This window comes from Physella acuta, unplaced genomic scaffold, assembly GCF_028476545.2.
Source record: "Physella acuta isolate Inbredline_101_S28 unplaced genomic scaffold, ASM2847654v3 ptg000344l, whole genome shotgun sequence".
Classification (NCBI taxonomy): Eukaryota; Metazoa; Mollusca; class Gastropoda; family Physidae; genus Physella; species Physella acuta.
In genome coordinates, this window is record NW_026731863.1 from 21,654 (window position 1) to 93,742 (window position 72,089).

A 72,089-nucleotide genomic window follows, 5' to 3' on the forward strand; every position below is an offset into this window, starting at 1 on the left:
GTTGTAAAAATGCTAAAATGTGTGCCTTGAAGAGACCCGCACGCAAAAACCCTAGGCCCGTAACAAGACATTTTGGCAGTAAATTGACAGCCGCCCTGGCCAGTTCACGAACCCAAACGACGGTCTTTGTGGTGTTGCCAAATTGGCGTTGGTGTTCGGTCGAATTCACATCAATTCGGATGTGATTCAACTTGAGAAAATCATTGGGCAGACGGCCATAGCAATTTCACAGGGAAAGAAAAGGGAAAAATGAAGGACTAATTATTTCATTGATTCGTTTGGTGGGAGGCATTGAGTTTCTGGATTACGGGAAAACACATTGCAATACTAAATTACACAATTTTGTTGAACTTCTAAAACAATATAATTTACCCTGTCTTGCCTGTGTTCTTGAGTTCACCCAGCTCTAATGGGTACCTGACTCACGTTAGCGAAAGTAAAGGCGGCTAGGCATAGTGCTGACTATACTGGCTTTTTATAGGCCGAGGTCACTGAAAACAGTTTTATAAGTCTTATAAATATAACCAAGTTTTCATGTCCTAACGGCCTAAATTAAACCTGGACAAAGTATCTTTTCATTAAACATAAGCTGAACCAAGTATTATGTGGCCATACAATAATTTTATTTTTATTAAGAATACATTTTATGCGAATAATAATGAAACGCTGCGGTAGGTTACAGAAAATACACTAATACAGTACTTTTACATGTTTTTGTTATTGTTGGAATATTTATTTTTTTTGTTGCTCTTTTTCGGGTGAATAGAAGTAAGCTATTTCTCATGAACTGTTAAAAGTTTTGTAAGGGAAATAGCTTTTGCTTAATATTACATTTGCATTAATCAAAACAGTTTTTTGATATGCAATATAGTAAATCTATACATGTAAATGTTTTAGTTGTAATAAATAACGGTTTTAAAACTACAATATTAAGGTATGTATCTTGTCTATTATTACGATTTACTATTTAAGAAATGTTTGTTTTCAAAAGCTATTTTTATTAAACTGTCTAGATGACATTATTAGGCAATAAAAATGTTATATTGCTAATCTGTTCACTGCCTATTATATCATCTTTTCTAAATTTTTTATAAGGAACATTTTTAAAAAAACCTTTTAAATACATGTGTCCTTGCTTTTAAAAAAAAATTAAATCGAGCATTCAAAGCCGACAGTTGTAGCCAATATTTAGTTAATTTCTTGGTACAGATCTTTTTTGCTTCTCTATGTCTTTAAGCAATTTTTTTTATAATAATTTCTTTCATTGACTTTTGTCTCTAATACGGGAATTGACGTGCAAAATAAAAATAACCTTCCAATTTATTTGTTTGCTTTAAATTATTCCATTTAAAGTCTTAGCTTAACCCCTATTATTAGCCCACACCTCCCCTAGCAAAAGTCAACACCTCCCATAGCACGTCCAAACCTCCCCTAGCACTAGCCCACACCTCCAATAGCATTAGCCCACACCTCCCCTACCACTAGTCTACACCTCCCCTAGCACTAGTCCACACCTCCCCTAGCACTAGCCCACACCTCCCATAGCACTAGCTCACACCTCCCCTAGCACTAGCCCACACCTCCCCTAGCACTAGTCCCCACCTCCAACACTAGACCACACCTCCCCTAGCACTAGACCACACCTCCCCTAGCACTAGTCCACACCTCCCCTAGCACTAGCCCACACCTACCATAGCACTAGCTCACACCTCCCCTAGCACTAGCCCACACCTCCCCTAGCACTAGTCCACACCTCCCCTAGCACTAGACCACACCGCCCCTAGTACTAGACCACACCTCCCCTAGCACTAGACCACACCTCCCCTAGCACTAGACCACACCTCCCCTAGCACTAGACCACACCTCCCCTAGCACTAGTCCACACCTCCCCTAGTACTATACCAAGCCCCCTCCCCCCCCCCCATAGTCCAAGCCTCCCCCAGCATAAGTCCATACCTCCCATAGCTTTAGTCTACACCTTCTCTAATCAATTAAGACACTCTATTTAGAAAGTTCTGCTCCAGGTCAAGATTAACGGAGTTACGCTTCTTGCTCTTGGTTAATTTTACAGAGTTCCCTGCTAAATATTTTGGTAGCTAACTCAGAAAAACAAAAACTAATTATTTACAGTTATTCAGCAATTTTTTTTAGAAAATAATCAATTGTTAAAAACAATTTTATTCAAGAAAAATTAAACAAAGCTAAGAATTATATATGTTTTAACCCATATATTAAATCAGAAATTCATCGAATCATCGAAAACACGAGTAAAGGGAAACTACCAATATATTTTAAAAAGAAAACAATTGCACAAATGTTCTTTCCCCTTAATAAATTATGCGCTATGCACCGCGAAACATGAAACTTATAAAAAGTGAATTTCAACGGCATGGGTACATTAAAGGAATTTAGTTCTTGTAAAGTCAGAACAGTTAGAGTCAGAGCGGATCCGCGGACATGTTGCGATGAAGTAAAAATTCATGTTAAATATTGTTAATTTATTTAGGGTTCAAACCCTTATGTATAATTAGTCATCAACCCGTACTTAATTCAAAGTTTAAGATTCAGATTTAGTAAAGTAAAAATGTTCTCTTTAGACCTAGCGTTCCATTGGGAGTAGGTGGAGTAGAGTTCATGTTTCTTGATCTCGGCATATCAAGAAATCGAGGGGTTAGTGCTTTGCTCTGACGCTTTTTTCCACCAACGTAAGTCAGTTACCTATTAGAGCTGGGTAAACTCAGGGTGGTCTTACACAAGTGATCCGAACTCGAGACCTTCGGGTCAACAGCTAAACGCTAAGAATCAGATAAACTCTACTTTGTCTGCTACACAGGCTGCCAGATCAGAAAGGTGTAAATACTTTAAAATCTGGCTATGCTTGTTTAGTCTACATTGTCAAAATATGTTTTTGAAAGTTATTTTAAAAACTTTTTTTTTACCATGTCTGTCCTATGATAAGGTACATTATGTGCTTCTAATTTGTCGTTTATACATTTTGTGCATTTGAAACTTTATTATTTGTAATATTTCAAATTGTATTTGCTATTTAGCTCGATTTTTTAAAAAAATATGTATTCTATTAAATGATTTCAGTTTCAAATTTATTTATTAATAGTATATTTATTGTTATTTAATATTTTTTTAAAAATTAAACACAAATGAAAACTTAAAGCTAATTTGGATATGATGAGATAATAGCGTTAGGGATACTGGTAGAAACACGCGTCGGGAAAGATTCTTAAGGAAAGACATTTAAAACCCGCTGGTCAGCAGATGATAATATAATTAGACTAAAATAATATAACCAGGAGAGTACACATAAGAGCCCAAACAACCACTTGTAGTTCTGGAAACCATTTGAAATAGCTAAACAGTTTGAAACAGTTCATTTTACACCATTCTCTAGCTAATTCTTGCACTATTCTCTAGCTAATTCTTGCGACATTCTCCATCTAATTCTTGCACCATTCTCCAGCTAATTCTTGCACCATTCTCTAGCTAATTCTTGCACCATTCTCTAGCTAACTCTTGCACCATACTCCAGCTAATTCTTGCACCATTTTCCAGCTAATTCTTGCACCATTCTCTAGCTAATTCTTGCACCATGCTCCAGCTAATTCTTGCACTATTCTCTAGGTAATTCTTGCACTTCAGGTAATTTTTGTACCAAGCAAAACAAGTATTTACTTGATTGGTTGTTTTAAATATATTTTATCAAACATCAAAACACTTAAACTCACATAATAAACGAAACAAATAGCTAAAAATATTTACACAATTTTATTAAGTTATGCACAAATTTATGTTGGGGAAAAAATAAAATTACAACATTCAGTAATAAGATAAATCAAAATTAGAAAGGCAAAAAAAAAAGTTAAATTGAACTAAATTTAAAACCTTGAAATATTTTTTCTAACTAAACATGTATACTCCGGGATTCGGTAACCAGTAAGGATAATAATGTCTTAAGACGTATGGCGAATTCGATTTTAAAAAACCAGTTTGAACATGAGAATTTTGTCAAATTTAGTTTTTATTAACCAACTGCCAATTTAACATAATTGATAAGTATCCAAATTTAGAAACTATGAATTTATGTATAGAGGTAACTTAAAAAAATTTAAAAAAAAAACGGAGGAAGGGTGCAAAGAGGTATTGCATGCAGTCAACAAAAAAATTCAACTAAAATTGCAGGGGAAATATGCAAGATTATCAAAAAGGCAAAAAAAGTGTTTTTACACAGAGGTAAAAAGAAAATATTGAAAACACAATGAAAAACCAAATTTCATGCAGGCTAATGGGGAATTATGGCCTAAACATTGTTTATTTATCCACATAGAATTGTTTTTAATGTTACACTTTTGCGGCATTGTATTAATTTAATTGATTTTCATAAATACATTATCTTTATTTATACATAAATCTAAACTACTTTCGATTTTTATCTTGAAAAAAAACCTAAAACTAAAATAAACATTTAATAAACATCAGCATTATGTGAATGGGTTGAATTTTTTAGACATATTAAATTGTATTGCATAAATACAAATTCATTTAATACTTTAATATTTTATCCCTAAATATTTCGTTACATTCTAATAAAACTTTCAGTTGCTTTGATTCTCATCTGAGATATGAGATTTAAAGATTAATATCTAAAACATATCTATTTCTTTAAAAAATTCGTTAATTTATAAAAGTGGATAAATTTTAAACCTTTATTTTAAGTATATTTTCAATAATAAACTTTAACTACGAAATTTAAAAATAATATAAAAAAAGCTAAAAATTATATAAAACATTTTATGACTGATAATGAACACCAGGGTTTAAATAATGGAGTTGCCAGATCAAATGTTTGAAGTTGTGTTGTTTTTTATTTCCCCATATGTATAATCAAAAAGAATTGTGGCAGTATGAAGTGACGAAACTTAAAATGATTTTAAAGCTTATAAGTATACTTTAGAAATAATATAGTATAATGAACACATCTAATAGACTATTTAGGTGGTATAAATCCTCTCTCTAGCTAGACTGGGCATTGTTAAGTGTACCATATTATGGTGCACAACAACAAATAACTCAAACTACTGTTTTGGTAATTAGACTAACAATCTAAACAGCACAACTGGAATGCGGAAAACATTATTTTTAAAAAAAAAAAATTTTTAAATCTCAAATAGAAACGATAAAATATAATTGATTAAGTTTTCAATATTATTTGCCTAGATTTTGAACATTTTTCAAAAAATAATGTTAAAAATTCTGAATTGTTAATTTATATATTGAAGATTAAATCCATGGATCTACAAAGTATTTTTAATTTTCGAAAGCTTTTATTTCCATATTTGTTGAAAAATTTAAAATAACTCCCAAAAAGTTATGACGAGTAGACATCAAACTAAAGCTATTAAATAAATATAATATTAATTTAAACAATTCGAATCTATTTTGTAGTTAAAGAAACACTGACATTGAGTGGTTAGAAAACTTCAAACAAAAAGATGTCGATTATCAAATTGGCAATATTGGATACATAAAATATTAAGCTTTAAAATTTGGAAACGGAACAAATAACTTTAAAAGCAAAAAAAAAATATATATATATTAAAAATAATGAAGAAGCCTTTTATATCTCCCAAAAACGACGTTATCCTTTATTTTATGATATTAGTATCTCAGTTAAGTTTTAAACTAACATTTAAATAAAATATTTATTTCTGTAATTTTGTTTCGAACTGTTTTAATAACTCATAGTAATACCATAGTGCTTTTATTTAGCAGAATCAGTGCTTAAAGTGAAAGATGCATGCAGTGGTGAGTGCAGAGTACGTTAAAAAATAAATACATTACAACATGTTACAATTATTTCAAATTTAGAACAATTATTTTGTCTCAATAGAATTGACAAATAAAAATTTCCCTATTTCATTTAATAAAGCGCTCTATGCTTTATTGAATTTGAAAGCTTAATAGTAATTGTGAGTAAATAGCTTATTGATTAATTATGTCTTGAAATTAAAAGTTTCATAGTAAAAAAAATTCAAATTTAAAATATTATTCTGAAATCGCCTATACACTCACTACAGTAATAGCTTCTTAGACATAAGAGGAGTGAAAATAATAACAGACCATTGGTCTAAGGTTTATAAATAATTTCAAAAGCATTAAATAAAATATTTTTAATAATATAATATACAAATTATATATTAGTTTTTTTGCTTACATTATCACGTAGTATTTGTCGATGAGCATTTGAAAAGAAAGAACATATACAGCAGGAGAGATTATGTAAGTGAAAAATTCGTCCCGGGGGGGGGGGAGGGGTAGGTATCAGGGGTCTGGCCTGGCTACACACTAGTAGTGAATGAAACTCAGAGCCCACTTGATTTTTACAAAAACTGGTATTAATGCAGTTATGTCCCTTTGCCTAAATATGTCGTAAAAAAAATCTCGAATTAAGAACTTATGATCAAGTAACAGGAAATTTGCATTAACAATTGGAATTGTAAAAATTAATTAAAAGTATTAAAATTCAGTGTAATTTTGTGATTGGTATTTGAACAAATGCAAATGCAAAATGCTGATGCTAATTGCTAATCATGAACACAAAAAGTGGTCCCAAATTTTTAGTATGAATGTTTTAAAGTGGAATGAAATAGGTTTTCAAATAGTATTCGCAGGTGCATCTTTGTATTAATGATTTAAAATACGTCGATAGAGTAACATAAGTTTAAAAAAATATTTTAAATTTTCAATTTATGAAGAAATCTTCGTAATTAAAATCAATTGTATTATGGTTATTAAAAGAAATTGAATTGTGAGAAAACATAATTTGAAACATTTAGGAAAAAAAATTATTCAACCTTGTTAGTGTTTAACAGAAATGACATTTAAAAAACAATTGTAATGAATAAAGAATTGTTAAAAAATTACAATATACATATTACATAGTTCATTATTAAGGCTATCATAATTTCACAATAAATTATAAAAACTATATGGTATTTGGTGTTATTTTAATATTTATACAGCTAACTAAAATCTTAGGGCATACACCATTGAAGGCACTGAGAATAATATATATATATATATATATATATATATATATATATATATATATATATATATATATATATATATATATCATATATATATATATATATATATATATATATATATATATATATATATATATATATATATATATATATATATATATATAAAGGCACTACATTTCGTACTTAATTTTCTACAAGTTTTAAGGCCTCTGTTTGTTTGCTAAAAGATTAACGTTTAAGAAAATGAAATAGAAAAAACAACTTTAAGAAGATTAAGTGCAAAGAGTGCATTCAGCTGAGCAATTCCTCGTTTAGCTGTTGCGAAGTGCAAAAGTGTCTCACAAGCGGGGAGTACAATTTTAAAAAGTGAATGAAAGAAAATGAAAGGCCGAGTGAGCCGAAGAGAAAATATATTTACACAATTGGCTTCATCCAGAGTAAACATTGAAAAATTTACGGCATGACTTAGTAGTTTAAACTTAATTATCTAAGTATTTTAATCTATATTTTTGCTAAATCTTAAGAATACTCGAAAATATTAATGTTAATGTATACAATTTTTTTAAAAAAATGTTATTCTATGTTTACAAATCTAGTCCTAACTACCGATTTTGTATGTTTAAAATTACATTGATATTTTTTAACTATAGTGCCAATGTTATACAATGGTGATTTTGACTTCATATGCTCAGTGGATATTTTTCAAAGCCGATGTACAATTTCATTAATTATAAGGAAACAATTAATTAAAACAAATTTCTTTTTGAGGATTTTTGTAAAAAAGAAAACGGAAATTTAAAATGGTGAAAACATTAAAGACACATATGTAAAGTAATTGTATGTAAATATAGTATGTTATATATGTATATTTTTTACAAAATAGTTTATTTAAGATGTAAGCTTTCGCTAGCTGTAGGATTAGGATTTAAATTAACGAGACAGCCTCAATTACAGCAGCCAAAGCTTAAAAGCAGCTTAATTAATTAATTACATAATTGGTACACAGTATATCCACCACAACCTTAAAAAATACAAACGCGAAAAAAAATTAAAAAATATACAGCTAAAAAAATCATTCAGTTGTGTTTGACGTTTAAAATAACAACACCATCCTTCTTTACCGACGCAAATCTTTCTTTAACATTGGTAGGTTTAAATACTGATATGAAGGGGAAACAACTTTAATTTAATGCTGACACAACCAATAAATACAGCCATCCAACCAGCCCTATTTGAAGCAGAACTTCTCAACTCTAAATCATTCCAGAACACACCTCATTCCATAATATTTTTTTTTACATTTTACATTTTATTTTAATGATTAAAATAATAAATTACATAGCTGTTAATAAAAGTAAAGCACAATTTTAATATTTAATTTCACATTATAAAAATATGGGTTGATACCACGTTAATTTATGTTAAAAATTGGTTTCAACGCATACATGAAAAAAATAAAAAAATAAAACAACAATGGAGTCCGAAATCACTGCTGATTGGCTGATATTTTTAACTCAACCATGCTTGACCGCGTTACGTCCGTACACCTCTCGCTCACCCCAGAAGCTGGACAGACAAAAGGTCACGGGGTCAGGTCACGAGAAGGACCACTCCTCCTTACAAAGACCCTCCTTACAGGCCTGACAAAGCTCGGCGTTGTGCTGGTTCCTGGGCTTCCCCTGGCGTCTGTCGATCCTCAGTGGGGGGCGCACAAACCCATAGTAGATCTGGCCAACACGGTTGTAAACATTGCCGATGACCTGTTGGTAGGCAAATTAATACAAGTTGTATATACATATTGAATACATACGTTTTACATGAATATAGAATATATGAGAGGAGTTGCATGCAGAGGCGTAGCGACCCATCCCGGCGCACGGGGACAAACTTTCGATTTGCACCCCCCTTCGAACTTTTCATTTGCACCCCCCTCCTCAAACTTTCGATTTGCACCCCCCCCCCCTCGAACTTTTCCTTTTCACCCCCCCCCCCCCTCAAACTTTCGTTCTGCACCCCCCTCGAACTTTTCATTTGCACCCCCCTCAAACTTTCAATTTGGCGCCCCCCTAAGGTCGGCGCCCGGAAACATATGCCCCCCCCCGCCCTCCCCCTTGCTACGCCTCTGGTTGCATGTTAATATTGAATACGTACATTTTACATGTAAAAAAATATTTAAGAAAAGACTTAGATTCACTAGCTCATATAGAAGAGTACCCATGACTCATCTCTTTTCAATGTTTAGTAAATTGAATCAACTTTTCGAACGTGATGGCTCATGGGGCAAGTAAAGTAGAGTTCACCTGTTTCTGTGACCTCGGCATATGAAGGGATAGTGTGGTCAGTACTATGCCCAACCGCTTTTACTTTTTGTAACGTGAGTTATGTACCGATATTATGTACCACACCACAACGGCCGACAAACCACCCTAAGCAAAGACATACCTTGACCCCTGACAGGAAATTATATCTTGACCCCAATAACCTGTTAAAAACCTATCCGACCTCACAAAAGACCTACCCTAACCCCCACCATCCCCCACCCACAAAAGACCTACCTTAACCCCACCCTTCCTCACCCACAAAAGACATATCCTATACCCACCCTGCCCCCACCCACAAAAGACATATCCTATACCCACCCTCCCCCACCCACAAAAGACCTACCCTAACCCCCACCCTCCCCCACCCACAAAAGACATATCCTATACCCACCCTCCCCCACCCACAAAAGACCTACCCTAACCCCCCTCCCCTACCCCCCACCCCCACCCCCACGAGACCTACCTTAACCACCTCCTCTGGGTACCACATGGCATGCTCGTAGCTTCCATTCTTACACTTCTGGCACTGCTGACCGTACAGTCTGAGCCTACCCTAACCCCCCTCCCCTACCCCTACCCCCCCCCCACCCCCCACCCCACCCCCAGAAGACCTACCTTGACCACCTCCTCTGGGTACCACATGGCATGCTCGTAGCTTCCATTCTTACACTTCTGGCACTGCTGACCGTACAGTCTGAGCCTACCCTACCCTAACCCCACCCCCCCCCCCACCCCCCACCCCACCCCCAGAAGACCTACCTTAACCACCTCCTCTGGGTACCACATGGCATGCTCGTAGCTTCCGTTCTTACACTTCTGGCACTGCTGACCGTACAGTCTGAGCCTACCCCACCCCCCCCCCCCCCCACCCCACAAGACCTACCTTGACCACCTCCTCTGGGTACCACATGGCGTGCTCGTAGCTTCCATTCTTACACTTCTGGCACTGCTGGCCGTACAGCTTGAACATCACGTAGCCGGCATTTCCCGGCTGGGTGAGCTGGAACCAGAAAATGACCCGGCCTTTCATGGAGGTCCAGCCGTGACCACATTCCTGGAAATTAATCAACTCATTAAAACATGTATATGCATAGTTTTAGTTTTCAGGTTTTAACTTGCTCAAAGTTCAAAGAAAGAGTTAGTATTTGCTTACGCCAAAAGTTTAGGATAGGTTTTATATTTATTAAAGACCTTCAGTCTGAAAGGATAAGTTACTTCTTGTGTCCCACCTCCCCCCCTTCCCCCGACAGTAGTGTTTCTTTCTCTTCGCGAGGAGGGGGTATCGCCCGTCTACCGCACCCCACCCCCCTCCAACGTAAGAAATAAATTTTATTTAGAAAATAAATACTTTTACCAGTATTCGCCTCCCTCTTCCCACCGGAAAATTTAGTGCGCCCCCTATAAGTTTCAAATGTCTGAAAGAAACATTGCCCCTTAGCCAACATGTTACATATCCAACCATTTACCCAAATAATTACACGTCTAAACTTCAAAGCCAACGTTCCACAAGCTTCATAGAAAAGCCAACAACCTAAAAGTTACATAGATCCCCTCTACACCTATAATATTACTCAATCGCCTCATGTATCCCTGAAGGTAACTAGTCGCCATAGTATTTTATACAAAATTTGGCACCCAAATAGTCAGACGCCCATACACCTATAACATTAACAGGCGCTCCTAACACATAGGCCATAAGGAGTCGCATAAACCTCTGTAGCCAAACTAGGCGCCCGATCAACCAGTTAGTGTAGAGGACACTCCCACATAGGCTAAACCCCAACCACCTTCCCACAACCCAATAGGACATCCCACATAGGCTAAGACCCAACCACCTTCTCACAACCCAACCCTTCCCTCTTTAATTTACACGTGTAACACAGTGTAACAATACAAGGAGGACCCAGTAGACTGTACTCACCTGACATGAGAACCTGACCTTGGCGCTGTCCTTGAAGACGCGCCATCTGTCGGTGGGTGGGTAGAAGGTGGGCACAAGGAACCAGGAGTGGGGGTAGTACTGGTTGAAGAGGCGGTCAAACTCCCCATGCCAGACCAGTTCCATCCTGCAATAGAAGGACACACCTGTTACTACACACATGTTACTACACACCTGGTGATACACACCTGGTGATACACACCTGGTGATACACATGTTTTACACACCTGGAGATACACACCTCGTGATACACACCTGGTGATACACACCTGGTGATACACACCTGGTGTTACACACCTGGTGTTACACACCTGGTGATACACACCTGGTCATACACACCTGATGATACACACCTGGTGATACACAACTGGTGTTAGACACCTGGTAATACACACCTGGTGATACGCACCTGGTGATACACACCTGGGGATGCACACCTGGTGATACGCACCTATTCCTACACACCTGATGATACACACCTGGTGATACACAACTGGTGTTAGACACCTAGTGATACACACCTGGTGATACACACCTGGTGATACACACCTGTTACTAAACACCTGGTGATACACACCTGGTGATACACACCTGGGGATGCACACCTGGTGATACGCACCTATTCCTACACACCTGATGATACACACCTGGTGATACACAACTGGTGTTAGACACCTAGTGATACACACCTGGTGATACACACCTGGTGATACACCTGGTGATACACACCTGGTGATACACACCTGTTACTAAACACCTGGTGATACACACCTGGTGTTAGACACCTGGTGTTAGACACCTGGTGATACACACCTGGTGATACACACCTGGTGATACACACCTGGTGATACACCTGGTGATACACACCTGGTGATACACACCTGTTACTAAACACCTGGTGATACACACCTGGTGTTAGACACCTGGTGTTAGACACCTGGTGATACACACCTGGTGATACACAACTGGTGATGCACACCTGGTGATACACACCTGGGGATGCACACCTGGTGATACACACCTGGTGATGCACACCTGGTGATACACACCTGGTGTTAGACACCTAGTGATACACACAAGGCGATACACACCTGGTGATACACACCTGGCGATACACACCTGGCGATACACACCTGGTGATACACACCTGGTGATACATACCTGGTGATACACACCTGGTGATACACACCTGGTGATACACACCTGGTGATACACACCTGGTCATACACACCTGGTCATACACACCTGGTGTTACACATCAAATCCTACACATGTTTTACAACACGTCTGTAACTCAATATAGGTATAACACACCTATTACAACACAACTGCTAATATACATGTACTATTACATAATATATAACATATTAGTCATCATAAAGTCTGCATTTATTGTTCGATAAAATAAAATCGGTTTACTAACTGCAACACAAATTAATAAAATCTAATTTTAAAAAAGAATTATGCATATATTAGGTTAAAAGAAATAAAGCAAAAAAGTTAAGCGTAGTGATGTCAGTTGTGTTAGCATTGATGATTATAACCATGAAAATGAAAGATTTTTAAAATTTGTAATGCATTTAGTTGTGACTGTGTACTCGTTTTATTGTGAAAGTAAATACAGCTAAAGAGGTAAAACAAATTTCTAAAATAATTCCGAAACAAAAAAAACATGTACTCAACATTAGCATGTATACGGAGTTGGTGGGGGTGATGGGGGACGGGGACCGCTGGAGGGCGTCCAGGGCGGCCGCCACCCGCGGGTGGACGGGCTTAGAGATGACCAACATGTCGACAGTAGCCAGTTTGGGATAGTGGCGATTTGACCTTGGCCTAGTGGCGATTTGACTTTGGCCTAATGGCGATTTGATCTTGACTAGTGGCGATTTGACCTTGGCCTAGTGGCGATTTTGTCTTGACTAGTGGCGATTTGACCTTGGTCTAATGGCGATTTGACCACAGTAATATCCTCCCCACGAACCAATTCACTGATGTCTTCTATAAAATACTAAAACACAAACTTTCCAAAACGAAAACTTTCGAAAACGAAAAAAAAAAGGTTTTTTTTAATATCAAATATCGTTAGCTTACAAACACAATTGTATTTTTTTTATTAATTTTTTCCAATGAATGTTGTTTTTTTTTTAATTAAAAAAGATATTAAATAGTCAACGCAGAATAATACACCACACAACAATATTTTCTTTAATTAATGAATCTGTTGGTGAATCCAAAAAATTATCCTTTATTTCCTAAGGTTAACGACGAGATGATAACGCTGCAATTAAAGTCGAATAACTTCAATGGACAACTTTTTATATAAATAATAAAAGTCATTCATAACAACTTGCTGTGCGGCCAAAATTATCTAACAGGATTTGACTCATTGAATTTTATTCGATATATTGTTTCATAGATTACGATTACAGTACAAATGTATAGAATATTTGTACTCGTCAAAAAGTAATCGTTTGGATGTTAACCACATGTCAATACATTAACGATCATTAATCTTTGATAATGTCAACACAATTTAGAATCGTCTCCCCTTGTCGCATAGCTGGAATATTTAAAATAGGGCTAAGGCTGTGTATACACGATCATGGCGTGGATTTTATTTTAATATTTAATTTTTGTTCCCCACTTTTAACTTCCTAAGAATTTAAGTTCAAGTCATATCTTTTAGAGCTAGCATTTTTCTTACACATGTCATATAAGGCTAGCTAAAGCAGCTATAATTTCAAGTTTTGGCATTTAAAAAAAAATAACATAGGTGTATCTCCTGGTCGAGGGGTGTGAGGGAAAGAGGGTAGCGAATGGAATAGATGCGGCGATTTTTATAAAATAATATGTATAGTTAAGTATCGGCGGTGTGCATGGGGACTGGGTAAAAGGGATGGGGGCTGATGGCATACAGTATATAGATGTATGTATTTATTTATATATACGACCCGAAATCAGGGAGAACCTATGATGCAATCTCTCAACAAAGTGATCACAGTCGCGCCGTGTGAACACAGACTTAGAGAATCTAATACCTCTCAATGGTAACGTGGAGGTAGCTTACATCGACACGACATCCACCGTCGACGCTATTTAAAAAAAAAAAAAAAAAACAACACACTGTCGATGGATGTAATTAAATCAAGTATTTACAAGCTAGAGATTAAAAACATTAAACAGTTTGGTTAATTAATGATAGTAAGATGCATTTTGGCTCAACGATTTGAATATATGCACAGATAAGAAAGATTATGTTGAACGGGGGAGGTAATTAGTGGAGGAATGCAGTGAATATGAGGGTGAACATTGTACTTTAGTAGCTTAATTTAATCGGTGATTTGTTGAATGATAGGGGCGTTCAGCATCATGTTTTCCCGTTTGTACCCAAGACACATGGGACAGATGAAGTAGAGTTCATTTGTTTCAATGACATCGACATACAAGTTAGGTACCCATCAGAGCTGGGTGGGCTCAGGGACGTTCTACTGATTTGAACCCGGCTTCGAACTCGAGACTGTCGGGTTAGCAGTCTATATCTCTACTGCTAGGCCACGCAATTCCTTAGGGGCGTTAGATAGATGAAAAATACGACCGATTTCTGTTTAAAGAAATTATAGAAAAGTTTCAACAACTGGATCCCACCAAATGTTCGAAAATCATCGTCAGTCTTTTGAAGAGAAATTATAGGCGAGTGTGATATTAATTGCGATTTTTAACTTTTAAAATGTATTTTTGCTACGATATGTTGCTGTCGGGGGAAAGGGGCTGGGGGGGGGGGGGTCGAAATGGGGTTGAATCGGGATAAGGGTGGGGAAGAGGTATGAATATTAAGCAAGAGAGTGGGAAAAAGAAGTTATAAACACAAATTCTTTGTACATCGACTCTGATAATGATGGATAGGGTCAAAGTACATTTGAATGAGATACTGAATTACTGCGATTTAGATCAAATGTTTTCGAATTTCAAGTCGCGGTTGCTTCCCCTGTGTGTCAAACGCGGTTGCACCCCTTGTTGAAAGAATTGTTTTGTTTTAAACGTGTGTTAAGTGATTTATGCCCATTGGCGACGGCTGAGCATGCGTGGGAAAATAGGGGCTAGACAGTCAGTGTGGGTCCAGGCTGGTGTGTGGGGAGTGTGTGGTGTGGGGAGTGTGGGGAGTGTGTGGTGTGGGGAGTGTGTGGTGTGGGGAAGAGTGTGGTGTGGGGGAGTGTGTGGAGTGTGGAGTGTGTGGTGTAGGGGAGTGTGTGGTGTTTGGTGTGGGGAAGTGTGTGGTGTGGGGTAGTTTGTAGTGTGGGGAGTGTGTGGTGTGGGGAAGTGTGTGGTGTGGGGGAGTGTGTGGAGTGTGGAGTGTGTGGTGTAGGGGAGTGTGTGGTGTTTCGTGTGGGGAAGTGTGTGGTGTGGGGTAGTTTGTAGTGTGGGGAGTGTGTGGTGTGGGGAAGTGTGTGGTGTGTGGTGTGGGGGAGTGTGTGGTGTTTGGTGTGGGGAAGTGTGTGGTGTGGGGTAGTTTGTAGTGTGGGGAGTGTGTGGTGTGGGGAAGTGTGTGGTGTGGGGGAGTGTGTGGAGTGTGGAGTGTGTGGTGTAGGGGAGTGTGTGTTGTGGGGAATGTGTGGTGTGGGGGAGCGTGTGGTGTGGGGAATGTGTGGTGTGGGGGAGTGTGTGGTGTGGGGGAGTGTGTGGTGTGTTGTGTGGGGAAGTGTGTGGTGTGGGAGAGTGTGTGGTGTGGGGAGTGTGTGGTATGGGAAGTGTGTGGTGTGGGGAGTGTGGGGGAGTGTGTGGTGTGGTGAGTGTGGGGAGTGTGTGGTGTGGGAGAGTGTGTGGTGTGGGGAGTGTGTGGTATGGGAAGTGTGTGGTGTGGGGAGTGTGTGGTGTGGTGAGTGTGGGGAGTGTGTGGTGTGGGGGAGTGTGTGGTGTTTGGTGTGGGGAAGTAAGTGTGTGGTGTGGGGTAGTTTGTAGTGTGGGGAGTGTGTGGTGTGGGGAAGTGTGTGGTGTGGGGGAGTGTGTGGTGTGTTGTGTGGGGAAGTGTGTGGTGTGGGGGAGTGTGTGGTGTGGGGAGTGTGTGGTATGGGAAGTGTGTGGTGTGGGGAGTGTGGGGGAGTGTGTGGTGTGGGGAGTGTGGAGAGTGTGTGGTGTGGGGGAGTATGTGGTGTTTGGTGTGGGGAAGTGTGTGGTGTGGGGTAGTTTGTAGTGTGGGGAGTATGTGGTGTGAGGAGTGTGTGTTAAACGGGGAATGTGTGGTGTGGGGAGTGTGTGGTGTGGGGGAATGTGTGGTGTGGGGAGTGTGTGTTGTGGGGGAATGTGTGGTGTGGGGAGTGTGTGGTGTGGGGAGTGTGTGGTGTGTGGATTGAGTGGTGTGAGGGAGTGTGTGATGTGGGGGAGTGTGTGGTGTGGGGAGTGGGGAGTGTGTGGTGTGGGGGGAATGTGTGGTGTGGGGAGTGGGGAGTGTGTGGTGTGGGGGGAATGTGTTGTGTGGGGAGTGTGTGGTGAAAGGGTTTGTGTGTGTATGCTTGTGTCTGTATCATAGTGTTCCTTAAGTTGGTGTTAAGCAAGAGTATGTGTACGTGCATGTTTGTTGTTATGTACGCGTGTGAATATTGTGTGAGCGTGTCAATATATGTGAATATTGTGAGAGCGTGTCAATATATGTGCATGTGTGTGTGTGCTTTGTTTGTGAATGGGTGTATTTTGTCTGATTTTTTTGTGTGAATGTGTGCATGTGTGTGCCGTATGTGTTAAGCTTTTCTGAATGCTAGTCCGTGTTTGTACGCGTTTTATACGGACTTAAAAATGTTCGAGTTAACAGCCAGCTGTTTGATTAACCTAGCGATGACAGATGAATAGGTTGAGACTAAAAAGGTGATGGTTTTTAAAATGAATGCTATTGATACAGGTGCTAAAAATTATCGCAGTCCAGTGGCGTCGCTAGTGCGGGTGTTACCTGGGGCGGTCCGCACCCCAGTAGACTTAAAATTCTATTGAAAGAAAACACATAGGGGAGCTTAATGGCGGTTATGATATAGGCTATAGCAGATGTTCCCGAACAATTTTTTCACTACACCACCCCATATACCATCAAAACAGTTGCCGCCTACCCAACCCCACCGTTACCCCCCCCCCCCCTGCACTCATCACACATTAACACACGCATTCGCAGTCTAATTTGTAAACCGCTGTTATATCGCCAATCAGCATTATAAACAAGAAGTACAGAGATAATAATAAAGATGAAAGAGTGATGGCCAACGGTCAAAGAGCTTAGAACACCACACACAGAGAGCTAAGGTACGGCCAGTTGGTCCGCGATTTTGGGATAATGTAAGCCTTTTGTTCGTTTGTCGAGTCGAACATGATTTTATGGTCTGATTTCGCTATTGGTCAGATGACGTGATGCCGATCACGTGACCGGTCAGGCCAGTAGCCAGGTAACACTAGCTTTATGTTAAACAGGTAGAGGTCACTTGAGTTAACCTATCGTTATCGCTCGACCTTGACCTTGGTATTAGAAAATTTAAAACCAAAAAAAATTCGCTTTGTGCGGCTGAGGACTGACTCACCTGTGACAGATGTTTAACCTGAGTGGCCTCGGTTTGACCTGAGGTAGTTGGACTTTGGGGCCACTGGAAACGTAGGCCATCCTTACACTGTTGGCCATTTGGTCAACTTTCAAGACAATACCAAAAGGGTTCATCTTTCGGCCGGATAGTTTGAGCTGAGTTTGTTTGAAAAACTCTTTCAAATAAAAGTTGAAAGCTAAGAAAATGTTAACCAGAAACATCCAATTCTTCTCGGAATTTTTTCCCCAAACTTTAATTTTTATTATACTTTGATTTTTCTTTCCTTGATAAATTTAAAAAAAAAAGGAAAAAATGTGTTTGTCTTTCTTAAAAGTAAATTTTGATTTAGTTTTAGTTTTTAAAATCTTTTATAGTGTTACCAGCGTTTTAACAATTAATATAGTTCAATACTCAAAATTAATAACGTATGCTAATTATTTACATTTACTTTTTAAAATAAAGTTTTTAAAATAAAGTAAAATAGTCTGAATTATTTTTAAAATGATGTTTTAACATTTTTATTACTAAAGCTGATGATTTCCGATTTAAAAAAAATATAACTTGAGATGGTTTTATAGAAAAAATATAATGTTTATATATTTAATAGTATATTATACACGCAATAATGATACATTATCTATTAAGAATTTTAAATTTATAAACCACTTTTACGAAAATTAAAATAAAACTTCCATGAGAAATACTCAGTCACTGCACGCAACCGCAGAGAAATCAAATCCAATTCAACTCTGATGTTCAATTTGATTTATGAACAATTGACCAGTCTTCGATAAGATAACACGATGCGACTGTGTTCAATTCGGGAAATTGTTAATTATTTGTCTTGATTGCTGGGTACAACACGACCCTATCTTAGGGGGATTAGGGACATGCATATGTAAGTCTGGTGTAATCAAGGCCAGAATTATCTAGATAACCGCCCTATCGAGATATGTATATATATATATATATATATATATATATATATATATATATATATATATATATATATATATATATATATATATATGTATATATTTATAATATACATTGTATACATATATATGTACATATATATATATATATATATATATATATATATATTATATGAAAGTATATATATATATATATATATATATATATATATATATTATATGAAAGTATATATATATATATATATATATATATATATATATATATATATATATATATATATATATATATATATATATGTGTGTGTGTGTGTGTGTGTGTGTGTGTGTGTGTGTAGGCATATGTATTTAAAGAGAGATAATTTCAAAACTGAGAGAAAGAATCAGTTTGAGGTTGAGGTTTGCCGTTGCGGTTGGGTATAGGTTTAGAATCAAAAGGTAGGTTAAGTTTAAGAGGGGGGACGGTGTGGTCCCGAAAGTCACAAGTTCGGTTCTAGGACTCGAGCTTAGGTCACCCTGAATCCACCCAGCTCACGTTAAGATTAGTATAGGCGGCTGGGCATGGAGCTGACCACACCACCCCTTCAAATGCTGATGTCACAGAAACAGGTGAACACTTCTTTAGCTGCTCTATGAATGGTTGCATTAGGTTGCGTTCGTTTGATAGAAAAGAAGTAAGCATTTTTTTCCCCCATTTTTAGAAGCATTTGACACTTTAGAAGAAAGCTTTATAATACATGAAGAGAAAGTGGCACTCAATAAGCAACTCTGACCATGAACAAAGCTTTACAATGCGATTGCTTATGTAGGAAGGGTAGTGTATGGTGTTAAAAGTGTGTGTTTGGTTGCAGAGCACGAACGACAACCTGTTTATAATGTAAGAACAGTTACGGCCCCTGAACTTCGTTTCATTAAGATTAAGCCAAGCTACGCTGCAAATCCACGGTTTAAAAATAGAAGCAGTGTCACGTGATCAAATGCTAATGGTGTTTCCGTTTTTATTACAGGCGTGTGTTTAATTAAATTGATACCGCTGTCCGTCTGTTTTATGATTGGAAACTTTGCGAACGAATTTTTTACCCACTTTTACCAAACTGATTCGTTTCAGGCTTGACACGTGGGTCAAGATTCGATGACAGAGCAATATGACATGACATCATTAGATGTTTAATTAGTTAAAAACACAATTAATAAATGCTTGCTATATTATGTATTGTTTAATAGTGCCTCGCTTTTACACACAAGCACCTTCAATGCTTTTAATTGGTGTGTATTTTTTTTCAGGGCATACCAAGGCATATGTGTACAATTCATGGCATAATAACGGTGTATATGTGTACAATTCAGGGCATAAAGGGCGTATGTGTTTAACTTAGGGCATACCGGAGTATATGTGTACAACTCATGACATACCCGGGGCGTATGTGTACAATTCAGGGCATAATAACAGTATATATGTTACTTCCCATATAAAAATTAGAAATACATAGGGGAAACAACTTGTAAATGTTAAATAAAGTGATTTTTAGTAAAGATAAATTTAATTTCAGTATAATAAAATAACAGATCATTGCTTGCTTTAAGTAAACACAAATTCGTATTTAGCCAATATATTACAGTGTGTTAAATATTTATATTTCAAGAAATTCAGAATTCTTATTTGACTCTTATTAAGATAGAACGGCTTAGCTAAATTGAACAATATTTTTAAAGACATCAATGTTTTTAATTTTATAGCCTGACCCGTGTAATAGATGCTCGCAGTTGTTGTTTTTTTTAAAAATAAGTTGTAATTAGACTGACGCAGCTAAAATAATATAATCAGCTTTTTCTGTCTAACTAACCTGTGAAAACATGGTACAAAAAAAAAATTAGACTTTTTCTGTTAGATCTATGTATAAGTAAACCATCTTAAATGAATGAAAGTAGGATAGAAATAAGAAAGAAATATTACTATTGTAAATCTGTATCAGTCCTCACAAGCCGATGATGAAAACTAATACTAAAGCGAACACGCAAGGCAAACTGACGCTGTAAATTTTATGTCTGAGGCGAAAAACTGTATGAACCGCGGATGTACGATAAAACTGTAAAAAAGTCCGGTTATGGTCAACTATTTCAGCTGGGTGATGACGGGGTGTAAAGAATTGTAAAGACTGAAGCGCATCATGGTTTGATTTGTGATTGGTCAGTCCTGGGATTAAAGAGAAGTGGTTCAAACCCTTTTTGGAAGTACCGAACCCCACCTGCTTCATATGTGCTTTCACCGAACCCTTCTAAATAGTTGTATGGTCCGCATTGACAAAACCTGATCATGAGTCGGGTGTGGAACCTAACTTCCGCTGAACCCCTGAGACTGACTCACCGAACCCCCTGGGGTTCGATCGAGTCACTGATATAGATCATGAAGAAGAGGACTTGGCAACGAAGGGAAATAACCCATTAGGATAAGGCATGACAAGAAACAAGAATTTACAACAGGATTTTAAGCGATGGCTTAAAAAAATATTTAAGGGGAAATAATCGATGTTAACTTTAGGAATCAAGTAAATCATTGGTTATCGGACCTGTTTATATTTTTTTATTTATAGTATGTTGTTTTCAGTAATAAAATTCAAACCGTCACGTATAACATAAAATATTTATTTCACCGTGTTTAATTTATAATGTATGCACTGTAAATTTACTCGGATTTGTTTGTTTCTATAGCAGCAATTAAAGGAAGTTATAATACAACAACTTTGTTACGAAACATGCAACGAGAAGACTGCAAGATGAACAAACTAGAGTACAAAACACGTTTACCAGTAAGAGGTATTATATAGCCCAAACATACCAAAACACATATTATATCAAACAGAATAAATTTGGATCAAATATAACACCATAAAAAATCCAAGAAGAGGCATAGGTGATACACACACACACACACACACACACATATATATATATATATATATATATATATATATATATATATATATATATATATATATATATATATATATATATATATATATATATATATATATATATATATATGTGTGTGTGTGTGTGTGTGTATCTGAATGTATGTTATAGTGTGCCCGAGTTTGGGTCTGTGTGTGCTTTTGTGTGTGTGTGTGTGTGTATGCGGCTGCATGTGTGTGTGCGTGTGCAGGTGGTGATGACGCACCATCTAGCACAAACCACCGAGTCATGCTCTAGCGCTGTGACCCATGACAAAATGGCTTTTCACACACTCACAAAAAAGCCATTTTACTAGAACAGAATAAAACGTGGCCTACATACTAGATACCATTTCACCGTGAAATGTTACATTACAATTTTAAATGTAACATGACATTTTCAAAATGTAACATTACATTTCAAACATGTTACTTCTTACACTAATAGAAATCTATTTTTTATATAATTTTTAAATGAATTACTACAAATGCTATCCTTCGCTCGTAAAACTCATCTATAATTTTACATTTGTAAAACGTAACTTCCAATGAAACTTTAGTACAGTATTATCATCGTTAGGGTCATAAACTAGAGCTAGTAGAACTTGGGTTAGGGTCAGGAAATAGTAGGACTGGGGTTAGGGTTAGAGTTGCCATTTACAGAATATATTAGTATTGTTTACTGCAAATAAGGTAATACCTTTTTTTAAAGTAGATTTCATAATTAGGGCACTATCGGATAATTGTATAACACATAGCCCCATATTGAAAAAGTAATTCGTTACAGTATAAATTGTTTATATTATTGAACAACAACATTTTGGCCACGGTATGGTTAGGTCCTCTTATGATTTAGGTTAGATGGCAGTTTTATGGTTAGGTTAAAACTCGGTCACTTTATGTTTAGGTTATATGTCGGTCAGTTTGTGGTTAGGTTAAATGTCGCTTAGGTTAATGTTTAGGTTATATGTCGGTCAGTTTGTGGTTAGGTTAAATGTCGGTTAGGTTAATGTTAGGTTAGCCACGCGTGGACTACTCCAATTATATAGGCCACGGCAGAGGCGTAACTAGGGGGGGGGGGGCGGGGGGGGGGGGGGCGGCCGCCCCGGGCGCCGACCCTATGGGGGCGCCAAAAGGGGTGGGAAAATTTTTTTAAAGCTGATTTTATGCTGCAGTTTTGAATTATAAACTGTCTAAGTTAAGAAATGTAATGGCTACACGCATTTACATACTGATTTAACTGTTTTCTATCTTGATTTCTTAATGTAAAACATACTCTTAAGAAACAGTGACCGGCAAAACCGCTTTGAAGCTTTTCCTAGATGGGGGAGGGGGGCGCTTTTTCGAGACTTAAAACGGAAGAATTTACACTAGATTGTTGAGTCGATAAACGTTACCACTATTAAAAGAAACCAATTGTATTAAAACGTATTGTACGATTGTTGAACTGTAAAATACGTTAGTGACTTTTATCAAGATGGTGCAGGGGGGCGCTTTTAGGCTAAATAAAATAGCAAAATTACACAGGATTCTGAGTAAACAACCTTTAGCTCTCAGAAAGAAACGAATTGTACTGTGCATTGTATAATTGTGTAGCATTTTTAAAAAAAAAGTTAGTTACGTTAAAAACCGCTCTACAAACTTTGTCCAAGATGGTTGTGATGAGTGTGTGTGGGGGTGGGGGGGGGGGGGGGGTGGGGGGGGGGGGGCGCTTTTTTCGCAAACAAAAATCGCAAGTATTTGTACTGGATTGGTGAGTAGATAACTCTCTTAACACTTAGTAAAGAAACCAAGTGTATTAACGCGTAATGTACAATTTCAATAGCCAGTTTTGTTAAAAAAAAAGACGCGACTAGTTCTTTGTAAGATTCTTACGATTCTCTCAACTTCAACGTGAGAGATCAGATACTTTTGATCAGTGTTTCTTCCAGACTTTTTTCTCCGGGGGGGCACTTGAAATCTTCGGGGGGAGGGGGGAGGCGGTAAACTTTCTTCGGGGGGGGGGGGGGCGGACACTGTTAAAAGTATATATTTTCTATATATAAATTATATAAATTTCATTTCGTTCGGGGGGGGGGGGGGGGCGTAAAAATTTTTCCGGGGGGCTGCGCCCCCCCGAAAAGATGCCTGGAAGAAACTGTGTGCGAGAAGGCAGGGCAAATCTGCGAAATCCAAGACTACGAGCTGTTAACATCCGTTGGATTCCAGTTGGTTTTCTCTATCTTGTTTTGTCATACCATCAACCAATCAACGAAATACCCATGTCGTATTCCAATGTGAACAATAAATATTTCTGATAACTTCTTCTTGTATGTCACTTGTGTGTCCTTACTCTAACAAACTTCGAATCCAACTATGTACCATATCACAACAGAGATCGTTCAAAACTAGAACATAAAAGGCTGGTCTAAACATATTAGCGTTAGCTACAAACTACCCTCTAACACAGATCAGGCTTATTTTTTTTACTTTCTCGTATATACGAAGTATAGAGAAAGTATTGTAATCGTGCAAAAAAAAAAATCGAGATTTTTACAGATCTCGACGTTTTACACCTCACTGATACGGAAAAACATAATTTTGCAATCTTGTCCGTATGTCTGTGTGTGTGTGTGTCTGTGTGTCTGTGTGTGTGTCCGTGTGTAAACACGATAACTTGAGTACCGTTACAGCTAGGTTGATGAAATTTCATATATAAGTATTTTATCAAAATCGTAGATCCGTATCAACTTTTGAGCAATTTCCGATAACCGGAAGTGGTACTTTTCCTACTTTGAATTTTTCAAAAGCCTATAACTTGAGTACTATTTCAGATAGATAAATAAAATTTCACATGTAAGTAAAAGATCTAATTCTCTACCTTCTGTAAAATTTTGAGTAATTTCCGTTGACTGGAAGTAGTAATTTACGCTACTTCCGATTTCTCAAAAAACTAATGTAAATTTTAAAAGTACTAATAATATTGCGCACTATTATGCGCTTTTTTTATTTCGCGTTCACTTGGTGTGCAATTAATTTGTCTACGAGATTTTATTCTATTTTTAAAACTTTAAGTATTTAAAATGGATTAAAAATCATGTCTATAGCCCGAGTTCCCATCCCCTGTTATTTTATTAATACTAATAGTATCGCTGTCTGTGTATCTGACAAGAACGCTCTGTCTGACAAGAACGCTCTAGAGAAAACACAAGCAATTTAAAAACATGCACAGTAATTCGAAAAACGAAATATGACGTCGACACATTTAGCGTAGAGTAGAACATAATCTCAAACCAGAGAGTGCACACAGTAATGTAATGACGTCATTGATTCTGGCGTAAATATTGAATAAAGAGGAAATGTTGTCTAATCTAAGTGGTTTGCGTGAAGAGTTTCTTGCATACAATTCTTCGGGTAGGGGCGAAGCCCCACCCCCCGCGTAAGAACGTCTGACCCCCCCCCCCCCTCCCCAACTCAAAAGAAATTTCTTCATCGATACTCTATAATAAAATTACCGCCTAATTAATGTGTCTAATCTAAAAAGTGGTTTTCTTGCAATTTCTTTAATGCAATTCTTCGGGTAGTGGCTAAGCGCGACACCAGTGTTTCTTTCAGACTTTTTCCTCCCCGGAGAGGGGTGGGGGGTACTTGGAATTTTCGGGGGCGGGTGTAGAATTTTCGGGGAGGGGGCGGACACTGGAAAAATTATATAATTATATTTCGTTGAATGGGACGGTAGACATGTTTTTTTTAGAGGGGGTGGGTGGGGGGTGGGGGGGGGTGGTGGTGTGTGTGTGTGGGGTGGGGTGAGTGGGTTTAATTTAGACTTTTTCCTCCCCGGAGAGGGGTGGGGGTACTTGAAATTTTCGGGGGCGGGTGTAGAATTTTCTGGGAGGGGGCGGACACTGGAAAAAGTATATAATTATATTTCGTTGAATGGGACGGTAGACATGTTTTTAGGGGGGGGTGGGTGGGGTGTGGGGGGGGGGGGGGGTGTGGGGGGTGGGGTTGGGTGAGTGGGGGGTTTAATTTAGACTTTTTCCTCCCCGGAGAGGGGTGGGGGTACTTGAAATTTTCGGGGGCGGGTGTAGAATTTTCTGGGAGGGGGCGGACACTGGAAAAAGTATATAATTATATTTCGTTGAATGGGACGGTAGACATGTTTTTTTTTGGGGGGGGGGGGGGGGGGTGGGGGGGGGGGGGGGGGGGGGGGGGGTGGTGTGTGTGGGGGGTGGGGGGTGGTGTGTGTGGGGGGTGGGGTGGTTTTAGTTTAGACTTTTTCCTCCCCAGAGAGGGGTGGGGGTACTTGAAATTTTCGGGGGCGGGGGGTAGAATTTTCGGGGAAGGGGCGGACACTGGAAAAAGTATATAATTATATTTCGTTGAATGGGACGGTAGGCATGTTTTTTTTTGGGGGGGGGGGGTGGAGGGGTGGGGGGTGGTTTGTGTGGGGGGGGGGGGCGGTGTGTGGAGGGGGTGGTGTGTGTGGGGGGTGGGGGGTGGGGGTGGGGGGTGGTGTGTGGGGTGGGGTGGGGTGGGGGTGGTGTGTGTGGGGGGGGGTGGGTTGGTTTTAGTTTAGAGAAAAGAGACAGCACTATCAAGCTAGCGCCCGGTGTATCCTTCCTCAACGGGCCATTTTTCTCGTATAAGAATATTCGAGAAAGTTTAGGGGAGATCACTCCCGGTTTATTTACTGACATTACTAATCTTTCGCAAAAAAAGTTAAACGCATCTTAATGGGAATTAAATTGTCGTAAAGTTTTAAGGAATGAAAATCATACAATGTAATTATTAAACCTTGTCCGGACTGTAGCATACACGCTTACACACGCTTACACACACAAATACACTCTTACCCACACACAAGCTTATATATAAACACACTATCACACACACATAAGTATACACACACACACACACACACACATATATATATATATATATATATATATATATATATATATATATATATATATATATATATATAAGCGGGGGGGGGGGCGCCAAATTGAAAGTTCGCCCCGGGCGCCGGGAAGGGTCGCTACGCCTCTGGGCCACGGTCTACTGTCTGGTTTACTAATTAGATAACTCGCCGCATCCAGTTGAAACCAGCCCGGCAATATCTTGTCATTCAATCCAACATGAACGGTCTTAATTCATTCACCGCGGCGGAAGGATAACAATGACAGACGCATGTACCGTACGGCGTATGAATACATGGCCCTACTTTTAAAATTTAAACAGGTTTTTGTAAAGTCGTGGAGACTGGAATATAGGCAAACTGCTGCCGTGTAATATCAATATCATTAGCGTGAAATATTTTTTCGCGTTATTTTAAAAAAAAATATTATAAGATACGATTATAGTGGTAGAGTTGTAACAGGGTAGAATGTGTGTCAATTTTTGCTGCCAGCACAGTTATGGTTAACTAAAGATGGAACGTGAGCCAGTGGCGTAGCCAGGATCGTCTCAAGGGGGGGGGGGGGGGTTCCAATTTTTACCCGAGAACAAGCTTTCGGTTTGCACCCCACCCCCCTCTCAAACTTTCGATTGCAACCCCCCCCCCTCAAACTTTCGATTTGCACCCCCCCTCATACTTTATATATATATACCGAAGGGTCTATGGGGGGGGGGGGTTATGACCCCCCCCCTAACCCCCCCTGCCTACGCCACTAACGTGAGCTATATGTATTGATACTGCAAGCGGTAGTTAAAGTGGGGGATGGGGTGGGGGGAAGGGATGCTACCGAATCTGTTTCTTGTAACTATTACAAGATACACAGTCCTAGACATATTGACCACAGTCTAACAAAAGGGCCCTGAATAGTTTTAGCCAAGGTATCCAGATAAGTTTTCGGCTTAACGCACTAGCAAATTTAACCTGAATGAATATATATATATATATATATATATATATATATATATATATATATATATATATATATATATATATATATATATATATATAACATTAAATTTTTAAACATGTATTTAAAATAGTATCGCTAGATAAATAATCGCTCTTTCATATTCCAATGTTCCTCTCTTATCTTAAAGTATCGATTACGATCCCTAGGATATCACCACCTCAGCTATTCAGACTCTGAATCAACAAACATAATAACTTCATTAAAATCGACCCATTGAAATGTCATCTACAATCTTGAAAGTATCTTGATGATCTGCAGTGATGTATCTGTATATCTATGTTATCATTAAAATCTAGACATCTGAGGTGTCGAGACATTTGAAGCTGTTTCATAACATTTCTTCGGCACGAGATTACTTCGTTACTTTGTAATTAAATATTTCCGTTTTTTTTTGTTCCCGTTCAAGTTTTTTATATAAACGGTGGGTAGGTTAGCTGAAAGGATTTATATAATAATATTGGAGAGTGTGTGTTTATGTAGTTGGGGAGTAGAGTGAAGGCCAGTGAAGGGTAGATGTAAGCTAGGGAGGTTGGTGTGGCTAACTTGGGTTTGATGGAGTAGGGACGTTATGTAAGATGTTTGATGGGGAAGGTATGAAGAGTGCATGGATAGAGGGGGGAGGATAGGGAAGGGAGGATGAAAAGGGAAGGGTGAGATGAATGAAGGGAGTAGTTATAGGGGAGGCTATGGTTATGGTATCGGGAGTGTGAATAGGATGAGGGAGGTTTAGAGGGAAAGGATATGGAGAGTTGGTAATTTTGAGAAGTTAGATGTGGGGGAGGGGGGGGGGGGCTTTATCAAGGTGGTTAGAGGAAATGTAGATGTAGTATATAAAGAGGAGGTTGGACAGTAGTACTTTCGACTGCTACCCCGAAAGGTTCGAGTTTGGATCCTTGGTTCGAGTCTGTATGAGTCCACCCAACTCTGATGGGTACCTGAATCACATTAGGGAAACCAGGTTGTCATGGCATAGTGATGTCCACACTATCTCATGATATGCCGAGGTTTTCAAAGCAGAGGGACTCTACTTCACCTGCTTCATATGTTTTGGGCAGGAAAGGGAAAGATGATGATGATAGAAAAGGGGAGGGAAGGAGGAGATGGGCTACGTCATGGAGAAAGGTTAATGGTGAGGTGTAGAGAGTTAAAGGGAGAAAGGCTTTGTGGATAGTCTATGTGGATTATAAGGAATGGGTTTTTAGAATAATAAGGGCTAAGGGTTTGGTGAAGGGTGTGAGTGTGGGCAAGGGTGTGGGTGTGGGTGTGGGAAAGGGTGTTGGGGTGAGGGCAAGAGTGTGGGGTGATGGTTAGGGTGTGGGGTGTCGGTGAGGATTAGGGTGTGGGGTGAGGGCAAAGGTGTGGGGTGAGGGTTAGGGTGTGGGGTGATGGTGTGGGGTGAAGATTAGGGTGTGGGGTGAGGGCAAAGGTGTGGGGTGAGGGTTAGGGTGTGGGGTGATGGTGTGGGGTGAAGATTAGGGTGTGGGGTGAGGGCAAAGGTGTGGGGTGAGGGTTAGGGTGTGGGGTGATGGTGTGGGGTGAAGATTAGGGTGTGGGGTGAGGGCAAAGGTGTAGGGTGAGGGTTAGGGTGTGGGGTGATGGTGTGGGGTGAAGATTAGGGTGTGGGGTGAGGGCAGTGTGTGGGGTGAGGGCAAGGGTGTTGGAGTGTGGACATGGGTGTGGGGTGTGGGGGTGCGGGCTAGGATGTGGGGGTGGCGGGCAAGGATGTGGGGGTGGCGGGCAAGGATGTGGGGGTACTGGCTAAGGGAACGAGTCAGTTAATAAAAGAGCTCCACGTCACGTTTGACACCTGATGGACACACGGTGAGCAGATTTTGGTGACGTCTTCATAAATACAGTCTGTGTGTGGGTGTGGGTGTGAGTGTACGTTTGAGTGTGAGTGTGAGTGTGAGTGTGAGTGTGAGTGTGAGTGTGAGTGTGAGTGTGAGTGTGAGTGTGAGTGTGAGTGTGAGTGTGAGTGTGAGTGTGAGTGTGAGTGTGAGTGTGAGTGTGAGTGTGAGTGTGAGTGTGAGTGTGAGTGTGAGTGTGAGTGTGAGTGTGATTGTGAGTGTGAGGGTGTGTGTGTGAATGTGAATGTGAATGTGAATGTGAATGTGAATGTGAATGTGAATGTGAATGTGAATGTGAATGTGAATGTGAATGTGAATGTGAATGTGAATGTGAATGTGAATGTGAATGTGAATGTGAATGTGAATGTGAATGTGAATGTGAATGTGAATGTGAAAGTGAATGTGATTGTGATTGTGATTGTGATTGTGATTGTGATTGTAAGTGTGCGTGTGTATATACATGTGTATTACGCAAGGTAATAGGGCCGATCATCTTGAGCAGCTATAGGGTATGTGCATCAGGGGGTAGAGAAGAAAAGACAACAGGAAGTACCAGGCCCATCACGCAAGTTCGTTCTTTTTGCCCTAGCAACAGCTGGCTATGACGTGTTGATATTCAGCGGATATGGCAGATGGGTTCTTTTTGTCGGAAACCATCTACGGGTCGTCTAACGTTTCAAGAATAAAATCGATAAAGGCTCAGTATTTATTTTATTGAGAAACTTTTGTTGATTTATAATTACTTTTAGTTTGTTTTTTTATTATGAAAGTAATCAATATTTTCCAATACAAGAGCAAAATAAATATTACAAACGCCTTTATTAATTTTTTTTTTTTTTTTTTTTTTTTTTTTTTTTTTTTGAGATTTCAAAGAAATACGAATTACATATCTCTTTGAGGCAATAAATAGGAAACGAAAAAAGCGTTTATTTTTTTTTTATATTTTTTTTTTGGAAAGGTAAGTTTTAGATTACTAAATATAAGGATAAACGAGAATGCATTTACAAGAATAATGTTCAACTATTGTTGGTTTTTGTTTTTTTAGTTATATATATATATATATATATATATATATATATATATATATATATATATATATATATATATATATATATATATATGTGTGTGTGTGTGTGTGTGTGTGTGTGTGTGTGTTTCAGGATATAATATGGTAATGAGCCGATCCTTATGAAATATAATTCAGACAAACTTTCATTTAGTCACATGAAAATCGATGACAGAATTATGGGTAGCTTTAGTAGCCGCGACCTGTGAATGCGAAATGATATGAACATTAATGGGATTAAATAGATTGGAATTAATTAGCACGGCACGCGCCATCTGGTGACGTGGCGACATCTGACGCCAGAGTTCTAAATATAGATTTGCCCAAACTTTAACTGTAAGCGACTGGCTTCTTTGTTGAATGGGGGGAAAATGCAAATCGTGTTCGTCATAAATTAAATAATCACGTTGTAAAACTGAATGAAATTTTCTAGTTTATTGACACAATGACATTAACGGTTGAAAGGATGAAAATGCAAATCGTGTTCATCCAAAAATAATTATTGTCACGTTTTAAAAAAATTTATAAAATTTGGGTCTAGTTATTGACACAATGACATTAACGGTTTAAAGAATGTAAATGCAAATCGAGGTTCATATCAATTAAAAAGTGATCATATTTTAAAAAATTGAATGAAATTTGGGTCTAGTTATTGATAAAATGCAAATAGTGTTCAAACAAAAAATAAATAAATAAATAAAATTATCAAATCGAATGAAATGTGGGTCTAGTTATTGAAACACTGACATTAACGGTTGAAAGGATGAAATGCAAATCGTGTTCATACAAAAAAAAAAAATTATCACATTTTTAAAATTGAATGAAATTTTGGTCTAGTTGACACACTGACTTGAAAGGATAAAGTCTATTATTTTTAGATAGTATCGCTACTTTGGCTGTGCACTAAGCTTAATCCTTATGTTAAGCTGAGTCCTGAACTCATCAGTGTCTTAGCTTTGGCACTAGCCTTAACGCAAACTCAAAATAAACGCGCATAACTCAAACAGTGATACAGGTAGAAAAACACTCTAGGTACGTAACTCTACTGTTCTGATGGCTATTAAAAAAAAAACTACAAATTCACTTTTAATGATAAACTAATTAAATTTAGAGAAAGTAGACATATTAAAATTTACAAGACTCGTTGTTTTGTGAGTAAGCAAAAAAAAAATTTCTTCTTCTTCTTCTTCGTTCTTAATTTTTAGTGTTGAAAGGGATCGAGATTTATCTGCCAGTGGGTTTGAACTCGAGACTATTTCGAAAAAATCAACCATGAGCTTTTTGCCGTCTCGACCAAGCCTCCAACACAATTAAGGATACGGGTCAAATGGTTATGCGCCAGTGAGGCCATTGACTCCGATTTCAGCCTGCTTTTCTTTTTGGATTTGCTTTCATAGCCTTTGTCCAACCAAGAACAAACTACAAGGCAGCAGTTGTTTCATTTTGGAGTTGTCTCTACTAGAAGCGTGGCTGTCCTCAGCTAACGAGCCTCATCTGCCCGAGTAGATAATTCTGATTTTCCCATTTTGTAATAGTAATTTCCGAATAGTGTCTTTCCCCCATCACCGGCTCCAACCCTTCTCTCAATGTATCCAGCCCCTCTGCTAATACACTCTCCTTCCCTCATTTAAGTCTCAGGTGGTGGGGGGAGGGGGGGGGGGGGGGGTCTGCGAGTTAGGATTAACATTGGTGTCTGACCAGTGGTAGCTCTGTCATCACCACATGGGTACTCACACTCATGGGGGGGGGGGGGGATAAACGGCTTGTGCACGTCGTATGAGTGCTCACTACTCATACTCATCGGGCGGAAAGGGGGGGGGGGTTAAACGGTTTATGCACGCGCGGTCAGATGAAAAAAAAAACAACTAACCGAATGAGTACCGACTGTTGAGAGTGTTTTATTCTTGTGTTTTAAAGTTTAACTTATGCGCATGTATCAGTTTTTAGGATTTACACATTATTCTTGTTGTTTAGATATACCAGCTATTACCAAAATATGAGTATGGTTTATCAAAACCTAGATACTCATCACAATGTTTAATAATTGTCACTTAATTAACACACTGTAATCAATTTTTGTTGTGATTGCTACTATTATATTTGCTTTAGCATTTTGCATGCATATTCCTGTCATTTGAAACAATATATGAATAAGTAAAGGATTCATTAACAAAGATGATGGATGCTCTCCCTTGCTGAACTACGCCTCTTTAGAACAAATATAAGGGACGTAACTCCCATAACTACGATAAACAGACGGAGTAGGGCGAAGGGGATGCTTGATAGCGACCCTCTACCTGTGCAAACATGCCCGAATTTATCTAGTAGATTAAGCCATTGTTTTAACCTTTAGCCTTTTGCCTCGATGAAAAAACTAACAAGAGTATCAAGTGAAAAGGGGTCGGAAATCTTGTTAAGTCGGGGTCAAATTTTGTAAAAAGGGGTCAAAAGTCTTGTACACAGTGGCCAGAAAAATTATGTAAATAACGGGTAAGAAATCTTGTAAACAAGGGGGGGGGGTCAAATTTGTATTAAAAAGTATTAAACAATCTTGTATTGTGAGGGGTAGAACTCTTGTAAAAAACGTCGTAAATTTTGTTTTATCAAAATCTTGTCACACTTGGTTTATTTTCAAATAGTTACACCCCCTTCCAATTCACTATGACAGTTAAGGTGGCGTTACAAATGAACAGCACTTCGTTTTAAAATGTTAGCAATACATATATATATATATATATATATATATATATATATATATATATATATATATATATATATATATATATATATATATATATATATATATATATATGACTTGTATTTACATATACGTATGTATATAACTGTATGTGTGTATGTCCATCTTAAGGGCAATTGCCGGTGTTAGAATGAGGTGACCAAATAAACACTACAGACCGCATGTGTTATCTGGAGTATCATTACACTTATCCTCTTATCTTCGAGTATCCTCTTCAGATAACTTCAAGGTTGTGATGTGTTACAACATGGCTGGTCCAATACAGGTGTTCATGGTGGATGTCAGACCCCGACCGACCCCAAAGTGGGGTCAGGTGCTTTGTTATTTCAGACCCCAACCCTAAATTGGTGTCAGATCCTTGTGTTAGTTCACACCCCGACCCCAATAAACACTTGTTTTATGTCTTATCCCGACCCCAATGACCGGGGTCATACGCTTGTATTTCAGATCCCGACCCAAAATCATTAGCCAAATACTTGGCTTGCGTGTGTCCCTTTATAAAATACTAAAAATAATTTTTTTAAACAGATTGTTATTTTTAAAACCATATGAATTAAAACGTCAATTAATTAGATTTTTTTTTTAAATGGCCTGTTTACCCAAGGGTGCACCTTATTTTGGATTTTTAAGTGCTAGCTTATTTAGATGATTCAATTATAATACACTGTTTGTCTATGTGAGTAGGGGTGGGGAGCTTGAAACACCTTAGTATTATTCATCAAAACATTGGGTATAATGCGACTCTGGTGAGGCAATTAGAGTCGTGCTATTCTCCCCAATATTCTGTTTCAAATATATTCAACGCAATCTCAACAACAGTGTTTATATCACTAATGTCTAAACACAATGCAAGCATGCTGACGTGGTATAAAATAGGTGCCAAAAAAAAAAGTTAAAACTTACCTTTGAGAGAGGAAAAGCCCCAGTTCCGATTCGCTGCATTTCGACAGGTCTATAGGACTGAGTGACAGTGTGGGGGAGACTGGGGACAGGGGGATGGCAGCGAGAGTGTTTGTCATGATCATGATGGCTGGATCCGTTTTTAACGACAGGTCAACGACACACTGGACAGAAAGGTTTCACCCTTAGTCTAATACACGCAAAACGGGCTGGCTAGTGGATCTATATTTTAGCGTTTCCCGTTTATTTTCTCCGGAGAAATTTTAATGAAGTTCTTGTTTCTCCTTTCTTCCGATTACTTAATAGTTGTGATGTGTTGGTAAACAATGTTTTGGCTTTCCGTGTATCTTCTTTAACACCTTCCAAAGTTTTAAAGTAATTTTTTTCAGAATTTTTTCGCGCTAACAATGTTTAGTTAACAAAATGTTGGCATGTTACGGAATAATTCTGGAAACTTCTGAACACTTGAGTTCTTGATATTGACAAATCAAATACACAATTTCTATTCCGACTGATGAACTTCAATTTTAAGTCCAAGTTGGAATTAAATTATAAATTAAACACGTTTAAAGCTTGTCTTGAAAGGGTTAATGGTATGACTAGATTGCACTCAACGTGTATTACTGTGACAAAGTCCTGGATTTGAAAGGGTTAACTCTGTTCTTGATATATATGTATAATACTGAATAAGATGATTTCACGTTTGAAATTAAACTGTTTATGAATTTCTAGTTTTGAAGTCACTTCATTTCTTGATATTCCTTCACAATTTATGTTCCACTCTACACAGTAAACTAAGCAAGAAAAAATTAAGGTTTCATAAAAGATGAAAAACTGAAAAAACTTATTCTGCGGACGCGCAAGAAAACTGAATTCGTTAAAATGAATATGTAACACTAACCGAATTTTAAACACAACCAGAAGAAACAAAAAAAAACTAATTACCAAACAAATCCGGGGACGAATTTTATTTTAACAAAACAAGACATCGAACCCAGAATATATACGGCCACGGGCCATCCTTAGAGACCACAAAGACCACAAGCGGACCACAGGGTAAATACTCCAACAGTCGAACAGGACCGAGTAAAACACTCTCCCGCCTCAGCTGATTACAAACGACAGCACTAAACAAGTTCATAGGAGCACATCAACATCTTCACTCCGATAAAAACCAACTTAAGAAATCTTTGGCCCATATCTCGACTCTGGTAATCAGAAACATCGGGACGTTTAGCCTTCTGTACTGCATATAGCAGTCCTATGTAGGCCTACATACGCAAACGCATACAGGCAGACATATATATATATATATATATATATATATATATATATATATATATATATACATATACATATACACTCATATAGGTATACTCATATATATACATATATATATATATATATATATATATATATATATATATATATATATATATATATATATATATATATATATATATATATATATATATATAAGAAAGTGCCCCAGAGAATTTAAAGAAAAAAAGTCAAAGTTTCTAGACAAGTCACCGAATGTGTGAATTACCTTAAGACATTTTGGTTTTAGTACCATGAAAGTTAGCTAGTTCTTGAGATGTAAGTTAATCTAAAAGTAATTGTACACCACGTTACGTCTGGGAACTACCCTACTAACCCACCCCATCCCTCCTCCTCTTTTATCAGGTTAGATTATTTACCTACCCCTGACGTCAAATGTATTGAAATTTATTGGTGAGACTTTTTTTTTACTTTGTTTAATGATGCGAAACGGATACGGCGGCTTACGTTTGGTGTAAAGAAAATACTAAAAACATTTTTTGTGTTGGTGGTTTGAAGACTCCAGGTCAGGTGGTTGTGGGGAAGAAGGGGGGGGGGTTACATCAAGGTCATGTATGAGCCTGGGGTTAAAGTCCCAGTTAAAAAGTAAATAAAGCTAGGCAGAGTTACGTATCTTTACGCTGAGGGTAAGCTTTTTCTGGAGACGGTAAACTGGTGGTGTATTTGGAATGGATAGATTTTCCAAACATCAAAACCATTTAAGTCGGTTTTTAAACCACGGGACAACGAATCGACAAACTTTATATGTTAATGGTCATATATGACACCATACCGATGTGTAACACAAACATATCCCAAGCATTGAGGATGGCGTACATATTATATAACATACCCATATGAATATCCTTAACCAACAGTTATATATAATTTAACCCTATACATTTGATCACTGTCTTCGTCTACCCCCAACGTTAGTCCTAACCCTATCTCTGTCTATGTTTAATCATAACCAAAGTTGTTTTTTTTAATCTGTTTTCATTTCAAACGTGGAAAATACCATTGCCTTATCTATCAAATACGCACGTAAATGTGTTAATTAAAAATTTTAAAACATTATTGTTTGTTTGCCAGGTTAAGTTTAGTCACACTAAAAATTTGTAATTGATAAGATAATGAACCACATCATTTTCAAGTTAATTAGTAAAGTAATCAGCAATCAACGAGCGAGTATTTTTAATAATTTGTAATCAAGAAGCGAAAAACTTGCCGTTACATAAAAAAACTGACGCAGTCCAAAACAGAACATTTTAATATCACGATAATTAATTACTTTTTCCCAATATATTATGTATCCAAAAACACATTTAAATGTGTTTACTACATGATAATGGAACAATTCCCCGAATCTTCAGAAAATCAATCAATCGATCAACGGTTTAAGTTAGAATCCACGGAAAGGTTTTAAAATTGTACATAAAACGTAGATCACGCCTCCATCTCATAAACTCTTGTTATTGATATGTAAAATGTGTTTTTGTTCCGTACGGTCTAGCAAAACATCCGGTGTTTTTATTTCACACTTGAAATCACATGAATTATGGCTGCTGAGGACGCGACGGAAAATTTAAAAACTAGGCATATAGTTTGTTTTTTTATAACAGCAGTACGGAACAATTCAATAGTTGGAGATATGAATATCACAGCTACGTACTAATAAAGGGAAAAAACTAATGGATACATTGAAAAACATTTTTTTTTTGCTAAGCTGATCTGTTAAAATAAGAAAGAAATGTTACAGAAACTCTGAGAAACATTTGGGCCTAAATGGAAATCAATAAAGTTGTATTAATTGTAGTTTAACATTTAAACAACTTTATTTCGCCTTTAATTGATGAATTAACTTTTAAGTTTTTCATGAAAACACTGGATTTGTATTTGTATCGATGTTTTGTTTCAAAATAGATCCCGGAATTAAAGTTAATCAGGTTGGGGTTAAGGTTTAAGACTGAGGTTAAGGGTTGCAAAATCATAGCTTTTGCAAGAAGTATTTAAATTTAAACTTAATATTTGTTTTGATTGGGGCTTTTTTTTCTGACATAGAAAGTAAAGAAAAGAAAGTTTGTTTCGATTTTTTCGGTGTGGAATCCATAACCGATTTAAGCTGATTTGTTTTGATCTAATCATTAATTAGAATTTTACTCAAAGCTAAAGTTTACCGACCCCAAACTCAAAATATTTGTTTTAGTTAACAACCGGAATAGGATTAACCTTTTAAATTAAGAAATCTCGAAAATACGAATTTAGAAAACTACAATACGCTGAATAGAAACATGAGAAATAGTCCACGCTGACACCAATATAGACCAACTTGACCGCAAACATTTTTTATGCCTGTGCCACTTCTCACACTCCAGTTCTTGCTACTCGTCACTCTAAAGCACCCACGAGTTGTCTTAAAGCCTTAACGAGTGGTACTTCCACAATCAAGGGACGTAAGTCGTGGTTCATGTGGAACAAAATACTCAAATTATCTCCCCTATCTGAACGATGACTTCATAGCTAAGAATAAACTAAGTATACACTGAATTTGGAATATTTATAAAGAACCTCTTGGAATTATCAAAATTTAAAAAAATAAATAACTTGATTTAAATGGAATGCTTAATTCGTACTTGATTCTTTTTTTAGTCACATACTTTAGAACTCCAAATTCTGAAGTATATGTACTGGACACAGTCTACGCACACAAAAGTTGTGATAATAGTCACCGCACACAAAAAGGTGTGATAATAGTCACCAACACACAAAAAATTGTGATAATAGTCACCACACATTAACAGCTGAGATAACAGCTGCGCCACACAAAATTCGTGAAAATAGCCACAGTATACACACGTTCTGATACTCGTCACGGCGCCACACAACAGTTGTGCGAATAGTTTACACAACAACATGTAAACCTCCGCTCTCCGTATCGACGTCTGCGAGTTACAGCTGCCATTTTTTTCTATTTCCCTTTTTATCAACCTCGCCCCACAGCCGGCGGTTGTCACACTCTCCCCCCCTCCCTCCCTTCTATCCCCCACCCCATCTGCGGTTTTAACAGTTCGCTGGGCCCATACTCCCCCCTCCCCGTCATCATCATAACAAACTAGACCAAGATTCAGTCCCACAATGTCAAGACAACTTTATCACATTTGATTCGTTCCACGTAAGTAAACGGGAGCCAGGCGCTTTACTTTGGAGGTTTTACGGTAGCAACACGAGGTGTAAATTGTGTATTGTGTGTGTGTGTTGTGTGTATCCGCCCGCCGAGCGGTGTCTATGGGCCGCGGTGGCTCCTGGCGCTGCAGGAGTTTCTGTGGTAAATTGACGAGAGAATTCTAGACCTTTCAATACCCGGCACTAACAACTGTAACATTACGGCGTCAATCATCTTTCTATACATGTATATATATATATATATATATATATATATATATATATATATATATATATATATATATATATATATGTCATAGTACTTGTTGAAACGAAGTACTCTCGCGAGATTCTCGACGGCGACGAGACGCTTTCCATGGTTTCCGGATCATAGTTTTTATATATTAAGCCCCACAACGCCACAACAGGTATATAAAGCTAGTGTTTAAGACTTTAATATCTTACATCTCGTATCCGGAGTTGTTTTTTTTTTCCTTTTTTTTTTGAGAAAAAAAATCTCTGACGTCATGCTATATAAATATTTTACTTTTGCACCCGAGCGTATCAACGTTTGTGTGATAGGAAATCACTGAAGCGTGGCCGAGATAGAATGGGAAGTCAGGGAGTAGGTCAACAGAAGCGGGTCACCTTTTGACGCTACGCATGATGGGATAACAGGTTCGAGCCCAACTCAGCTGATAAACCCATGCATTGAAGGTTACGGTTAAAATGATAGTAAACAAACGTAAATTTCACTTTTTGCAAAAAAAAAAAAAATAATTTAAAAAAAAAAAAATTAATTAAAAAAAGAAATAAAAAAATAAAAAGTTGATTTTTTTTTCATAACAGAAAATTAATTGATTTAGTTAATATTAATTTATTCTCTTAAGCAAAAGGTCAAACTGAACACAATTACAACCGCCTATCGATGTAAGCATGTAAGCTACGAACATTGAACGCATGTATTCGTGGATAAAACGTAATTAGCATTAGGTGTTGGGTGGGATAATTTAAATTTAGAGAGATGTGTGGATTATTTCAACAAAAAAAATGCACGATACAAGACAAAAGCTTACGCTAATGGGATAGCAGGCTTTGATCGACAAGGGAAGCAGCGGTTTGGGGAATGAATGCAGGCGTCAATGGCACACGTGTGACAGATAGTTTGTGACACATGACACACAGTGACGCGTGTCAGTGCGTGCTTGAATCATGTCAGGAACACGTGACCCGTGTCAATAAAACATGTGACAAATGTCAGAAATTACATGACACATGTCAGGAAATACATGGCACATGTCAGACAACCTTTGATATATGACAAAACTCACAATATGGTTTGCACTTAATGTCAAAGGTGTGAATTTTTCGTATTTCCTGATCTTGTTTTTTTACAAGTTAAATATATCATTCACACATTGAATCCCGAAAAGTTAAATTTGAGTAGTTTTAAACATTCAACACCATATATATATATGTATATATATATATATATATATATATATATATATATATATATATATATATATATATATATATATATAGTCTAGACCAGGGGTCTCCAAACTACGGCCCGCGGGCCGGATGCGGACCGCGATGTCCTCTCATCCGGCCCGCGGAGATCTTTTTGTCCACTGAAAAAACGTTTGTTCGTGATGTCTGAGGAACTTTGTCCAGAAAAATCAAAGACATGCCTGGAAGAAACTGGCCCCCGAACTGAAGTTTGATAGTTAATGCGGCCCTCGGACTGAAAAGTTTGGAGACCCCTGGTCTAGACATTAGTCACTGAATGTTATAACTACTTTAATAATATATTTTAGTGTTAACCCAAAATTCAACTTTTTATTGCGGTGTTGAAGGTCAAAAGGTCATGTCAGACTCCGGAGGTCCGGCTTTTTTTCACGGTTAGCAGGTGGACGTAGCCGGTTCCCGGTTCTAGCGGTAATCGGATTAGCCGTGCAGTGACGGTTAACCCGGGGTTATAAGCTGAGGTTTATCGTCAAACTCAGCGGGATGTGAGGATTAGGGTTAGGATTTGGTGGGGTGGTTGGAAGCGGTCGGGAGATGCGATTTGGAAGTGATGGGGGGGGGGGGGGTCATAGCTAGAAGAGACAATGAACTGTGATTGAACAATGTTGCTTGGAGGGAGAATTTAGTATTAAGGAACAATCATAGTAAGAAGGGACATTTTGTTTTAGAGGGACAATCGTTGTTGGAAGGTAGGGACTGCTTTGTAAGGAACGATAATCGTGGTGCATTAGGAGAGATAACTCTGCATGTTGTGACTAATTAATATGTAAATTAGTCATGCATCCCATTTAAAATTTCCCTCTTTAGTTATAATGTCATCTTTTGATAAAAAATCATATACGCCTACATTATGGTGTTTACATCTGTTATAACCGTATTATAAATTAACATAATTTTTCTCGTGATGACGAGTCTTCAAAAAAAATATGTATGTTATGAATGAAAACTATTTTTATAAGCCAAAAGAAAATTTACTTATACCAACTCAATTAAACTAAACGTTTATTGACTAACTATGTTTAATTAGCATGACGCCGGCATACATTCACACACATAGCAGATATAACTGTTCCTGTAAGTTCGACACCCATAAAAACCGAAAATCTTACCCCCCTCCCACACCCCCATCTAACCTGCGTACTGTAATACCCGGTCATTTAGTACACCCATCTTCAAACCTGTATCAAACAACTCCTGTCCTAACATTGCCATCCAACAGACACAGGCTCTAAACAAGCGGACGGCCATGAGGTCAAACTAACATTGACTGTTGGTTTAATCATGTTTAATTACTGACGGATGACGAACGTGGACTCAAAGACAACAGGTAGATAACAGAAACGACCGTGAAAATAACGCTAGGCTACAGGTATACGAGGGGGATATTATGTACAAGCAAGTTTAGAAATCAAAGGGAAGCTAGCACGCAAACAGGGGACATCACTCTGATGATATCAGGGAATAGTGTATAGTTTTAGTTATAGCTAAACTGCTTAATTAAAAGCAAATCGAAAGCTAAGGCAACAAACTCTCTATATGAAAACTACATCGTACAAAAGCAAAACTTTTTTTTTTAATGACGGTATTTAATGATTTTAAAAATATCTACATTTTAAATTAATCACTACAAATATCAATGTTAATTATTATCAAACAAACCATACGAGTAATGTTCTACTTTACACCACTTATACTATAAATCAGATCGCCTAAACGCATATTGGAACAGTCAAAGATTTATACACGTAACACAAGCACATCGGAAAAATCCAGAGAAAGAACACATTTCTAAATACCTATAATCACAATTTTTAATTAGACTTCACTAATGAGTGAGACCTAATAGTGTAACCGCTTGAGAAATGAGACCAACTCTACGTCCTCAAATGTCAAAAAATAGTGATACCGCACAACACCATAAATGTAAAAATAGTGAGACTAGCACAACGCCATAAATGTGAGAATAGTGAGACTACATAACGCTATAAATGTGAGAATAGTGAGACCGCACAAGGCTATAATTCTGAAAATAGTAACCTGTACTTTATCCATACATGTGAAAATATTGAATCCAGAACAACACAATAAATGTGAAATAGTGAGACTAGCACAAAGTCCATAAATGTGAAAATAGTGAGATCAGCTAGCACCTGGGGATCAACCCCTCACCCCCGACACCCGACACCAACGACACGATCAGCAACCAGGCATTAAAAACACGCGGTCCGCCACGCATCAACTCACACAGAACAGGTCAACTTAACAGAAATGTCCCTAACCCAAACCTTCCTCTATCCAACTGACCAACTGGCTCTACCTACGTCAAAGTTGTAGCATCAACTGGCAATTTTCAAAATAAAAAACACAAATTGGCAACACACATCCAAATTGGACACAAGTTTGTAAAAAACCTGGACAGTCGAACCTTATCGAATGACAAGACAATATTCCACGCAGGCCTGTGTTGAAATCAGCTCGCCAGGAATAAATTATCTTAATTAACATAATTACTCCCCCTGTCTTAATGCTGTCCCTTTCTCACTTGATCGCGAAACGCTATTAATCGGCTATTTAATATCTTCATCACCTCGCACAAAGAAAAAAAACGAATAATGAATGGTAAATTCTACTTTTTTTACGTAAATACATTTAAGAACCTTATTTGTTTCTATACTTTCCTTTGAGTTATATTTGCGATATTCAAATATAATAAAACGACAAAAAATTATGGTTTAAAAAAAATTGAATATTCAAATTAAAAAATAAGATTATGTTTCCAAACTAGAAAATTATGCATTCAGTTTTTTTTAAACGTGATATTGCTTATAGTATAAAATAAATAAACAAAGTAATATTTCTAAAGCAAACTTTATTACATGTAATGCTGAAAATTTAGGGATTTAAGAGGAAAACTTATATTTTTAATTATTTCTTTTACTTTAAAAAAAACAAACATTAAATTTTATAAAAAGAAAAAGTCGAAGGATGATAAATTATTTAGACAAAAATTTAAATTCGAAATGGACACCAAGTTCCCAACAACTAAAATTAACGACAAATACAACGTGTCTTACTACATTAAAAGAAAAAAAAGCCAAAATAATTTTAAACCACGACCAAATTTAAATAAGCATCACCGGCGCATCCACTATCCCCTACCACTAGACCGCGGGTCATAAACTGTAATATGCCGTCGGATTATACTAATGTTATTAATGTATTCATCGGGGCCTGTTTTACACGTGTCGGTAGAGGGAGCATAATACAAGTTAATGAACTGGGTTTATGTAGCTTTAATCCAGTGGACAGCTATTAAGTAGGGTCTCTCATATTGAACGCGTTATGTAGGAGAGATGGTTTATGTATGTGACTATGTGTGTGCTGTAGGCATACGTGTAACAGCTTATGGTAGAACAATGAATGCTGGTAGGAGGGATCTACACATTATATATATATATATATATATATATATATATATATATATATATATATATATATATACAAATATATCAATACATACACATACATATATATATATATATATATATATATATATATATATATATATATATATATATATATATATATATATACAAATATATCAATACATACACATACATATATAATTATACATATATATATATATATATGTATATATATATATATATATATATATATATATATATATATATATATATATATATATATATATATATATAGATAATTATATTGATATATATACAAATATATCAGTACATACACCTACATATATATATATATATATATATATATATATATATATATATATATATATATATATATATATATATATATAAATGTATATATATATATATATATATATATATATATATATATATATATATATATATATATATATATATATATATATATATATATATATATATATATATGCAACAGCTGGCCAATACAGATTGGAACCTCTAACGTTATTCTACAAAACTCCAGCCATATGCCAGTGCCGTGCATGACATTGAGACAAACTTTTTTTTTTCAAAACTTCACCGCTGAAATATAAACCTGAAATCTGCTTCCATTAAAAGGTCGAGTTTATCCCACGATGTATTTTTTTAACACCCGAACCTAACCCTAACAATAACTGAAACAACCTCTTTCAATTACCACCAGAGATAGGGAAACATTTCACAATTGTGGGTAAGGTGGCGGGAGGCAGGGTGGTGGGGGGGGGGGGGGGTCATGGAGACACAGGTGAAGGACGGTCACGTCTAAAAACAAATATTAATAAGTTTTATATCAAAGACGTTCACATTGACGTCTGATGTGGGTTTAAGTTCAATGTACTTGAAGCATAAACATTTACGACATGTAGGATACTTTCCAGTACACCTTTACATACATTAAAAATAAAATAAATGTATATCCCTATATAAGAACTCAAACAGAAATATATATATATATATATATATATATATATATATATATATATATATATATATATATATATATATATATATATATACTAGCCGTCCCGGCCAGGCCCTGCTCTGGCTTCTGTGAAAAACCTTTCTGTTAAAGACCATTACCTGTGTGAAACGCAAACATAACGCTAACACAACTACAAATACAAACGAAAACAAAAACCTAACAACAAACCCAACCACAAACACCAATACCAACAAAAAAAAAAAAAAACGAAAAAGCAAACGAAAACAAACCAAATCCAAACGCAAAACCAACCAAAAACACAAATACAAACCCAAAGAAAAAAACACAAACAAAAACGAAAAAAGAAAGAACAAAAACGAACCAAATCAAAATGCAACCACTAACGCAAACCCACCTAAACACAAAGAAAACACTAACGCGAACATAAACGCCCGGGGCGGAATCACCTGTTTTAGCTTAATGAACGACGATAGTACCCCAACTTATTCATAGTCTTTTGCACTCACTTAAACGAACGCGCCTGTTTCAATTTGATGAACAATTATAATACTCCAAGCTTATCCGTAAAATACCTACAACATTTGCACTTGATCAATCCCCGCTAATTATGTAATTATTTTTTTTTCCCAACACCAAAACAAAGTAATTAAAAAGTAAATACTTTTCCACAAAATGCAATGGTTTTATAAAGGGAAGTAATTGTGTTTTCCTAATTTATCAAAGGGAAGTAAGTGCTATAGGACTGAATAAAGACATGATTAGAATTGTTGTAAAAGATGATATTTTTTTAAAACTTGTGTTAAATGAACATGCCGACAATTATTACTGTAATTTGAAAAATGAAAATGATTTCCCAACACTTTCAATAGTAATTTTTTAACTCATAAATTTAGACAAATGCGCACGCTAATTGTCTCACACTTAAATCCATCCAAGACCATCGACAAACATATGCGTTACATACAGAACTGAGCTTTATATATTAGATATATATATATATATATATATATATATATATATATATATATATATATATATATATATATATATATATATATATATACACACTCGTATATATAGGCTACATTCTGGATGATAACCATAATGTGAAACTTGATGAGAAATACATTGTGAGGGTAATAAGAAAACGCAAAATTATTTCACCAGATTATACATTTATTTCAAGGCCAGACTATACAAAAGTGCTGAGCACGAATAAACAAATATTTTCCTTATTAAGTTTACCTTATTGTGGGGAGGGTTAAGGGGGGGGGGGAGGGTCTATCACAGCGTCCAGGTCATACCCCCATATTCATGTCAGCAGAAAGTTCTTAGCGTACTATACCCAACACAATGTCACCCCCCCTCCCCCACCCCTCTACCCCAGGGGTGCTGCCAACTGTAGCCAGCGACGGTCATTATCTTGGCCCCTATCAACATTATCAACCTATCAACATTATCAACCTATCAACATTATCAACCTATCAACATTATCAACCTATCAACATTATCAACCTATCAACATTATCAACCTATCAACATTATCAACCTATCAACATTATCAACCTATCAACATTATCAACCTATCAACATTATCAACCTATCAACATTATCAACCTATCAACATTATCAACCTATCAACATTATCAAGCTATCAACACGTGACAACCTACAAGCGGTGACAGCACCCCCCCACCACCACCCCCACCCCCCACCACCACCACCACCGCCTCTCCCCCTCACCATATCGCCAAATGTACTAAAAACACACAATATAAAACAATGAATCCATTCCGTTTTTCATTCTTCCATCGCCAGCAATATATCGCTGTGAATCAAGATAGCAATCATACGACAGGGGGAGGGCTGGCACTGGTCTTTAACCAGCACATGCTTGACATTAATTAATTAGAGAACCTAATCTAGATGTCAAGACTTATCAACCCGACATGTGTATTTATGCATTTTAATCATCTTAGAGTGTATATTATTATGTCTGCCTATTTCTAGATGGACATCACATGAATTAAAAAAAAACGCTCTACATTATAGTATTATACTTTACACCACTGCTGAAGATTTACACCATTTACTATACAAAAGGGTGTTTCAGAACAGAGTACATACATTATTATATAAATTCGTTGCTTATAAAAACAAAGCTTTTTAAAATTTTGAAGCAATTCAGTGTACACAATATTTTACGTACTACAATTTAAACTTCACGATATTTAATCCCGACATGCTTTTTAGGCAGACTTTGTAAAGTTATCGTATAGTCAACTCAACCATGATCAATTAATGTCCAATAGCTTTATTTCCCCAACTTGAGACAGGTACTTATTAAAACTGAGTGGACTCATTAATATTGTATAAAGTATTCCCGTGCGTACTTACTCAACAAAAACTGCTTATTAAAGGGACGCTCGATCCCATAATGTCACGTTTATTTTGTCATTATAGGCCTAAAAAGGTTTCTCTATAGACCTACTACTTTATTCTCTAGTCAACACATTTTTGGGCAATGTGGTATCCCAGTTGTGTTTTGTCGCTATATTTGTTAGGGTCAGCGTTAGGATCATGTTAAAAAATATGATCGAGGCATTGGCAGAGGCGTAACTAGGGGAGAGCGGGTAGGGCAACCGCCCCGAGGGCGCCGACCCTAAGGGGGCGCTAAACGTGGTAGATAATAATGTAAAAAGCTCATTACTGATTTATATATAGAATAAAGAAAAAAGACTGCTACTTGGTATTACGGACTTATTTAATTGTTTTCTACATCAAATGTGTGACACCAAAATAAAAAACAAAGAGACTAGTAAAAAGCGCCTTGAGCTTTCCAACTGAGAGGGGTGGGGGCGCTTTTTAACATAAGCGAATAGCCATGTATGGGCATAATATGGGGAGGGGGTGCGAAATTGATAGTTCGCCCTGGGCGCCGAAATAGACCGTTACGCCTTTTGGTTGGGGCTAGGGTTATAGCTATGATTAAGAGCAGGATAGTTAACAAGCAAAATATACCTGCACACCAAAAAAAATGGGTTCTTTAAAGTGCCATAATTTGACCCCTTTAATCAGATTTACATCCCCTCCACCCCACTCTTCACATTTCACACCGAAACGAAAACAACAGCAAGGCAATTACATTCAGTAGTTAAGTGTACACAATGTAGTGTGTACACAATGTAGTTAAGTGAAGTAGTACACCACGAGAAGCAGACGACAGCGGCTTATCTGCCCTGCGCGTTCCTAATGCGCACTGCTCCCCGGCGCGCACGTTCTCTTCGTTTAGCTCCGCGCCGTGACGCCAACTGCGCATGCGTCCCTAATTTGTAACGACTGACAAGTCGCTGGCCAGATTTTAACACTTGCCACGAAAACTGTTGTCACGTGTCGTCGCTTTTTTTATTATGATTATAATTTATTGTTTTTACACGACATACTAAAGCAAAGGCGAATACAGAAGGAGTATTCGGACACAGAATTGGGTGTTTTTACACAACATACTAAAGCATAGGCGAATACAGAAGGAGAATTGGAAGACATAATTTATTGTTTTTACACAACATACTAAAGCAGAGGCGAATACAGGAGGGGTATTGGGAGACCGAATGGGGTGTTTTTACACAACATACTAAAGCAGAGGCGAATACAGAAGGAGTATTGGGAGACAGAATGGGGTGATTGTTGAAAGGGGAATATGAGAAATTAATATGATAAATTAAAACAAGATGCAAAAACAACATTTATAAAACAAAGCAATATATATTTTTTAGTAAACCACAGCTCCAGAGGCGTAGCGACCCTTCCTGTCGCACGGGGACAAACTTTCGATTTGCACCCCCCCCCCACTCAAGATTTCGATTTGCACCACTCCCCCTCAAATTTTCTATTTGCAACCCCTCCTCAAGCTTTCAATTTATTATTCCAACCCATTTTGGCGCCCCCTAAGGTCGACGCCCGGGGACATGTGTCCCCCCCCTCCCCCGCCCCTCCCCTTCGCTACGCCTCTGCACAGCTCAATAAAGAAAGTGAAATTCACTTAAGGAATTGAAGAATATGCGGCAGGTAGCCTAAATTATAATTGAAAATTAAATGTTTTGTTGACTACAATGTACGGGTTGTGTGATCAGCAATTTGTCAATTCGTATTTACTTTTCCCAACTAGGTCGTGAATTGGAGTTACTTCCCATAAATCATCTACACACATACCGATTCAGTTCAAGCAAATGATTGTCTAAACTCAAACGTATCAAAACGTCTTGTGAGTTAGGTTCTTGGGTAGTTTTTTTTTTTTTTCTCTTTTCGGGATTTAGACTACCCAGTGTAATCAGTACGCGATTAGAGTAAGCAACGCACTTACATGGAATTGATAACACAAGGGGCTGGCCTGATGAGTTGCACATTTTGTTGTTCATACACATTTTATTGGGCAGAAGTAATTATATATGGTCTTGACATGTTCAAGGGTAACGTTGATTGGAATTAGCAGCTAAGGCAGTTAATTTTTTGCGGCGGTCTTTTAGATACCACTTAGACAATTACATTTATAATGGGCTTACAAATGTAATTTGAAGGTAGATAAAAATACATTGATATTAATGCAAGTCTACGCTAGAAAATATACAAGTTATACTGCAGTAGATTTTAGTCAGAATACATGGCTGCTATAGGCCTACTAACTCAATGTTAAGCCAGAGTTAACGCCCCACCTTACTTAGAGTTGAATGCCTTAGATATTAAATCAAGACGATTTTTTTATTCTGATAGGTTTGAACTACATTCTTTAATGACAGTGGCATGAGCTACTGCTCGACCACTCAACTCCTTCAACAAATAGCCAATAACACTGTTATACTAGACAAGCATTGTCTTGGCAGACATTAAATAGCAGACAGTCATAACAGACAAGCAATAACAGACTTTCCATGCAGACATTCAATAACAGACTTTTACGGCAGACATTCTTCTTCTTCGTTTTTAATTTTTTTGTTGGAAGGGATTCCCTCCAACACAATTAAGTAAACCTGTCAACTTGTTATGCTCCATTGAGGCCATTGACTCCGATTTCAGCCTGATTTTCTTTTGGATTTGATTCCATAGCCTTTATACAACCAAAAACAAACTACAAGGCAGCAGTTGTTTAATTTTGGAGTTGTCTCTCCTAGAAGAGTGGTTGTCCCCAGCTAACGAGCCTCATCTGCCCGAGGGGTCGAACTCGAGACTGTTCAGTTTAGCAACCACGAGCTTTACCGACTCAACCACGTCAACCAGATATTCAATAACAGACTTAAATAACCAGACATTTTAATAACAGACTGTCAAAACAAGACATTTAATAACAGACAAGCAATAACACACATTCATGTCTGATATTCCCACATTTTATAACTCACGTGTTTCTGTAAATAAATATGTATTTGAATATTCGTCATTTACATAATCCATTCTCCCTTTAGACTATTTGACTATACGAAGGTCTTTGTTTAACTACAAATATTATTCACTAAATCAAGAGCTGTTTGAAAGAAGAGACACAAAAACATCATGTTGTTTCAGAAAATAAACGTTAATACTAACCACGCATGCGCAGAAATTTGTGAACATTACACAATGGACTTTCCAAATTACACATTACAAAAACATCAGAATTTTGTATTTAATAACCAGCTGGTCCTTATGCATGCATATGTGAATTGTGCATCAGAATATGCATGACCGCTATGGTCCAATAGAGCAAGGAGAAGGGTAGGAGTGAGCAGAAATGTGTTTTGTCGTTGGTAGGACAACAGGACTACGAGAGGACACAGCAATAAACAGGCATATGTCTTGTTTGAGTTAGGACAATAAAAGTACATAGCACATTGTCTGAGAAGTCCTGTTTTGCTAAGAGCACCATTATGGTAGGTTAGATATCACATAATATAGCAGAGGCGTAGCGACCCTTCCCGGCGCCCGGGGACAAACTTTCGATTTGCACCTGCACCCCCCCCCTCGAACTTTTCATTTGCACCCCCCCCCCCACCCTCAAATTTTCAATTTGGCGCCCCCCTAAGGTCGGCGCCCGGGGACATATGTCACCCCCCGCACCCCCCCCCCCCCCTCGCTACGTCTCTGTAATATAGTATGTATCGTAACCAGTATTGCTGCTAAATTGCAAAATTTTAAAAAACTTTCTTTTTAAAAATCCACAGACAATCGTATTGACTTAATAAATTAGCAACATACTGGGGAGGGGGGGGGGAGGCTGGGGAGTTGAAGGTTAGCAGCAATAGGAACATTGGGGTCGGGAAGGGGTTGGGATCGGAGGGGGGGGTGAGTAAGGGAAAATGGGACCGAGTCACGGGGGTCAGGGAGGAGTAGGGAAGGAGTATATGACGAAATAAGGCCACAAAATGGAACAGAGGGGTGTAAGGTGGAGAGGGGGGATGTGTACTGTACCTCTTTTTTTTTACACCCCAGGCCAATGCTAAAGGTCAAGGGCGAAGTTCTGAAAAAAGCACATGTTTTAAATTGGCGGCACATAAACGACTGACGTCATAGAGTTTGGGGTTGTCTTGGGTCTGTCTGTTGACAACCGGGGTAAATGTTATTGTCTGCTGTCTGTATAAAGGATGGGGATGGGGGCGCGGGGGGGGGGGGTTGTTCTGTCACTTTATTAATGGGTGTTGGTATTAGTTATTTGATTGATCTTTTTATCGATGTCCTAGAGAAAACAAAGCTTGTGACATACGCTCAACTTCATTAACCGTGAATATGAAAAACATATTTTCCCTGACATGAAAATGATTAATAGTTAGGTTTTTTATTTTATTTTACTGAATTGAATTTTTTGAAGTGTATTATCAGTAATTCTCATAATATTAACTCAATGCCCAAAACTTGCCTTGAAATATTTACATTGGGGCAGTAAAGACAGATTTTAGAACTACTTGTCTAAGCTGTATATGTACATGTAGAGTCTTGATTGATTTTTTTTAAAAATATGATCTTCTTTTTCTTTGTTTTTATAAGTCCTATTGTTTTTTTTTTAAATATATTTTTTTTCTTTATTATGTGTAGATTATGTTCACCTTTTCTTTTATGCTTCTTCAATTCTAGTGTTGGAAAGGATTACCACGAACACGATTTTGTATTACGTGTCAACTTGTCTAACGACATATAGGCCATTGACTCCGATTTCAGCCTGATTTTCCTTTTTGGATTTGCCCTAAGCGTTAGTGGAACTAAGAACAAACTACAAGGCAGCAGTTGTTTGATTTCGGAGTTGTCTCTCCTAGAAGAGTAGCTGTCCCCAGCTAACGAGCCGGGGGATCGATCTCGGGACTTTTCGGTACAGCAACTATGAGCTTATCCGACCCGACCAAGCCTATACACCAAAACAAGACTATTGAAAATAAACTAACCACTGATTTATATTTTAAGTGCTATGTCTAGTCGGCATATTAATAAAGTAATAAAAAAATAGCATGTGTGTATATAAAACAAGAGTTGAAAAACTAGGAACATGGAAAAAAGACGGACACAGTTTGAAACCCATTACACCAGCGGCGCTGATAAAAAACAACGACGGGTATATTAACCTTTAATGGTGACCTTTGAACTTTACCGAACCCTACAAGATAGAGACGAATTAAGGTCGCGAAGGTTGTGTACCACAATTTTTTTTAACAGCGTTAAAAAATAAGTTCATCTTTAAAAAAAAGATACAACTATATTTATAATACACAGTTCATGTGGGGAGAATGGACTCAATATTTACATTGGGAAGGTCAGCTCGACCCGATGTTTATAAGGCGACGCCCACTGATAGACTAAGCATTGGTGTCATGGAAATATGGGTGTTGTGGTGTCATGCTTACTTGGGTGTTGTAATGTCATGTTCACATGGGTGTTGTGGTGTCATGTTTACATGGGTGTTGTGGTGTCATGTTTACATGGGTGTACTGGTTTCATGTTTACATGGGTGTACTGGTTTCATGTTTACATGGGTGTTGTGTGGAAATATGGGTGTTGTGGTGTCATGTTTTTACGGGGGTACTGGTGTCATGTTTACAAGGGTGTTGTGGTGTCATGTTTACATGGGTGTACTGGTTTCATGTTTACATGGGTGTTGTGTGGAAATATGGGTGTTGTGGTGTCATGTTTTTACGGGGGTACTGGTGTCATGTTTACAAGGGTGTTGTGGTGTCATGTTTACATGGGTGTTCTGGTGTCATATATATGTAGTGGTGTATATTCTTGTCTTGACATGTCAGGTTTTGTGTGTCTTGTATACGAAAACGACACTCACACACAGATATACACATACACATACACACACACAAACACACATACACTCTCTCTCTCTCTCTCTCGCACACACACACACAAACACGCACACAAACACACACACATACACACACACCAAGGGAGACAAAATTTGTAAAACGTAAACTTGAAAGCCGACGACGTCAAACACTCTAACACCGTCCCGCTCTGGTGACCTACGCCAACGTCCCACCTGCCTCCCCTCAATTGACTTTCCGCATCACTGACTCGGTCAACTCTAACCCCCCCCCCCCCCTCCCCATCTCATCCTTCTACCCATATTTAATTAGAGTTTAAACAGTATAATTCTGGTTACATTTTCGTTGAAATATCCGTTTACTTTTTCATTAATAATAAAAAAAAATAGCCATTATTTGATGATTAAACACCTGTTCGCACACTTTGGTTACCCAGACCCACGTATTCGTTTGGTTGGTATCGCTGATAACGATACTTTAATTAATCCTTAACCCCAACCCTAATTCGAATACTATATTAAACTATTAGCTTATCCATGAACGAATATATGGGTACGACGTATGTATCAGACCCATCTATCACTAATAAGGATTTGCTTCTATTACTTATCCTGGATAGATTATCTGCACCAACAATACACTTAATTATTCTCATTAGTTGTATTTAGGTTATACGATTATCCCACACAATTTTATAGATAATCTTGCATATCCAGATAATTAGCCAAAATTTTTAAAAAGTTAAACTTAGAACGTACAATATCCCAGACTATTAACCCTTAGATAACCGTAGCCATAGATTCTAAACCACATGTTATTATAAATAGAGCCAGCTCACAATTAACTCTAAGACAACTGACGCCATCAACTGTACATCACAAAGCTATTATAACTAGAATTTATTCACCTACGATTAACCCTTAGACACTCATATCTACAATGTTACTATAATTATAATCCACTCATTAAGGGTTAATCCTTAAAAAAAAACTGATGCCATCGAATCTACATTACACAATGTTACTATAAATAGAATCAAATCACTTACGATTGACCCTCACACGGAACCGACTCTACACCACAATGCAGCTATAAATAGAAACAAAACAGCGGCACTTACTCCAGGTACAGTCCGCACATTGTCCAACAGTCCCGGAGGTCGTCCGCTAGTTACCTCCCTTGCTTAACCCCTTACTCCCTGTCACAAAAAAACACAACTCGCCATTTTTGTAAACACGTCTCACTTAAAACATCCGTAACCCACGCTCTTTCCTCCGCTAACTGTCCCACGCTACATGTCATATCTGTTATCGAATAAATCTACTTTTTTTCTGCCTATAGTTGTTTCCCCTTAGCAGATAGTCTCCCCTTTCTCACGTCGCCAAATTTAAAGGTAAAAAAAAAATCTTATTCAATGTAAAGAAAATTCAGTAGAAATTTACACAGGTAAGGGGAGAGAACTTGTGATCCCTACATGAAGAGTTATGGGACTTCGCTGCATGACAATGCGCTTTAGAAATTAATGCAAATCTTATGACAGTAGGCCTACATAAAACTATTTCTCCGTTTGCATTGTTAAAAAAATATTTAATTTACTTAACGTTAAAAAAAATGAAGGTAAAATGGTAAATTATTTTTTTTTTTTCAAATAGCTAAGTGGCAGTGTGTATTATTCAGCTGAATATATGGCCTACAACACACAACTTTAAATCTTCTGTTTACATTCAGAACTTCTATCGAAATCACGTGACATTTCTTTAAAAGAATTTTTTTTTTAATTTTAGAGTGATCTCCCTGTGTTGACATTGAATGTATAGGGGGGGGGGGGCTACCTTCATATTATGGAAATTGCCCTTACACGGGGGACCAGTGTGACCTTGACCTTTATTTTCACGGTTCCTGGAACCGAGAGCGGCGAAGGTGGTTAGGGGTGAGATAACCCGGGGTTACGGTTTAAGCTTACAAGGTTATCTCCCTTTGGATTATCTGTATTACCTCGGGGCAGGTAGAAAAGGGGAACAGATTCAGATTTTGCAAGAGTTACGTTTTCTTCCTCTCGCTATCAGAGTTTCTTTCAGACATCTGTATAAGGGCACCCCCCCCCCCCCACACCACCACCACCCCAATCCCTTTCCCCCAGAGAATAACAATCAAACTCTAACCGGATACTATCATGTAGATCCTATTTATATTTTTGAGGAGCAACTAAGTAAGTACACATATAGGGGCAGTCTCGATTTGACTCAAGGGAGAACAATTGATTAAGGACGTAGACGGACACCACACTTTCCTTCCGCCATGCACCCTCGGCTACGGTATTATACCAGTGTTTCTCTCATTTTTTCTCCAGGAGGGGGGGGGGGGGCTACTTGTGAGAGTGGGCGGACTTAAATTACCGGGGGTTGACGGAAGCTGGTTGAAGTATATATATGTATATATATATATATATATATATATATATATATATATATATATAATATATATATATACATATATATACATATACATATATATATATATATATATATATATATATATATATATATATATATATATATACATATATATATATATATATATATATATATATATATATATATATATATATATATCGTTCAGTGTGATTGAGAGGAGGTGCGGAAGGACGATAAATTCCCCCTTTCACGAAGAGTTACCGGACAGAATCTCCGGGATATACCAATAACTCTAAGGTGGATGGGATTATTTCTTCAGAATAATCTCTTAAGCTATTTCGGTGAACCTTTGTTACATAAACTAGTAACTTTTTTGTGTGCTTAGCCGGTGGGCCATGATGGATCGGCCATCTATGTCACTTTGACTTTATAGGCCATCTTTGTTACATAATCCTGTTGGACAGTAACCCATAGCACCGTCTGTGTACACTACATCATTAAAACAATTTTCCAATAGATAACAAGCTAAATCCTAAAAAGGTAGTCAAGCTTTCAACTACATGGTAGTAATTGTTTGTTTTTTTAAACCTGCCAACCCACCTCCATTGAAATTATGAAAACATCAACGTGTTTATAAACTGAAATTATGCAAACACACTCCAAATCTAAGTAACAAAGTGTTTTATAAAGTGCTTACATATAACTTTAGATCTAATGATGAACGGTGTTATCTTTTTTACCATCCTTTTACACTTTGTACTTAGCAAGCCACAGACTGTGATCAAATGTTTTTTGTGTACAGTTTAAAGTACTCAGAGACTTGGAATATCGCGGCCTGCTTCACCAAACGTATACATTGTTTGTGTTAAAGGGGCGTAATACACTGAAACATCTGAATTACTTCCCTTAAGTAAATAATATAGTGTTTCAGAGACTAGATATAACAATATATACATATATATATATATATATATATATATATATATATATATATATATATATATATATATATATATATATATATATATATATGTGTGTATATGTGTATATAATGGTTAGCTGCGATTAGTGTATATAATTTAGGGTAGATGATTTCAAATGACTGTTAGACTGGATGTATTTTGTGAGAGATTTTTATATTTCCAGCTACACGTTCATAAACAAACTGAAAATGATCTTTCAAATAGCTAATGCACTACCGCCTTGACCACTCTATTCCACTGACATAAAATAAAAACAAAATTCAGTCGCAAAATTTCGCCGGAAGAGGTACGAAACTCAACGAATGAAATAACATGACACAAAAAATGGAAGGCAGTTGGGGAGGGAGGAGCGGGGTTGATAAGATTAGACTGATGTAAACTAAACCGACACAGCAGTTAAAACTAAACGCATATGACAACCCAAAAAACACAACGTTGCGACAATACCAAGGCGCATGCGCAGTAATGGATGCGGTACCACGTGTTCAGATGACGAGAAATTTAAACCATATGTTCATCGTGAGAGGAACTTTTCAATGGTAAGGTTTATGAAAAAATGTAACCACACAACAAGCGACCGAACAAAAAATAAAATCATTGTTTATCTGTGGTGACAATGAAGACAATGAACCATCAATGAGAACCTCACCACAAGTTAGAACTGATGAGATAAGGTTAGAGATAGGCCTTGGTCGCTACCAACACGGACCTGCTATGGTTAATTTCGTCGTTGGTTTTAGAATGAGATTTTTATAACGCGCTAAATGAATGGTTATGTAAGGCATAAAGAAACACTTTTGATGCAACAATACTTACCAAAACTAACATTATCAAAACGTGTCAACGAGCTAATACAGATAAAATATGAATAAAAATATTAACATCTACATAATGTCAACATTTTATATGATAACTTAATCGAGTATATAAACGTGCATTTGTACAATAACGACATATATATATATATATATATATATATATATATATATATATATATATATATATATATATATATATATATATATATATATATATATATATATATATATATATATATATATATATATATATATATATATATATATAAATATATATACATATATATATAGGCCTATATATATATATATATATATATATATATATATATATATATATATATATATATATATATATATATATATATATATATATATATATATATATATATATATATATATATATATATATATATATATATACATATATATATAGGCATGTATATATATATATATATATATATATATATATATATATATATATATATATATATATATATATATATATGCTTATTAATTTATAAATATATATAAATTTATATGTATAGTTAAATATATAAATATATATATATATATATATATATATATATATATATATATATATATATATATACGTGTGTATATATTATGATAAAGAAATTATAATAATGTATTTTCGTCTTTTCAAAGCCCAACCATATCTTGAAACCAGATCCTTGTCCGTCTTTAAGCGAGAATTATAAAAAAAAAAACCACAAAGAAAATCACCAACTGATTAAATAGAACAATGAAAGCCAAAAACACACAGCGCTCCTCTATGAAATAACCACCGCGTACATTCAACTGTCTACAGCCTGTCTAAGCCAGGACATTACCGTGTCCATCACGCCGGCAGTATAAAATTGGTCTACTAGACTACACATCGCGCTGTCGCAATAGCGAGTTGCTAATGGTGCTACAAAGCGGTGTAAATTGATCTGATAGCTTGGCTTCGATTAGCGGTGTCGTTTGTATTTTAGAGTGCTTTTTACTAAATTGATTTAAATTAAGTGGATTAATGGATAATACCATTTTTTAGATATGATAGAAAAGTAGGATCTCATAAACGTGAGTTTGTTAAAAAAAAAGAGGAGACTGCTAATTCAGTGCTTTCTTTAACTATTAGACTCATACTCTGTCGCATAAACATCAGCCTACACAGGAACACATATACAAACATATATGCAAACACACCCGCGCATACACACATTGAGGCATATATACATGAACACTCATATAAACACAAACATATGCTCTTAAACACAATAATAATACATCATTGTTTACTGAGGATTTAAAAAAAAAATATATTTTAACCAATACGTTACATCGAGAAATGTTTAATGAAAATACGGATCTAAAAAATTGCATTTCAACGTTCGAGATTTAGGGTCTTCTGGTGACGTTTGGGATATTGGGGACATTACAGAGTCATTAGGAAATTTGGAGACGTTTGGTGTTATATGAGGACTTTATGGGACACTTGGGATTATATGAGGACTTTATGGGATACTTGGGATTATATGAGGACTTTATGGGACACTTGGGATTATATGAGGACTTTATTGGACACTTGGGATTATATGAGGACTTTATTGGACACTTGGGATTATATGAGGACTTTATGGGGCACTTGGGATTATATGAGGACTGTATTGGACACTTGGGATTATATGAGGACTTTATGGGATACTTAGGATTATATGAGAACTTTATGGGACACTTGGGATTATATGAGGACTTTATGGGACACTTGGGATTATATGAGGACTTTATTGGACATTTGGGATTATATGAGGACTTTATGGGACACTTGGGATTATATGAGGACTTTATTGGACATTTGGGATTATATGAGGACTTTATGGGACACTTGGGATTATATGAGGACTTTATTGGACACTTGGGATTATATGAGGACTTTATGGGATACTTAGGATTATATGAGAACTTTATGGGACACTTGGGATTATATGAGGACTTTATTGGACATTTGGGATTATATGAGGAATGTATTGGACACTTGGGATTATATGAGGACTTTATGGGATACTTAGGATTATATGAGAACTTTATGGGACACTTGGGATTATATGAGGACTTTATTGGACATTTGGGATTATATGAGGACTTTATGGGACACTTGGGATTATATGAGGACTTTATTGGACATTTGGGATTATATGAGGACTTTATGGGACACTTGGGATAATATGAGGACTTTATTGGACATTTGGGATTATATGAGGACTTTATTGGACATTTGGGATTATATGAGGACTTTATGGGACACTTGGGATTATATGAGGACTTTATGGGACACTTGGGATTATATGAGGACTTTATTGGACATTTGGGATTATATGAGGACTTTATGGGACACTTGGGATTATATGAGGACTTTATGGGACACTTGGGATTATATGAGGACTTTATAGGACACGGGATTACCTGAGGACTTTAGGGGACAATTAGGATTATATGAGGAAATTTTGTATTTGTGGACATAAAGAGACCTGTAGAGATATTTTGGGACATTGGCTGACATGCAATAACATTAGGGGACAAAATAGGGCGTATGGGGGCAGTTGGCGACATTTGGGAACAAGTGGAAATATTTGTTTTGGCTTGGCACTCAACTAACTGCTTCTCCCATTCATTAAAAAGGTCGCATTTTAAATGTAATTAAATACTCCAATTTATTAAAGACGATCGAATTTTTTTCGATTCAAATGTTCATGCATTAAAAGAGCATTTGTATTACCATAGAAATGGGCTAAGTGCGTGGAGAGTGTGTGGCGCTGGATGGGTGCGTGGGGGGGTACGTATTTGTCTTGATATAATTACACCAGAGAACATTCATGGACGCTATCAGTTGCACGTGCTGCTGTGAGTGGTTGTGCTAATTATAGCTCCTACGTCAGGCTGGCAATGGTTTAAAGTGATCTGCCCCTGAATTCACACTATCCTACCATTATATATATATATATAATATATATATATATATATATATATATATATATATTTATATATATATATATATATATATATATATATATATATATATATATATATATATATATATATATATATATATATATATATATATATATATATATATATATATGTATCTTTCCTGTTCTGTGTGCTGATGATGTAGCTAAAGAAAACTACAGTTTCCGAACACCCGAGAAGATGAGGCTCAATAGTGGATACAGCAACCCATTTAGTCTGCCTTGCAGTTTGTTCTTGGTTCTTGGATGGACAAAGGCTATCGTAAGCAAATCCAGAAATAAAAGCTGGCTGAAATCGGAGTCAACTGGCTATACGGCGCATAACATTAATAACAAGTAGATACGTGATACTTAATGTGTTGGAGGAAATTCCTTCCAACTCTACAGATAAGAACGAAGGAGAAGAAGAAATTTACTAAGAAAAAGACTATAATAAAAGAAGAAGTAGAAAAAAGAAGCTAATTTTATATAGTCTTTTCAGTTTTTGAAACTGGGCTGGAAAGTGTTTTATGCTGAGGGAAGTTAACTGTATTTTGGAGACTATATTTCTTTGGATAATAATGATGGCAGACTGTCTACGAATTTTACGGTGTAATTTGTTTTTTTTAAATACTTCCATTTTCAAATGTATTTTTTTTTATTTTATTCAATTTTTTTTGAAGCTTTAATTATTTAATGTGTCATAAATCAATACCTGGCTTTGACTTATACTTTTTTGAGGCTCTTTTTACAATTTATAAATGAGGACACCCACTGTTTGCTCTCATGTTTCCCCTTTGGACGGGAGAGTGAGTTTAGGTCATGTGAGCTCTGTGTACCATAAGCTTCAGCATTTTTATATCCATTTAGCTGAGGTCTTGTTAAGTTGCAATAAACTTGCACATCAAGAAATCTAGTAAGAATAGTCTTTTTTTTTTTTTTTTTTTTCTATTTTGTGATCATTTATTCATGTTGTACAACACATTCCAGGCTTCAAGGATAAAAAATATATTGATCTCAGTTCTTGTTCGTGTGTTTTTATATAAAGTTTTAAATAGTCAAAACATGCACCACAATATCAAGAAAAAAACTAACAATTATAATACTATTATATGTAGAACATATGAAAATATCTTGGAGATTCTGATAACATCAAAGATAAAAAAGACCATCATCCAAAAACATTCATGAGAATAGACTGTTAAATAGATTTATGCCTCATAACCAAAGAACGTCACTATTAGATTATTAACAACGATTATATTTGAATGAAAACTAATTATGTAAAAATAAAGGTTTCAAGTTTAAATTAGATTTAAAATTAAATTCAAATTATTTAATTTTAAATAATTTTGAATTGCTTGAACAGAAAATAATAATTTTATACACATTGTTAATAATAGTTAATGATTAATTTTTTTTATTATAATAATTCATTTTTAGTTATTCTTTGTTTTAACTACCTAGTGTTATTTGATTAAAAATTATTTCCCTTGTTTATTCTGGTGTATTAAATGGGACGTAATTAGAGCAATTAAGATATATTTTTTACGGATTGATGGATCTACATATATATAAATGTATATTTTAGTGAGAGGAGGTTTAGACCTCTATGTCTTCCCTCCCTCCCGAGATTGGACGACAAACATACACATATAAATCTAGATATATATACACACAAGGCCGCAATATATTAAAGATCATACACAATTTTAATCCAACCCGTATATATTTCTACCAAATGTATGTCGTAGTTGTTAAAATGTGGGGAAAAAAAGTAATAGCACACACAAGCGACATGGTTTTACTTTACATTGAGTGAATCCAGAATCTTCTCGAATGTCTCCGACTGGCCTCATCACTTCCGTTAGCTGGTGCCAATTTTGAAAAGATAACATTTTATTTCCTCGAAATTTGAAATGTTCGAACGCAACGAGGCCGGCGTGAGACAGCGAATTACAGTTACCATTTCGGTGACCTTTCACCTTGAGGTAACGATCCGCGCGGGGAAGTGTACTTTGGGGGGGGGGGGGGCTAGGGAGATGTATTGTAACAGTAGAAAACTAAATTTGTATTTGTAGTGCCGTTTTTTTTTTTTTTTTTTTTTTCCTTTGAAATCAGAGGTTTAGTGAGGAGGTTGGGTATTTACTAAAATAAATATATATAATACAATTAACAATGATTGGTTAATTAATAATAATAGCAGCTTTAATACTCATGTTCTCATCCCATTTGATTTTAATACCAATTTTTTTATGTTTTAGAGAAAATTTTAGTGGTTACGGAGTGGCCTAGCGGTAGAGAGCTGGACTGCTAATCTCGAGTTCGAATCCGGGTTCAAGTTAGTCCACCCAACTCTGATGTGTACCTAACTCACGTTAGGAAAAGTAAAAGCTGTTGGGCATAGTACTGACCACACTATCTCTTCATATACCGAGGTCAGAGAAACAAGTGAACTCTACTTCACTTGCCCTAAAGACAGTCAGGTTTGAAAAGTTAACTTTACTTTTACTTTAGTGGTTAATATATTGATAGAGCTTGGTAAATAAACTGGCGAATTGATTACTACATAAGAAATAAAATCTGCTTTTATAAAAACCTTTAAAATGATCTTAGAGAATTACTTTTAACAAATCCTGCTTTTGTAATCTAGATAAAGCCAGATTTAAAAAATAGTTTTGAGATACCATTAAAAAGGACTAAAAAAAACTACTGTTTAAATACAATTGTCTTTAACAAAAACATTGTAAAAAGACCTTAAACACTGCCGTTAAAAAAGGACCGTTAACAAACCGTTAAAATGACCTTAAAAACAAGCCTAAAAAATAAAAACATAAAAATATAAAAAAGATGTATTAAAAAAAAGGGCCGTAACTTGAAATTTTCACACGACGGGGAGATAACAAACACGACCTGCGTCACGTCACAACCACCGAGGCACCAGATGCCGACCCCGAGTTACGGAACTGGTGGAATATTCCAGACACTAACAGCTGGGCTGACACCGTTTCGGTCACGTGATGTTGGTGGGGGGTGGGGGGGGATATGCCCTCAATTGAAACAGTGCACGTTGTTGCTTACGGCAGACAAAATTTGAAGGTTGACCTTTGCTCATTTTTTTTTCGCTGCTTCTGTACAAAGGTAAACAATATGTCGATATATCATTTACATACGTCAAATCAAAATGCCTATAGAGCTTTCACGCATATCATTTCAATGTTTTTTTTTGTATGTTATAATCTCAGTCCTTCATTGAATACGTTATGTAAGTGATATTTGAATATGTATGTAATTTTAATTGGCCTTTAAATGATGTCATTTGAATATGTGATTTGAATATTTCGTTATTTGAATTCATATATTGAATAAATCATTTCAGATGTCAATTCAAATGCCACTACAGTAAGCCATTTCAACATGGCATTTCAATATTCAGTAGAAGTATATTATTATGTAATTACATTATGTAATCAAATGCATGGTTGTAAATAGTTATAACTTTAAAATGACGCTCGCTATGTTAGAATGTGTCATTGACATATGTCAATATATTCTTTATAATGTGTCATGTGTCATGGCGATTTGCAATTGTAGTATGTGTGTAGGGGGGAGGGATAGATATATGTCGTCCAGTAGCTTAGCGAGGGGGGGCGGGGGGGGGGGGTTGGAAAAATAAATTGAAAGGTTGAAGGGTATGCAAATTGAAATCTTCAGGGGGGGGTGCAAATCGAAAGTTTGACGGGGGGGGGGGGGGAGTAGCAAATCGAAATCTTGAGGTGGGGGGGGTGCAAATCGAAAAGTTTGTCACCGGGCGCCGGGAAGGGTCGCTACGCCTCTGATGTCGTCTATAACATATAATTATGTAATCGCATGTAACAGCAGAGATCAATGTTATTCTACCGGTGAGCATAAGGCCCTACGTACTTTGTACTTTGCTACATTGTTCTATTTAGGTAGCTCTTAGCCTGGGTGGCTACCACAATCCATACAGGTAGCACTGATGTTTGCTTGACAGCCTCGAGCTACCCTGCTAGCGGTTAGCATATGGCTACCACAAACAATCTAGCTAGCACTGTCTTTCTACCACAATCAATAATGTTATCACTTTAAGTTACGATAACCCGTAAAACTAGCAATGAATTCACCGCCAACACAATTGCTAGCTGTAGTTGTTTTTTTGGCTACCACAACGCACCGTGGCTACCAGAAACTTTAGAGCTACCACAATGTCTGGATGTCAGCCCAAACTACATTGCTAGCCATCGGCGTATGGCTACCACAGTAGCGTAGCGAGGGGGGAGGGGGCGGGGGCGGGGGGGGGGGGACATATGTCCCCGGGCGCCGACCTTAGGGGGCGCTAAAATGGGTTGGAAAAGTAAATTTAAAGGTTGAGGGGGTGCAAATCGAAAGTTTGAGGGGGGGGGTGTAAATCGAAATCTTGAGTGGGGGTGCAAATCGAAAAGTTTGTCCCCGGGCGCCGCGAAGGGTCGCTACACCTCTGGGCTACCACCATCAGTAAAGCTAGCACCATCTGAGTACCACAATCACTAAGGCTAGCACTGCCTTGCTTGAACAATCAAAAAGCTAACACTGTCTGACTACAACAAGCCATAAAGCTTACAAATTCTGGCTACTCGTCTAAAAATTTATCAGTCTCGCTACGCCAAGACATAAACCTACTCATAGTGTCTACCCCACACAATCCATAAAGCTAACAATACATCCTGGTTAACTGTCTAAATTATATCATTGCCTCGCTACCACAAGACAACAAACCTATTCCTAGTGAATACCCCACACAATCCATAAATCTAGCACGTTCTGAATACCTGTCTAAAAAAATATATCGGTCTCGCTACCACAAGACATAAACCTAATCATAATGACTACCCCACACAATCCATAAAGCTAGCACTATTTGGCTACCTGTCTAAAAATCTATCAGTCGCTACCACAAGACATAACCTACTCATAGTGTCCTAACCCCACACAATCCATTCTGGCTACCTGTCTAAAATATATCATCCTTTCGCTACCACAAGACATAAACCTAGTCATAGTGTCTAACCCCACACAATCCATTCTGGCTACCTGTCTAAAATATATCATCGTTTCGCTACCACAAGACATAAACCTAGTCATAGTGTCTAACCCCACACAATCAATTCTGGCTACCTGGTCTAAAATATATCATCGTTTCGCTACCACAAGACATAAACCTACTCATAGTGTCTAACCCCACACAATCCATTCTGGCTACCTGTCTAAAATATATCATCGTTTCGCTACCACAAGACATAAACCTACTCATAGTGTCTAACCCCACACAATCCATTCTGGCTACCTGTCTAAAATATATCATCGTTTCGCTACCACAAGACATAAACCTACTCATAGTGTCTAACCCCACACAATCCATTCTGGCTACCTGTCTAAAATATATCATCGTTTCGCTACCACAAGACATAAACCTACTCATAGTGTCTAACCCCACACAATCCATTCTGGCTACCTGTCTAAAATATATCATCGTTTCGCTACCACAAGACATAAACCTACTCATAGTGTCTAACCCCACACAATCCATTCTGGCTACCTGTCTAAAATATATCATCGTTTCGCTACCACAAGACATAAACCTACTCATAGTGTCTAACCCCACACAATCCATTCTCGGCTACCTGTCTAAAATATATCATCGTTTCAGCTACCACAAGACATAAATCCAGTGGCGTAGCGAGATCGGGTGTCACCCGGTGCGGCACTTAATGGTGTCACCCCCCCCCCCCAGAGGCATAGAGACCCTTCCCAGGGACAAACTTTCAAATTTTCGATTTGCACCCCCCCTCAAACTTTCGATTTGCACCCCCCCCCCCTCGAGTTTTCGATTTGCACCCCCCCCCCTCAAACTTTCGATTTACACCCCCCCCCCCTTGAGTTTTTCTCTATATATTTTGCTATGTTTTGCCTTGGTGTCACCCCCCTAAATGGTGTCACCCGGTGCGGTCCGCACCCCCCGCCCCCCCCCCCTCGCTACGCCCCTGCATAAACCTACTCATAGTGTCTAACCCCACACAATCCATTCTGGCTACCTGTCTAAAATATATCATCGTTTCGCTACCACAAGACATAAACCTATTCCTAGTGAATACCCCACACAATCCATAAAGCTTACAAATTCCGGCTACCTGTCTAAAAATCTATCAGTCGCTACCACAAGACATAAACCTACTCCTAACGCCTACCCAAAATCCCATTACCCTGAACTGACACGCAAAATCCTCCAATTAAAAAAAAAATCAATTGGTGTCTTGTTTGTATGCTAATTACCAGCTTAATTACCAGATAATCGCCTTTCTCGGGCCCAATCCTAGACCCACACGTTTTTAGGTATTGCAGGTAATAATTATTTTAAAATGAAAGGTAAACAAGGGGAGACGACCGGAACTCGATTATCTTATCTTGAGGTCTGAACTATTGAGTTGAATTACATGTGCTATAAATAGTTTATGTTGTTTGGTTGTGTGTGTGTGTGTGGGGGGGGGGTGAGAATTGTGGTTAAATGTTTCTTTTAGAAAGTACGGGTGTGATTTCCGTAAGGGTAATATTTTGGTAAGGGGAGGGGAGTAGGTGAGTAGTAAAAATCGAAATAATGGAGGGTTGGCGGGGGGGGGGGGGGGGGGGGGGGCAAGTCATAGAAAAGATGGGGAGATGGTGTCCTTATTGGGGGGGGAGGTGGTGTATTGCTAGATAGGGGGGGGGGTTATAACAACATTAAGGCCACAATGTTTAAAGCTCTGTTTAAAATAACATGGGTAATAACGAAGAAAAAAAAAATAAAGTTGATAAGGTTGAAATTGTTTATTTATAAATTATATCATGGGAAATCTGTCTATAGACAAAAGTATGATGACAATTTATATCAAACATAATATCCTAGTCAAACATATCTCAAAAAAAATATTCTAGACAAAATAGTTAAGACAATATATTTCAGAAAAAAATCTCCGTCAAAATAACTCAGAGAAAAATACGGTGTTTCTTCCAGACTTTTTTTCTCCGATGGGAGGATGGGGGGGGGGGGGGGGGGGGGGGGGGGAAGATGGCACCTGAAATTTTCGGGGGGGGGGCGGACAGTGTTAAAGTATACATTTTCTAGATAAATTTCATTTCGTTCGAAGAGATGCCTGAAAGAAACTGCAAATATATCAGACAAAATATCTCAGAAAAAAAAATCTATAACAACCGAACAGGTAAAGATCATGTAACTCAACTTGTATAGTGTAATATAATTTATGGACGCCAACAGCTTAGACAGAAAACAATGCATTGTTTTAAATTAAAGACATCGAGCTGTTTCTATAATGGGACAATGCGCATTCACAGCACACAAATGCTTCACCTCGTCCATATATCTCAAAGTCAGACAAACAAGTATGGCACACCATTCTGTCATGTTTGGAAAATCTGTTATTTACTCCGGGTAAATATTGAATTGGTAATACAAACACCTTCTACTTTTAAAAAAAAGGAAAGTTAAAACTTGGCCGTATGTTTATATGACTTGGAATACTTTGCATCTCGGAATGATAGCTAATTTCTGTTGTAATATCTAAATTCAATATAAATGTGATAAGATGGTGCCTTAAGGGTTCGAACTCGAGCCTGTATTTTCCAAACACAAGGCAAGTCGAATATTATGTTGCGGGGTTTTAAAAATGGGGGACTATTCGATAAAGTTAAAAAAAAATCAGCGACTCAGGTTGTCTCCCATGTAATAGTTTTGTTTTGTTTAACCATTTTCTTTTATTCATGCCAGTTGTGCCCCTTTAGCTAGATTTATCGTTCTTGGCCTTAGTCTACTAAATTGTCCAATTTTTTTTTATTAATTAAATGCAAACACAACCCATTATTGCGTGCATTTCATTTATAGTTGGCTGTCAAGTGTTAAATCTTGTGTTTGTTTATTGTTTTTATAAAAGTAAACAATGCTGACATCAGCAATATGTCATATATATATATATATATATATATATATATATATATATATATATATATATATATATATATATATATATATATATATATATTTAAATTTCAGTTTCTCCTTCTCTTATCTATAGATACCAATCAACATACAAGTAAAAACTTAGAACTATCAGAGATGTCAAATGTCAATGTCATGCCAGACTTGACATCACACCGTCCATCCGTCATCTAGATCTCCATAGCCTGTATGTTTTTGTAGACAGTTTTTAAAGCCAAGAACCAAAGCAAATGTTGTATGTTGGATTTGGTTGCTATTAGATGATTCTTATTTTCTTGTTTTATATCATAAAACCACTGTTTTAATTCGATGATTTAAAACGTTTAAGCTCCTAGCCTTTTATAATTTAATGGATGGGGTGACACGATTTAAAAGATGGGGGTGACACGATTTTAAAGATGGGGGTGACATAGTTTAAAAGATGGGGGTGACACAATTTAAAAGATGGGGGTGACACAATTTAAAAGCTGGGGGTGACATAATTTAAAAGATGGGGGTGACACAATTTAAAAGATGGGGGTGACATAATTTAAAAGATTGGGTGACATAATTTAATGTCAAGTTGAAAATGAAATAATTGAACCCCCCCCCCCCTTCCAGTTATCAGAGCCGTCAGGGTGATCGTCACGCCCCACTGCACAAGTTAACGACCTATACAATCCGCTACATTGAATCCGAGGATCTCGGTTTTTTTTTTTGTTTTCTTTTAAAACGAGGCGTTTAATGTTTAGACTCATAAATCCTCGCAAAGTAGTTTTAAATCCCATCGTTTCATCGACCCCTGTGCCGCGGGACTCCGCTGTTATTGTCGTCTGCTAGAAGAGTTAAACACAGGGGGCCGTCGTCTGCAAACTGTCTGCACAATGGCTGCACAGTTGCAAGGTGTCAATGAACTTTATATCGTATTTACCAACCAATAAAACGGGTCTGTTGTTGGTGTTGTTTTATGGGTTAAGCCTTTAAACACGTGAGGTTTTAAAAGCTGTTAATAATTTTAAAAAGAGAAACTATAAAACACAGGAAGTTTAATTTGCGTCGAAAATTTCGCGATTAATATCTCTCTAAGGATTTAAAAGATTTGCTGCTGTTTTTAATGTTAATAAACCGTAAATAATAAATATGTTAAAATGTTATGCTTTGATTTTTGGAAAGTCGTAAACAAACAAGGGAAGCTATCCGATAAATATTTGCAAAATCTGTATGCGTATAGTTATCGCCCATTGTTTAAATACTGCCATTTAATTAACAGCTGCGTCTCAAGAGCATGAAATGTATTTTACACAAAATAGCTGGTAGATGAAGTTCTTCTGTTTTGAAGGGTTTTGCATGATTTTTTAACAGTATTTTTTAAAACAACCTTCGTAAAAGGAAAAAAGAGGCCCCCAATTCCATTGACATTTTCATTCTAAATTATTTTTCCTTTATGAAAACCTGAAATTTGGACGGCGTAGCCAAGGGGTAGAGAGCTAGACTGCTAACCCGTAAGTCTCGAGTTCGAGAATCCGAGTTCAAGTCAGTAGATTGTCCCTGAGTCCCCCCAACTCTGATGGGTACCTAACTCACGTTAGGGAATGTAAAGGCGGCTGGGCATAGTGCTGACCACACTGAATTTACAGAGGAACTCTACTTCACTTGTCCCCCATAGACCGTCAGGTTTAGAAGGGGCACTTTATTTTAAAGGCTGAAATATAAGTTTTTGATAATTTTAGGATAAACTATCATTGACAGATTACATGGATACCATCATTCGGGATACGACGGCACCGAACCCTTCTCGATTGGAACAGGAAGCCGTGTGTTACAACTGGACCACGCCATCCTTTGGTAAACTTCACACCTTCTCAGTAAACAAGATCGTAGAGTGCATGTTGTTTTGTGTACAAGAACGAATTAGCACCAAGTTTAAGTAAGGCGAGCCTGTGTTTATTTATTTGGCTTCATTCAACTTTCACTACAAAGTTCACTCATGCACTAACCACACACGCTTCTAAACTACGCATGCGCAAATACATATTTGTTGAATCAAATACGCTAATTTCATCACCACTAAAGTCCAAGTAAGAATTTTTATAATCCAATGATGATAAGGCAGGGGAAAAAGAGTTGAGCTGTTTTCATAAAATTGTCTAAAGCAGGGGTCTCCAAACTATAGCCCTAGGTCCTCTCATCCGGCCCGCGAAGATCTTTTTGTCCACGGAAAAAACGTTTGTTGGTGATGGCTGAGGAACTTTGCTCAGAAAAATCACAACATGCCTGGAAGAAACTGGCCCCCGAACTGAAATTTGACAGTTAATGCGGCCCTCGGGCTGAAACTTTGGAGACCCCTGGTCTAAAGGCAAGATTAGGTGCCTACAATGGACCTACAGTAAAGCCTAGACTATCCTGACAGAAGTTCGGACTTAAAAACTAATCGGATTTAATATACAGCTTAGGATTATCTCCCTCCCCCCTTTTCTCCTTCTAACCCATTTCTTATCTGAATTTAATTTTCACACACTAATTCCCTCTCTACATACAAATTTGGAGGTTAATCACGCATTATTCACGTATAATTAAACATGCATATGCCATACATATTATCTACACACTAGAAGCATTACACACGCAATATAGGCCTACACAATCTGTTAAATTATTCATTATGATTCTTCAACAAACAGTGACCTACTTTACGTAACTTGACCTAGATAGTAACAACTTAAAACCAATCACTCTACACTTTTACAAAGATATAAATCTTATCTGTTAGATTTTTCTTGACTTAATTTAATATAAAGACCCCCACTCCCACTGTCGTGAAATAGAAAGTATTTTTTTTTTAAATAGCATAAATATTCCTCTGCATTGTCGACTTCGTCTCCGTTTCTTCTTAAAAAAAGGTTCGTCATATTTCCGGTGGGATTCTGTCTTAGAACAGCTGATCGTAGACCAATAGACTCAATATTGTCGTCAGTATCGTTACTGGCAATCAGTGGCGTAGGCAGGGGGGGTGGGGGGTATATATATATAAAGTATGAGGGGGGGTGCAAATCGGTGCAAATCGAAAGTTTGTAAATTGGAACCCCCCCCCCCCCTTGAGACGATCCTGGCTACGCCACTGCTGGCAATAGTCAGCAACCGGAGGGTTAAGATAAAGGAAAATACTGTCAACAGTGATCTTAGTGTTCAAGGGTGAAAGGGTAAACAAACAGCACAGAAAAGTTGTTCTACTAAAAAGGTTAATAGGACTAACGAACAGTGCCAAATAATTATTTTAATATTTAGGGTAAATATAATCAATTATTATTGCGAAACAATCTTAGTAATAATGGGCGAGAATAACTAACAAGAAAATCATACTAGACTAGTTCTGCATACATTAGCATACTGGACCAACAATGCCAAGCTTATCCTGTGGATTGTCTGCTAAACTACAGGACACTTATCTACGTAGACCACAATGAAGAGATCAAGAAGTCAATGTATACAGCATGCAGATGACAGCAGGTAAAAAAATTAAGTAAATTGTGTAATACGTGTCATATTTTGTGATATGGAGGTGACACGCCGGCCATTTGTGAACCATAAGTGTTGTCTCGCGAATGGAATTACACTTCGTGTAGGACCTTTAAATGTGTGACCCACTTATAAGGTACACACATGGTTATGAAATCAGGTCACTAAGGCGTACGTGAAAGGCAGGTGTCAGGAGGGGGTGGGAGGCGGATTAATGGGGAGGCTAACCGGGCTACAGCCTGGGGCCCTAGAACTTAGGACACATAAACTTAGATTCAGAAAATAGGTTAACAGACTTAGGGTCTCAAAATAAGGGCCCTTTAAATTAGGGATCCAAAACTTA

The 72,089-nt window shown here is 37.1% G+C and overlaps 1 protein-coding gene across 6 annotated transcripts; it reads right to left on the minus strand.

Moving 5' to 3' along the window:
* Positions 1–7,196: 7,196 nt before the first annotated feature.
* Positions 7,197–58,265, minus strand: LOC131941062 (receptor-transporting protein 3). 6 transcript variants are annotated; one of them, XM_059300040.1, is made up of 5 exons: positions 57,945–58,265; positions 34,239–35,029; positions 11,304–11,448; positions 10,266–10,436; positions 7,197–8,821 (listed from the first exon to the last, which is right to left on the minus strand). In XM_059300040.1, the coding sequence occupies exons 2-5, from the start codon at positions 34,358–34,360 to the stop codon at positions 8,657–8,659; spliced, it is 603 nt and encodes a 200-aa protein (XP_059156023.1). In that variant the 5' UTR covers positions 34,361–35,029; positions 57,945–58,265; the 3' UTR covers positions 7,197–8,656. The 6 variants fall into 6 exon arrangements, with proteins under 6 accessions (XP_059156023.1, XP_059156024.1, XP_059156025.1 ...); XM_059300041.1 differs by lacking the exon at positions 57,945–58,265 and adding an exon at positions 54,102–54,757; XM_059300042.1 differs by lacking the exon at positions 57,945–58,265 and adding an exon at positions 42,569–42,592.
* Positions 58,266–72,089: the final 13,824 nt, after the last annotated feature.

Coding starts and splice junctions, on each gene's coding strand:
- LOC131941062 (XM_059300040.1), bottom strand. CDS start 34,360: ATGATCATGACAAACACTCTCGCTGCCATCCCCCTGTCCCCAGTCTCC. Junction 11,449..34,238: donor GGGCTTTTCCTCTCTCAAAG/GTAAGTTTTAAC, acceptor CTTCTATTGCAG/GATGGAACTGGTCTGGCATG. Junction 10,437..11,303: donor AGGTCAGGTTCTCATGTCAG/GTGAGTACAGTC, acceptor ATTAATTTCCAG/GAATGTGGTCACGGCTGGAC.